The 72,089-nt window shown below is 40.6% G+C and overlaps 1 protein-coding gene across 1 annotated transcript; it reads left to right on the forward strand.

Annotated features, from left to right (window-relative positions):
• The first annotated feature begins 204 nt into the window (after positions 1–204).
• NLRP9 (NLR family pyrin domain containing 9) lies at positions 205–23,099 on the forward strand. The gene is made up of 9 exons (XM_041733945.1): positions 205–484; positions 3,269–4,829; positions 6,426–6,581; positions 13,800–13,967; positions 16,271–16,441; positions 19,569–19,739; positions 21,039–21,209; positions 21,674–21,844; positions 22,967–23,099. The coding sequence occupies exons 1-9, from the start codon at positions 205–207 to the stop codon at positions 23,097–23,099; spliced, it is 2,982 nt and encodes a 993-aa protein (XP_041589879.1).
• Positions 23,100–72,089: the final 48,990 nt, after the last annotated feature.

Below are 72,089 nucleotides of genomic sequence, written 5' to 3' on the forward strand. Positions count from 1 at the left end.
GGCTTCCCCTTTCCCACCCCCGATGAAGCTAGCCAGATATGTTTTAATCAGGAAATGCAGGATATCAATAATTTTAAGCCATTCTCAGCTGCTGAAATTTATCTCTGTAATCACATCATTCTCTCTTAGGTACTACTTATTCTTTTTGAAGATTCCCTCCCCCCCCGCCCCCAGAGATTTCCAAGCTCACAATCCCAGGACAAGATGACTGAATCCTTTTTTTCGGACTTTGGCTTGTTGTGGTACCTGGAGGAGCTCAAAAAGGAAGAATTCTGGAAATTTAAGGAGCTCCTCAAACAAGAACCTCTGCAACTTGGCCTCAAGCCAATCCCATGGACTGAGTTAAAGAAAGCTTCCAGAGAAGATCTAGCAAAGTTGTTGGACAAGCATTACCCAGGAAAGCAGGCATGGGATGTGACGCTGAACCTATTTCTACAGATCAATCGGCATGACCTCTGGACAAAGGCTCAGGAGGAGATCAGAAGTAAGTACAGGATGAAGGGGCAGGGACCTACGGAGGAAGGTTGATTTGCTGGGAACTTACAAGAACGAAGGTGATCTTACGGGTCAAGAGTCAGGGTCACTGAGTTAGTGGCTATCCTCTCTAGTTGAGAATGTGTTGTGGGTCAAGGAAGACTTGGAGGTCATGGAGAAATTGCAAACCAATTCTGCTCATACACGGGTTAATGATGGACTAGTATGTCCTGTTCATCTAAGGGGTGTCTCCTCATTTTCCTGTCCAAGGCATAGCCCATGCTGTTATGAAGGATGTCCTGGCTGGAACTCTGTGTCTGCATTGCCATGTATGCTAATATGGAGTTCCATTATGGTAGTTGAGTGTCCTTTTTTTTTTTTTTTAAGATTTTATTTTTTTATTCATGAGAGACACAGAGAGGCAGAGACACAGGCAGAGGGAGAAGCAGGGTCTCCGTGGGCCCAATGTGGGACTCAATCCTGAGGTTCTAGGATCATGCCCTGAGCCAAAGGCAGATGCACAACTGCTGAGCCACCCAGGCGTCCCAACTGTCCTTTTGACCAGACCTGCACCAGGGATGATGAGGCAGAATCCTGACACTAGGAAATAACTATAGAGAGCTTATGCCCCTGGCCCTACAGTGAACAGTTCTGATGGCTCAGGTCTTTTTATTCCTACCACTACCCTGAAGTTTACAAACGGTGGTCCTAGCAGCATTCCCTTGTGGTAGATGGCTTTTCCAGCAGGGACAGATCTGACTCCAAGTCAGTTCTATTTCCACTCATTGATGGGATTTACGCCCTCTGCTGGGAGGTTACTTTATTATTATTATTATTATTATTATTATTATTATTATTAATTTATTTACTAGAGAGATAGGTTGAGTTGTAAATCCTGGCAAGCAAAGAAACAAAGTGTCAGACAAGTCATTTAAAAAAATGTACCTTTAATACAGTAACTGAAAGCGGTAGGATGTTTTGCCCAATTTTACATGTTATTCTCTCATTGGTTTTTATCTATTTGTGGGAGTAGACATTCTGTTCTGATAAGTAAGTTGAGCTTCAGATGAATTATAATTGCTCTAAAGTCTCACAGTACAAAGTAGTTGAACCAAGGCATGTCTTCTGGTTGTGGACACCATGTGTAGCGGCTAGTGTCAATTGCCAAGGCAGTTCCTAAGCAGCAAGCCACTGTTAGGTCAGCTTGCCACATGCCCATAAATTTGGTCTGTAAGGACATAATGAGCCCAGATGGATTTAGAAGACTCATTGCCCACCGCTCGACAGGAACATGAGATTCAGGCTCATGTCAGTTTCTCTTGTCCCCTGAGTCTCTCGGGGCTATGCAGTGGAGCTCAAGCAGACCTGTGTTATAGGAACCCAGAGAGTCAGAGATCCTGATTTTAGGTAGTGACTACTGACAGCCCTGCTCCCTACACTCCAGAGACAGACACTAGGTTTATTACCTGGCATGTCTCTGGAGAGTGAGAAACATCCCTGAATTTCTCCAGAGGGGAAAGAAAGACTTGTTTTTATCTTTTAGATTTTATTTATTTATTTATTTATTTATTTATTTATTTATTTATTTATTTATTTTTTAAAGATTTTATTTATTTATTCATGAGAGACACAGAAAGAGAGAAGCAGAGACACAGGCAGAGGGAGAAGCAAGCTCCATGCAGGGAGCCCAATGTGGGACCCGATCTCGGTACTCCAGGATCACACCCTGAGTCAAAGGCAGACACACTTAATCACTGAGCCACCCAGGCATCCCAGATTTTATTTATTTATTTGGGAGAGAGTAAGAGAGAGCATGAGTGAGGGGGAGGGGCAGAGATAGAAGGAGAGGTAGTCTCCCTGCTGAGCAGGGAGCCCAACTCAAGGCTCCATCCCAGGACCCTGGGATCATGACCTGAGCCAAAGGCAGGTGTTTAACCAACTGAGCCCAACTGAGCCCACCTGAAAGATCTGTTTTTAGAAACAAATCTTCCTTTGCCCCAGAGAGAGGAAGGACCATTGCTACATTCCAAGAATGTTTTCTGTTCATACATCCTTGAACAAACCATCAGTGTCCTTTGCTTGGAAGACATGCAGAAATACTTCACCTAGTGTGGCATATATTTCTCTGATGCAGGTATAGTCCTTGTCTACTTTTGTAATTTTGTTGGCCTCCTGTAATATGTTGCCTTGAACATGGAAGGCATCATCGTAAGGGTGGGTTGAATGAATGATGATTCAGGGATGTGTTTCTGAAATTAACCTGCAGTTAGCATGCTGGAATAGAAATAATTAGTGTTTCAAGTCAGACAGATGTGGGACAGATATCTGATCCTGATATTTATTCACTAGTGCAAATTAATCAAGTGACACTTTCTCCTAACACTTTTTTGGTAAAGTGGGAATAGAATGAATCCTGATGGGCCGTTAACATGGAAGACACAGTATGTAGGAACATTCTCAGCTCTGATTCCCAGTCAACACTCAGTAAATGATAGTGCCTATGGATTCTTTACTGGGGATATGCCACCCCTCCTTCTGGTTTGGAAGGTAATTCTGAAGCATTCACACTATATGTAGCCTGTAACTCTGAGACAGGCTTCCAGTTTTGGTCAGGTGCTTCCAGGTATGTGATTTTAGATAGATTATAGTCCTGATAAAAACTAAGTTAATGAGCCTGATCCTCTGTGGACATGCAGTAGTCTTTGCACATGTGCTTGAGTAATCTCTAAGGGTTGTTCGGAGTGTCAATGAGTGTGCTTTTTAATTGTCTGGTATTCTCTCCCTGTGAACTCAGATAAACCAAGCCCATACAGAAATCACATGAAGGAAAAGTTCCGTCTCATATGGGAAAAGGAAACCTGCCTTCCGGTTCCCAATGACTTCTACAAAGAAACCATAAAACATGAGTATGAAAACCTGCATGCTGCATACAGAGCCAGCCAGGCAGAAGAGTCCTCACCCACTGTGGTCTTGCAAGGTCCAGAAGGAATCGGAAAAACAACACTTTTGAGGAAAGTGATGCTGGAATGGGCAGAGGGGAACCTATGGAAGGACAGGTTCACATTTATCTTCTTTCTCAATGGCTGTGAAATGAACATGATTACAGAGACCAGCTTGGTGGAGCTCATCTCCAGGGACCTGCCTCTGTCTTCAGAGCCAGTCGAGGACATCTTGTCTCAGCCGGAAAGGATCCTGTTCATCATGGATGGCTTTGAGGAACTGAAGTTTGACTTAGAGCTTTCGACTCCCTTGTGCAATGACCAGAGGCAGCGACAGCCAATGCAGATTATCCTGAGCAGTTTGCTGCAGAGAAAAATGCTTCCAGAGTCTTCTTTGCTTATCGCATTGGGAACAGAGGGCATGAGAAAAAATTACTGCTTATTGCAGCATCCAAAATACATAACCCTCCCGGGATTCTCTGAACATGAAAGGAAACTGTATTTCTACCATTTCTTCCGTGAGAGGAATAAAGCCCTGAAAGCCTTCAGTTTTGTGAGGGGCAATATCCCATTGTTTGTCTTCTGTCATAACCCCCTTGTTTGCTGGCTGGTCTGTACTTGTATGAAATGGCAGCTGGAGAAAGGAAAAGATCTTGAGATTGTGTCTGAAAGCACCACTTCTTTGTATACATCCTTTTTTATTAGTGTATTCCAATCAAGAAATGAGACCTGTCCACCTAAGCACAGCAGAACCCGACTGAAAGGCCTGTGTACCTTGGCTGCAATGGGAATATGGACTCGCATGTTTGTGTTTTGCCATGAAGACCTCAGGAGGAATGGCATATCTGAGTCTGATACCTTGATGTGGATGGGCATGAGAATCCTTCAAAGGAGTGGTGAATACTTTACCTTCACACATATGTGCCTCCAGGAGTTTTGTGCTGCCATGTTCTATGTGCTCAAACAGCCCAAGGACAGTCCTAACCCGGCCATTGGAAGTGTGACCCAGCTTGTAACAGCAGGTATAAGTCAGGTCCAGAGCTCATTGTCTCGGATGATAACATTCTTGTTTGCGTTTTCAACTGAAAAAATAACCAACCTGTTGGAGACATCCTTTGGTTTTCTCTTGTCCAAAGAGCTAAAGCAGGAAATAACCCAATGCCTTAGAAGTTTAAGTCAGTGTGACCCCAATCAGGTGGCGGTGAATTTCCAGGAATTGTTCAGTGGTTTGTTTGAGACCCATGAAAAAGGATTTGTAGCACAAGTGATGGATTTCTTTGAGGAAATTAATATTTATATAGGTAACACAGAAGACTTGGTGATATCTGCATTCTGCCTAAAACACTGCCAAAATTTGCGGACACTTCACCTGTGTATAGAAAATGTCTTTTCAGATGACTCTGGATCCATCATAAAGTGAGTCCATCTATGAATCTCTCCCACCCACACACCCCATACTTGTAGCTTGTTTTAGTTTCCAATGGGTCCTTCATTGATCCTTATACTTAAAAAATACATGGCTTTTGTAATCAGAGAGACTTTGCTTTGAATTCTAGCCCTACTATTTGCTAGCAATGTCACCATGAGCAGTAACTTCTTAAAATTTTCTATCTGTGTAAAGAAGGGTAACAGTTTACCTACTTCATGGGGCCAATATGAGGTTGAAAGGTAAGCGGCTTTTAACATTGCCGTGAGCGTGCCCTCCCCGCCCTCGGCCCATAGCATTTGAGCACACCCACTGGGAAGGGACTCTTGGAAGCTTGTGCAGTTTCCTCTGAATTTTGCCTGTGGGCTTTTCCTTTTTGCTATTCTAAACTTATATCTTTTCATCCGCTAGTTCAGATTACCAACCTATACTTCAGCTCTCAAATACATATTACCTTTCATGGTAACATTTTTGGGTTTTAGTTTTTAAATTGAGGTTTCAGGTACACAACATCACGATTCAGTATTTGTATATGTTACAAAATGATCACCACAATATGTCTAGTTAACAGCCATCACCATCGTAGCTACACAATTCTTTTCCTTGTGATGATAATTTTTTAAAGATTTTATTTACTTTTTTTTTTTTTAAATTTTAATTATTTATTCATGAGAGACACACCAACAGAGAGGCAGAGACACAGGCAGAGGGAGAAGCAGGCTCCATGCAGGGAGCATGACTCCATCCCGGGTCTCCAGGATCATGCCCTGGGCTCAAGGCTGCGCTAAACCGCTGAGCCACCCAGGTTGCCCATTTATTTACTTATTTGAAAGAGAGAGAGACAGAGACAGCATGAGCAGAAGCTGGGAGGAGGGGGCAGAGGGAGAGGGAGAAGCAAACTCCCCGCTGAGCAGGGAGCCCAACTTGGGGCTTGATCCCATGATGTGAGCCAAAGGCAGACGCCTAACTGACTGGGCCACCCAGGCATCCCAAGAATTTTTTTTTTTTTTAATTTTAAGTAAACTCTATACTCCATGTGGGCCTCAAGCTCATGACCCCAAGATCAGGAATTTCATGGTCTACCAATTGAGCCAGCCAGGCACCCCATGATGTGAACTTTTAAGATCTGTGGTCTCAGCAACTTTCAAAAATATACTATAGTATTATTAACTACAGTCACCATGCTGTACATTACACCTCCATGACATTATTTTATACCTATATGTTCATATTTTTGGGTATAGTTCCGCATCTCACTGATGGATCACCAAGTATCAACCTTCATTTACACAACAGTCAAGTACTGTCACCTAAAAGAGGAAGAAGTAGATACTGAATATGGCTGCGTAGCTTGTCTGGAGTCATAGAGCTAATAAGTGTTTCCAATGGGGCTTGATCCCAATTGTTCTGGGATCAGGGTGCATTTCCTTAACCACTAGGCCATGTTGACTCAGTGCCCCTCCTGCTCTGCCCCTCTCCTTGTACAGGCACTGGTGTTCATCTGTCAACTTTGCAGGGCCCTGGGAATGGAGTCCTCCTTGTTCTGAGCCATTGGAGAGTCAACATCTTTGTTCTCTCATTGACAGTGAGAAGCTTTCCTTTTGGCAAGACTTTTGCTCTGTGTTCACCACCAACGAGAATTTCCAGATGTTAGATTTGGACAACTGTAAGTTCAGTGAGGCCTCCCTGGCGATTCTCTGTAAAGCTCTGGCTCAGCCTGTTTGTAAACTCCAAAAGTTTGTGTAAGTTGGATGTTAACCTGTTCTTTAAATAGCTTGAGTTTCATTCTTTCTACTCTGGGTTTTTTCCAAAAGACCAACGTGTAAGCAGAGAGCTACAATCCAATGTCTTGAGAAAATTTGGGGGGCGCTTTCCCTTATACCAATGTTTTATTGAGCAAGAAGCAAACTATGGCAGACAGGGGACTTCAGAACCAAACATGGTCCAGAGGCTCAGTCCCCAGTCATCAAAGGTCCGTTTCTAAGCACAAATGGGGAAGTGCTTGGTTTTCTGTGGCAGGTGGCTGCCAGAGACTACTCCCTTTCTCAGCATATCAGCTTGCTTGTGTGTAGCCTGTTAGTAGGAAGCTACAAGTTCACACTGTCATGAAGAAAGTGTAAGTTTTTTTTTTTTTTTGAAAGTGTAAGTTTTTAGAGCAGAGTATGCATTTTCAGTGACATCAGCCTTACATTTGGGTTATGTGATCATGTGTGTTTTGGTTGGGGGGTATGTGAAACTGTGGCCTCCATTTTGGTTCTTCTCTAACAGATGTTTTAAATGTAGTGGTTGGAGAGCTGCAGAGGGAAGTTGGTAACATTTGCTGTGATGTTGATGGGTGATTAAATGTTTCCCAAGTATTAAAGGGACCATTGGGAAAATAACCTTAAGTTCATGAAGGAAAAAAATAGTAAGAATAAGCATAGAGACTAGGCAGCATTTATGAAATAGCTCGTTAGCACAGAGCTGGCTGCTTTAGGCACATTCATCACCTGTATGGTTTCCTTTTAATCCTCAGTCTCACTGTCACCTTGATACAGATCAACAAGCCACAGAAGCCCAGAGGAGCACATAGCTACTCCCTGATACTTTGGGTATCTGAGTTTGCCAGGGCCATGTTCTTCTCTTCACCTCCAGAAGCTTATCAATTTCTGCTTAAATGTAACTCCTTCAGCTCAAAGCTTACTTCTTTTTTTAAAAAAGATTTATTTATTTGAGAACTAAGGGGGAGGGGCAGAGGGAAGGAGAATCTCAAGCCGACTTCCTGATGAGTGTGGAGCCTAATGCAGGGCTTGATCCTAGGACCCTGAGATTATGACCAGAGCCTAAATCAAGAGTCAGCTATCTAACTTACCCCACCCCAGTGCCCCAAAGCTCACTTCTTCATGGAAGACTTTCTATGCTCCCAAAGCACTTTCTAATGTCTTTTTCATCATGGTTACCACACATCTAATTATTGGTCAATGTCTTTGTGCGGAAGAGTTAAAGTAGCAGGTCTGAGACTGTTGTCCCTAGAAAAGCCTGTTTACTGGGCTGGCCCTTGGCTGGCATGTTGGAACTTGGATTTTGCGGAGAATTCTCACCACCCTAATTGATAAGGGGGGCTCGCTGTTCCCATACTGTGTAAACAACATGGTTTATACTGAAGACTTGCTTTCTTCTGTGAGTCTGAGATTTTGGCTCGTGCTGGGCAGTGGGTGCCTCTGTGATCAACCCAATAAACACCCTGGGTGCTGAGTCTCCAATGGGCATCCCTAGTAGATGATTTTTCACAAGTATTGTCACAGTGTGTTGCTGGGGGAATTTACCATGTCCTGGTACAGACTCTTGTAAGCATGCACCTGGTTTCCTCTGGATTTTGCCCTTGTGCCTTCTTCCTTTGCTGATTTTGCTTTGTGTCTTTTCACTGTAATTGATCATAGCCATGAATGTAACTATATGCCAAGTCTTTTTTTTTATGTTTTTTTAAAATTTTTATTTATTTATGATAGTCACAGAGAGGGAGAGAGAGGCAGAGACACAGGCAGAGGGAGGAGCAGGCTCCATGCACCGGGAGCCCGATGTGGGATTCGATCCCGGGTCTCCAGGATCGCGCTCTGGGCCAAAGGCAGGCGCCAAACCGCTGCGCCACCCAGGGATCCCTATATGCCAAGTCTTTGGGGTCCTAGCAGGTTACTGAAGCTGGGGGAGGTCTTGAGGACATAGTGTTTCTGTGTTGGGTACACCACCATGATGGGAGAGATGACACCTTGTTGTCCTCTTATATCCAGCTAGCAAAACACAGAGTTTGGTAGGGGCTCATTAAATATCTGTTGAATGAATGAATGGACCCCTGCATTATGAAAATGGGTTCTTTATTTCACATAAGGAAACTGACTGAGAAATAAGCTGGTAAAGACTCCACACAGAGTAAAACCTGGGTCATGGCACTTTTGTTTTCTTCTGGGAGATGTATTAAAGTAGGGGACTGGTGTGCTCACAAATGGGCTTTCAGTATATGAATTTTAGTGCCAGATATGAGGAATAGTATAGCAAGGGAGAGGTCGTGAGTGGGCTTGAAAGTGAGAGGTCTGTTGGTGAATTAATTAATTAGCTAATTAATGAATTTTTTTGTTGGTGAATCTTCATGACTGCATGAAGGAGACGAATAATTTGAGACACCCAGGTGAAGGCATGAATTAAAATGTCCATGTCTTCCCTCAGGATGCAAAATGAGGAAGACATTTCCTTTTCACAGTGTATGTGGAAACCGGTTGTTGGTATTATACCTAAAATTATTTGGCTTTGTACCTAGAAAGTATCACTGGATTCATTTTTAAGTGGCCAAACAAGATAGAGATGGTGAGTTTGATCGTTTGTTGTACCAAATATCTAGCCATATGTCTTGGAATTGAGAAATAGTATTCCTTCCTTCCTTTTTTCTCCTGTTTATGGGATTTTAAAAACAGTGTAATTGGGGGCACCAGTGTGGCTCAGTTGGTTAAGCATCTGCTTTTGGCTCAGGTCCTGGTCCCAGGGTCCTGGGATCAAGCCCTGAGATGGGCTCCCTGCTCTGTGGGGAGTCTCCTTCTCCCTTTCTCTCTGCTGCTCCCCCTGCTCATGCTCTCTCTCTCATGCTTTCTCTCTCAAATAAATAAATACAAATCTTAAAAAACAAAAACACTGTAATTAGTAGGATGAATAAAAAATGGGGAGCCTGGCTTATTCCTTTAATTTCAACTCCAATCTCTGTCCCGGTATAGGTTTTGGGGAATGTTGCAGGTAATGGTATTTGGGAATAGACCATCCCATCTGTGATTCCTTGGGTCATACCCCTGCTGTAAGCCAGGGAATCCATCCATTTCTCTCAGTCTCTGCTGCTGCTACTCAGCCTCCAGAAACCAGCACCAGTTACCTGGGATGGTCACTCCGATAATTTCTGCCTCAGCATCTTGGATCCTGTTTTGTCTCCTATCAGTGTGTTTTCTTTCCTCTATATACATGCCAGAGCAATCTTAAAAATTAACATACCTTAAGATCCTTTCCATGATTTCCCATAACAAGGAAAAAAATTCTACCGGGCGTGAGGAGTAGAGCATGGCCATGTGGTCTGATCCCTTCCTTCTCTCTGGTTTATTCTCCCCTGCCACTGCCCCCACTGGAGGCTGTAGCCCAAGGACGGTAACTCTTTCAAGCCCTTGACTGAGCTCATTCCTGCTTTAGAATCTTTGTTCTGGCTCTCCCCATTTCTGGACAGTCTTTCTCTAGACTTCCACTTGGTAAGCTCTTCCAAATGCCTTCTCGGACCACTGCTCACCCAAAACTGAGCAGCCCCCACCCCAATCACTCCATAACCACATCCTGTGTGCTCTTGTCATGAAATTCTTTCTTCCCTTTTCTCCTGCATCTCCCCTGAGCACAGCATAAGTTCTGATGTGCCTGGTCCTGAGCCACCTGTTCTCGGCTACACCCTCCATACCCTGGCCCACAGTTGGAAGGTAAGGATTTGCTGGATGAAGACAGAGTACAGGTAGTTTGTGGCAGTTGAGTAGGTTAAGGATCATCCTTTAAAGCAGAAGATCTTGTGTCAATAAGTATCTGTATCTTTCCCCAGGAATGCCTTTAGAGTGTGGGCCTTTCTTCTGTTACTTACCCTCCTCCCATCTTGCACCAATGCTACCTCTCACATAAGTATCACAAGACACTAGATTGCTACTGAAGAGTGTATGCCTATTTTGGACAACTTTACTGATTTCTTAGCTTAATCTTGCTTTTGTGTCTTGTTATGTCCAGCTGAGTTTATTATTCTCTGTACATCATTATGTCCAAAGGCTTTTTCAAGAGGCTCTTTGAGTCCAAAGTTGGAGTGCATTTGAAGCTAACACTCTCTCCCTTTTAATGGTACCCTTTAATGATGAGAAGGCACATTGAGTATTTGAGATGTTTTTTCCTTATCTCTTTGAGTCTACTGGCTTATTTCTTAAATGTGGGTTTGTAGAGTACAGATTTTCCTCCAGTTTTATAGAGGTATAATTTATACATAATACGATATTAGTTTTTGGTGTATGACCTGATAATTTGATAAATGTACACTTTGTGAAGTAATGGACACAATAAATCTGGTGCATCACTTCATAGAGTAACACATTTTTTTTCTGTAGAACTTTAAGAGAATTTGAAGATCTATTCTCTTAGCAGCTTTCAAATACACAAGACAGTATTAACTCTAGTATAGTCATGCTGTACATTGTATTCCCAGGACTTATTTATCTCAAAATTGGACATTCATACCTTTTGACTCCCTTCACCCCTTTCACATGGTCCTCTACCTCCACTTCTGACACCCACCAATCTGTTCTTTGTATCTAGGAGTTAGTTTGTTTTTAGGTTCCACATAAAAGTGGAAACACACAGTATTTCTTTCTCTGTCTGACTCATTTTACTTGCAGATATAGCGATTGATACCATTTTCATTCTTGTTCAGTTGTAGGTCATCTCTCTCTCTCTCTTTTTTTTAATCCTTTGGTAGTGTTTCAGATTCTTCTTTATCCTTACAAGTTTACCAGTTTTAATATAATGGATCCCTGTGGGAAATTTAACTTAATTTTCCTCGTACTTCATGTGACTCTCTGAATTGTAGAATGGACAAATGACTAATAAAGCAAATAACTCTTAGAATTGTGTTTAAGTTCAGGAAAACTATCAGAATGGCTTATGTCTGCTCCAGTAGGGAGGCAAAATCTTGGAACTATTTGTCTTAAGTCATCAAGATAAACTTAGATTTTTATAGGGTTTGGACATAAAACTTTAAAGATTAGCAAGCTCACTATATATAGGTTTCTAGTTAAGTCACAGGAATAAGGAAATAACACAGGAAATATGGTCAGTGGTATTGTAACGGGATTGTACCGTGACAGATGGAGCCACAGTTGTAGTGAGCACAGCATAAGGCATAGAGATGCTAAATCACTGTGTTGTGTACCTGAAATAATGTAACTTTGTGTGCTAACTATACTCAGGCAATAACAAGAAATTTGTAAGTGATTGTATGTCCTATCAGGTAGACTTGACACCAACCATTGTTTGACTCAGTTGCTCTATCAAAGCCACAAACACAGGCAGGGTCTTTAATTCTCATGCAAAGAGATAAAGTGTTCACGTGCACTAGAGTACTGGGCAGGGGTTCCATTCATTGACTCAGTTGTGCTTTCAACAATCTACCTAGGTAGGCACTTTCCTTTCCTTCCAACAGATGGGGAAACTGAGACCTGTAAGGGGTAGGGGCTTGGCAAAGGTCACACAGGTGGTGAAGGGGCCGGCAGGGGTGAGCCTATTAGCCTGGCCTCTGTGATGCATGGCTCTTAGCTCACTAAAGTCACCAGGTGCTAATGATCACGATCCTGTGCTTTTTACATTGTGAACTCCTTTTCCTTAACTATCAGGAAGAGGGAAAGTGAACCAACTGTGTTACCATCAACACTTTTTTTTTTAAAGATCTATTTAATTATTCATGACACACACACACACACACACACACACACACACACACAGAGGCAGAGACATAGAGGGAGAAGCAGGCTCCCCACAGGGAGCCTGATCCCGGACTCAGTCTTAGGATCACAACCTGAGGGGAAGGCAGGTGCCCAACCGCTAAGCCACCCAGGCGTCCCACCATTAACACTTCTGTTTCAGTTTGTCTCCTTTCCTTGAGGCTGATGGCTTAGATGGGGGTGATTCTTGATTACATGTTTCCCTGCCATGTTCTCTGATGACTTAGCATTTACTGTTTGCTGCAGCTGCCTGGCTGCAAATCAGTGTTTTCAGGAACGAGGTAGCTTGGGGGCTGCCCTTGTGCACCTCTATGTCTCATAGGTGTCTCCAGATGTCACAGGCACCCTGTTTTCTCTTTGCTGGCCCATCAGCCTGTCTTCTCCTTCCTATGCTGGCCCCCCCAGCCCTTCTCGTGGCCCTCTGCTTCCTGTATCTCTGGGCAGGAAGTGCCCTGGGGACTCCCTCACACATTTAGGGAATGACTCTGCCAGAAATTGCCATTATGCTTCCAGGCTGTCATTTCCCTCCTCCAAATATTCTCATCTGTCTTTGGTCTCTAGCCTATTCATAATTCCCATGCTAGTGTTTTAATGTGGCATAATATTTGTTTTACTCTCATTTCTCAAAGTTGATCAGGAGGGGAGGAGTCAGGGTGTGCTCAAGTCATGACCCCAGGAGCTACATTTTATGTGGCCTGTATTTATGAACGCATATAAATGAATATAAAGTATAAATGTAATATGTATATGGCTTGTAAAAATCAAAGCCAACATGCGTTGGTCATGTTCCAGGCACCACAATAAATTTTAATTTCATAAACATCATAACACTGTTTCATGAAGAAACTAAGAAGTTAATCTGCATTTGCCCAACCTTGCAAAAGTATCCAGGAGAAAAGCAAAAATTGGAATCGTTTTTTGTAACCCTGGAAACTGAGTCTTTAATAATGGCAGATACGGTCTTTTGTTTTTATTGTCTCCTTTAGGGAAAAAAAAAGCCTATAGTTTTTTTTTAAACAAATGGATCATTTCCTTGGGGAGCCCAGTCTTGCTCAGAGCATGAATTCAAATACTGCATTTCCACTGTATGTCAGGCCCTATGCTAGACCTGTGGATGCAACAAGGCACAGACATAGTGTCCCCATCCTGACAGTGCTTAAAATTTAATATGGGATCAATCTGGCTCACCTCCCTTATAGTGTGTGCAGTGGTATGCAGACATGCAGACAGTAGGAAGAAACAGGAGAGGGCCTAGTGGCTGAGCCTCTATGCTTGTCTGTCATCTGAAAATCCCAGATAGAATGTATAGGTGAGAGTAACCAGGTATCTAGAATGGTGTTGTGAGCCTAAGCATGGCAGGCAGGAGGGTTGTGTGGTTCTTACTTTGTGCTTGGACTTCATCGCATGAATCCACCATTTCCCCATATTTTGTAGGTATAATTTTGCTTCTGACTTTGGAAGTAGCCCAGCCTTGCATAAGGCCATTCTTCATAACCCTCATCTAAAACACCTGAACCTGCATGGCTCTAGTCTCTCCCACGTGGATGTCAGACAGCTGTGTGAGATGCTGAAGCACCCGACATGCAGCATAGAAGAGCTGATGTAAGTCTCTGGTTGTCGCTACTCGGTGATGTTTCTTGTCCAGTATGGAATTTGCAGTTTGAATATGTCCATTTCTTTCCCACATCAGCTTTTGTCTCTTGAAAATTTTCCATCTCAGCATCTCCCAACCTCAGAAGAGCCATCTTCAGATCTCTCAGAAAGTTTGTTGTAGCTTTCCTTTCTTTGATACTCACTTGTATTGCTTCTTGTGGAAACCTGACCTTCCCCTTCTTGGTTCTGTCCTCAACCAACCATGCCAAGACCAGAACTCCATTTTTTTCCTCCTTAAGATATATATTTTATTTTATTTATTTTTTTTCTTTTTTTTCTTTTTTTTTAAATTTATGATAGTCACATACAGAGAGAGAGAGAGCGAGAGAGAGAGGCAGAGACACAGGCAGAGGGAGAAGCAGGCTCCATGCACCGGGAGCCCGACGTGGGACTCGATCCCGGGTCTCCAGGATCGCGCCCTGGGCCAAAGGCAGGCGCCAAACCGCTGCGCCACCCAGGGATCCCGCTGCGCCACCCAGGGATCCCGATATATATTTTAAAAGATTTTATTTATTTATTCATGAGAGATGAGAGAGAGAGAGAGAGAGACAGAGACAGAGACAGAGACAGAAGGGTAAGCAGGCTCCATTCAGGGAGCCTGATGTGGGACTTGATCCCGGGACTCCAGGATCACACCCCAGGCCGAAGGCAAGTGCTAAAATTCTGAGCCACCCAGAGATCCCTTCCTCCTGAAGATATTAATAAGAACTTAAAATGAGAAATCTGATAAATCTTATTAATGATACGGGTGTGCTCTTGTGAATCTGGTAGGTGACAACATTGAGCCAGAGGGTAAGTAATTTGCCCTACATCACTTCTTCCTCTTGAAAATTACCTGGGCTGCCCCTACCATGGTTGAGGGTCTCTAGACAGGCTCAATCTATGTTTCAGCAGAAAGTAAAAGGGAGAAGTAATAAAGGTAGCAATAAACAAAACCAACTCATTAAACCTACCTGGCAAATGTGCTCTTTCCTGGTTCAGTGTCTCTTCTTTGCTATAACAGTTGCAAATATAATTAATGGATTCACGTACACTTGGTTAGTTGTAATTCGGTCAAGATTCATCAGGAAAGAGGGGCATATTTCATGCATAAGAGTTGTTTGAACATACAGGCTTTCTATAGATCCTGTTACTCATTTGAGCTGTTTCCCTATCATGACATTTGATTTCTCTACTCAGGAGGAAACTTAAAATTCCTTTGTATTTTGATCTACTTCATATTATGCTATTTGCATAGGATTTTAATATTCTACATTAGCGTAAGAATTGGGGAACAGGAAATCAGGGGTCAGGTGTAGACATTTATTGCTGAAAACTTTGCCTCTTTGGGGCAATCTGTACTCTTGACTTTGGTTTTGTTTTGGGAGTGGGAGGTCCCCCAAATCGGGTTCTCCCCAGAACCATTAGTTCTCAACAGAGAGCAGTTTTGTCCCTCAGGAAATGTCGGTGTCTGGAGACATTTTTGATAGTCATCATTGCCTTGGGAGGACCCTATAGGCATCTAGTGGGTGGAGTTCAGGGATGCTGCTCAATATCTCAACACACAGGACAGCTCCTGCATCAAAGATTTTTCTGGTTCAACGTGTCAATAGTGCTGAGATTAAGAAACCTGCTCTAGCCTATGAGTAGCTCTCTCTCTCTCTTTTTTTTTTTAAAGGTTTTTTATTTTTAAGTAATCTCTATACCCAACTTGGGGGCTTGGACTCACAACCCTGAGACCAAGAGTCATATACTCCATCAACTGACCAGCCAGGAGCCCCCATGAGATGTTTTTTTAAGCTGCATTAAGGCTCAGACCAGGGTTTCCCAGCCTCAGAACTATTGACAGATAATCAGATCATCAGGCTTATTGAGCTCCAGGTCATTCTTTGCTTTGGGGGACAGTCCACAACAATGTAGGATGTTGAGAAGCATCCTTAATCTCCCTCTATTAGGTGCCAATAGCGCCCCTCTCCCTTTGTGACCACCAACAATGTCTCCAGACTCTGAAAAATGAAAAAGGTGAAAAATCAGTCCCTGTTGGAAGCTACTGGCTCAGATTTTTTTCTAACTTTGGTGGTAAGCAGTAAGGGATTAATAAATAAAGTCATGTAATTGCACTGTGCTTTTAAAGTCTGGAATATAGATGGCAGATCTGCTGGTGTGAGACCAGAGGCTGGTCTCTAGAGACTAAAGGCTGAGATCCATGGCCAGTTTGGCATGAGCTACTCAAAGCCTGTAGCCATGTCCCACAGCATGTGTTTCATGTGCAGGTTGGGAATGTGTGACATCACAGCAGAAGCTTGTGAAGAAATTGCCTCTGTCCTTGTCTGCAACAAGAAGCTGAAGCTTCTCTCTTTGGCAGAAAACCCCCTGAGGAACGAAGGCATGCTGATGCTGTGTGACGCCCTGAAGCACCCAGACTGTGTGCTGGAGACATTGCTGTAAGTCCATCTGGGCAAGCAGGCTCTTGTGAGACTGTGAAAGTATGCATATGTGCCCCTCGGTAGTCAAGGCAACCAAATGCTTACTGAAGGAGGCTGTAGAGCAGACTCTGTCTGTAGTCAGATCTGACTCTCCATGCCCTGCCAATAAAATGCAGTCCACACAAACACCGTCTCCACAGAGGCACCATGAGGTTGAGTTCAAGAGTGGAAAACCTGCCCTTAGGTGCCTTACATCTACTTGAGATGTCCAGTAAATCCTCATTATTGTGAAGAAGGACCATGCCTTCAATATATTGGGTGCTGGGGAGAGGGAGGATATAAACAATTGATACAAGGCATTCATCTGATTCCTTTTAGGAACAGGGTTCATACATTCTAGGTTATTACTGGAATTCTACAGAGCTGCCATTTCTCTCCTGCTATATAGAGTGAAGTGCTTCCTTTGCTTCAGGTGGCCTACCAGGGCAGCAGTAGAGTGGGTCCTCTGTCTGGTGAGGCCACACAGGCAACTTAGTATTAAATCAGGCAGAATGCTGTGGTGCCTTAAAGTGAGGGCAGGTGCAAGAATACCAAATCCATGGGCATACATGGGTAGTCTAGAAACAAAATTTCTTTGTGTGCGCATATGTGTGCATATAGAGGTATGCATTGTACACACACACACACACACACACACACACAATGGCATCTAAGACAGGAGAGGGAAAAGACTGCTATCATTGAGATGACATTCTAGACTGTATAAGGAAATCAACAGTAAAATACATTCCAGGAACATTAAACACTGAAACCAAGCTAGGAAGGAAGGAAAAGGAAGGGAGGAAAAGGAAGGAAGGGAAAGGAAGGAAGGAAGGGAAAGAGAGGAAGGAATAAAGGAAGAAGAAAGGAAGGAAGAAAGGAAGGGAGGAAGGAGGAAAAGAGGCCTTTAAGGCCTTTAACTTATAAAGATTAAAATGAAAAATCTTCAAGGGTATGAAAGAAATGACACATTGCAAGGTGGAAAGACTTGGCTATTAAACAACTGGCTGATACCATACAATGACTGGTAATTAAAATGTGCTGTATTTTTCTAAAGGGTTCTTCAAGATATATCACTTAAGGGTTTTTTTTCACTTATTTGTTTTTACACTTGAATCTTTATTCCTTAAAAATATGTGGAATTTAAGGCATAAATTTAAGGAATTTAAGAAACAAAGCAAACAAATGAAGGGGAAAAAAAGAGACAAAAAACCCAGGCATTTAAATACAGAGAACAAACTGGTGGTGGCAGGATGGGTGACATCATGAAATAGGTGATGGGGATCAAGAGCGCACTCATCGTGATGAGCACTGACGGGTAGAATTATGAAATCACTATTTTGTACACCCAAAACTATTATAACACTGTATGTTATACTTCAATAAATTTTTTTTTTAAATGAAAGACTACTTACTAAACATGCAGGAATGTCCCTAGTAATTTTAAAGGCAAAAATGTTCAACAGAATGATATACCCTTTACAACAAATGCACAAAATTTTAAAATATATTTACTTGGCCAGGATTCTGCAAAATGGATAAGTTTCTACTATGATTGGAATATTAATTTGAGTTTTTTCAAAGTTAGCAAGTAAATCAAGAAAGTGAAATGAAAAGTTTTTTTTTTTTTTTTGAAAAGTTTTAATAGTAAGCTTCAGCACTCCAAAAAAATTTTTTTGGTACAAGGTAGTACTTCAGTATAAGTTAAGTTGGCAAAAATGCAAGTGGAGATATTCAGGAAGTGTATGGAGTAGTGAAGTCACTGGAGATTATATTATGCAGCCATTAAAGTATTAATGAGTTTTCAAAATACTGGAAAATGCTTATTATTTCTTCTTCTTTCTTCTTTCTTCTTCTTTTTTTAAGATTTATTTGTTTGTTTATTAGAGAGAGAGAGGCAGAGACACAGGCAGAGGCGGAAGCAGGCTCCATGTAGGGAGCCTGGGGCGGGACTTGATTCCGGGTCTCCAGGATCACGCCCTGGGGCGAAGGCGGCGCTAAAGTGCTGCGCCACCGGGCTGCCCGAAATGCTTATTTCATTGAAAAAAGTATGAATTATGTGCCCATTGTCTGATCTCAAAAATGAGACCAGAAGGAAAACCCATTACAGGTGAGTGGTGTTTGCTTACCAGGGACTTATGCTTTCTTCCTGCCAGAGGTCAAGTGTTCCCTGAAGCCCAGGCAAGCAACTGGAGTGGGTGGGGGGCTGGGTGGGGGTACTGGTGAATTAGCACCTGCGGCTTTCATGGAGAAGTTTTTGCTCCCCTCCACCTATTGTTTGCCATATGACCATCTGTGGTGGAATTTCAGGTAGCTGGCTTGTCTGTGGGAGTAGAAGTGTGGAATTCCTTTTTTTTTTTTTTTTTTAAGATTTTATTTATTTATTCATGAGAGACACAGAGGCAGAGACATAGGCAGAGGGAGAAGCAGGCTCCCTGTGGGGAGCCTGATGTGGGATTCGGTGCAAGGATCATGGGATCAAGACCTGAGCCAAAGGCAGATGCTCAACAACTGAGCCACCCAGGTGCTCCCAGAAGTGTGGAGTTCCATGTGAAATCTCTTGATTCTTAAATGTTGACTGCTAATTAAAAAAAAATATGTTAAACATAATATCAACTAAATTCACTATATCCAGGGATCATGTTCAGTTATGTGCTACCAGGTTGTGACTTGTACCTTATGCTTTCCACTATTTTCCAAATTTCTGACAGTGGGCTTACAAGAACTCAGAACCACAAAACTAAATTTAAAATAATATTTTAAAAGAAAAATCATGTTTAGTAGGATGTCATCCAGCACATTCCTCCAAATAATAAGTATACCATATCATGGAGAAGGAATGACTTTGGCTAATGTCGCCCAGCTGATGGTGATCTGACCTGGAACTGGAATCTGAGATTCTGTTTCCCAGTTTGAGACTCCCTATTCCCTATTCCACATTCTCGCCTTTGTGTTTTTGCAGCGGGTGCATGCTCTAATCCTCTTACTTTTCTCAAGTGATCATGGAGTAGGAGGAATAACTTCAGTTTTGCATATGGCTTCATGAAAATATTACCAGAAGAGCTAGAGCGGGTTGACAAGTTGAGTTGCATGTGTGTCTTTGCAGGCTGATGTGCTGCTGCCTCACCTCTGTGGCCTGTGACTACATCTCCCAAGCCCTTTTGTGCAACAAATCCCTGTCTCTTCTTGATCTGGAGTCAAATTTCCTGAAAGATGATGGAGTGGCATCTCTTTGTGAGGCACTGAAGCACCCAAATTGCCACATCGAGCAGTTGTGGTATGTCTGGCTGTGATTTGCATGCCTGCCAGATTTACTTTTTTTTTTTTTTTTTATCAGCATCTCAGAAAGGAAATGTGAAGGGGTAAAATCATGGGGTCTGCTGAAAGAAAGCAAAGCTAAATGTTGACCCTGCCTGATATGTGTGGGAGTGTCCAGTGTTGTTGATGTGTGTGAGCTTGATAGGACTTGATAGGACACACTACTCTGGAGTAGGGTCCCTGGCCTCTGGAAGCCCAGAAATTGAGTCCCAAGTGCCCTGGGCTAGCTGGGTGAACTTGTGAGGGTGCTCACCTCTCCTCCAGTGGGACATGAGGATAAGTATGTTTCCCACATCAAAGAATCAAAGTGACCAGCAGGAATAACACAAAGAACTATTACCAAAGACTTGCCCCAAACAAGCATGCAGTAAATGATGGCAGGAGGCATATAGCATAGGGATTGTTCATGGCTTTCACTGGGCACTGGAAACTCTTCTGGGTAGATAAGATGAATTGGTAAATGAAATGCTCCAGTATCTCTTTTTCATGGAGTAAATTTTATGGAGTGTTTCACATATGCGCGTGCGCACACGTACAGCATGATTTCTCAATCTCAGCACTTTTTGCCTAGATCATTCTTTATTGTGGGGAGTGGCTGTCCTGTGCTTTGTAGGATGTTTAACGCCATCTCTGGCTCCTACCCACTAGATGTCAGTAGTACCCTCTCTCTTCCAGTGTGGCAAACCAAAATTGCAAGCATTGCCCAATGTCCCCTGGGGCAGGGGGAGGGACAAATGTCATTCCTGTTTGAGAACCACAGAGACACATATACACACATATATATATGTCAGACATATACACATGTGTATACGTGTGCCTGCACAATGTGTGTGTGTGCATATACACATGTGTACTCATCAGACTTATTAATACATATATACATTTTAGCAGGTGGTATGTACTGTGGGGAGCTCAGAAATGGGACAGAGACTGGGGACATGAGACTATATAAAATATTCAGGGAGGTCCTCGCCAAAGGTAACATTTGTGCAGAGATTTGGAAGAAGTGAGGGAGTATTTGGGCAGGAGCATTGCAACCAGCGAGAACAGGAGCAGAGGCCCCAGGGGTGCAGAGACAGACAGCAGAGTTACAGTCCAGTGTGTTGGGCAGGAAGGTGGAAGAACTGAAGTCATGGAATCGTCACCATCTCAGAAGTACTTGGGCACTTCCTCCTTCATATGAGTAAACGAAAACAAGCCAAGCCATGCAAGGTGGGACCTCATGATTGTATCTGTTGGTGTATATTTCCCCCCCCAGGTTGGCAGATTGTTCCCTCACTTCTCTTTGTTGTAAGAACCTCTCTGATGTTCTTGTTTGCAATGAAAAACTAAAGATCCTGAAACTAGGGAGCAATGACATACAAGATGCTGGTGTCAAGCAGTTATGTGAAGCTCTGAAGCATCCAGACTGTAAAGTAGAGCATCTTGGGTAAGTGTCCCCTGATTGCCTTTATGAGAAGACTTACCTATATCAGGAGTAGGAAAACATAGAGGATTAGTGGTATGTAAAGAAGCAAGTTTGAGAACAAGTGTGTCTGGAATGATCTGATAAGTGAAATGAAGCCTATGAAGCCAGGGCTTGCTCAACTTTGTCTCTATTGATATTTGGGACTGGGTGATGTTTTGCTGTGGTGGGGAAGGGGACTGTCCTGTTCATTGTATGATGTTCAGTTATATCCCTGGCTTCTTTTTATCTGTGAGATGCCAGTAGGATTCCCCAGCTATGTCAAATGTCTCTAGATGTTGCCACATGTCCCCCAGGGGACATGGTGGCCCTGGTTGAGAACCACTGATCTAGACTGTAAAGTCCCCTGCTCAGAGGCACGGAATTTGGCATCTCACAGTGGTGTGTCTTCTGGCCTGCCAAAGCCGGTATATTTTTCCCTGTTGCAGGCTGGATATGTGTCAGCTCACTACTGCCTGTTGTGAGGCGCTGGCCTCGGCTCTCACTGTCTGCAAGTCACTGAAGAGCTTGAATTTGCACTGGATTAGTTTGGACCGTGATGGGGCGGTGGTGCTGTGCGAAGCCCTGAACCACCTGGACTGTGCCCTGCAGCAGCTTGGGTAAGTGGATGTCCTTTCCCTCAGTAAAAAGTAACTTCAGGGTGAGGTTAGCCTATGATAGGTTTTCCCAATTTTGGCATGACTGACATTTGGGTCAGAGAGTCCTTTGCTGTGGGGGCTGTCCTACACATTGCAGGATGCTGAACAGGATCCCTGGCCTCTCCCTGTACATTACATGCCCATAGCACATTCTCCTGGTCATGATGACAAAGTTGCTAAGAGACAGTTTAATTGTTTTCATCACAAAAAGTCATAGGGGTGCCTGTGTGGCTCAGTCAGTTAAGTGTCTGCCTTTGGCTCACATCATGATCCCAGAATCCTGGAATCGAGCCCCACTTTGGGTCCCCTGCTCAGTGGAGAGTCTGCTTCTTCCTCTGCCCCTCCTCCTGCAGTCTCTGTCTCTCAAATAAATATATAAAGTCTTAAAAATAAAAACTATAATAATGTGACATGATGGAGGTGTTAGCTAATGCTAAGTTGGTAATCATTTGGCAATATATATAGATATAGCAAACTAATGTGTTGTATACCTTAAACTTATTCAATGTTATATGTCAATCATATCTCAATAAAATAATAATAAATTAATGGAAGATTACGCAGATTAAAACAGAATAGCTATAACATCCATTCCCTGAAATAAAAACCAAATATCTCCAGACCTTTTCCAATGTCCCCTGAGGGGCAGAATTGCCCCAAGCAAGAACTGCTGCCTTACTATGAACACCACCTCCTGCTAGTATTGCCCATAAAGATGGAACATCAGCTCAGACATGGTGGCAGTTCTGACCCAGAAGCACTTTTATAGAAGAGTAGTGGTCAGCATTGTTCTGAACATCATATTTGCATGTGAAGTGTATGTATTTGATATCTGTTGAGTGAATATTTGGGTGTCCTCCACACACTAGGCCCCTGGATGACACGCTGAGGAGGAACAGAATGGATCATATCCCTGTTGTCTGCATTCCTATCCCACTGGATTAGGATATGTGCTTTCTCTGCACATTCAAAATGATTTTCCCAGTTACTTCCAGGGAAGAATGGCTTGGAAGGAGGCACTGGGATGTAGAGAGGCAAGCAATCATGCATATAGTCAAGAAAACTTTATTTCTGTTTTCTCAGGTTGGACAAATCTGTTTTTGATAAGGAGATTCAGATGCTGTTCACAGCTGTGGAAGAGAAAAACCCCCACCTGACCATTTCCCATCTACTCTGGATCAACAAAGAGTACAGGATCAGGGGTGTGCTTACCTGATGGGGAACATCTCAAGTAATCTTCTCACAAAGGCTTCTCACTGATCACTGTGAGCCTTACTTCTCCTAGCACACCCTGTCCTGTAGACTGTAATACATGGTGGTGGGGGCTGTGATTTCAGACCTATCCCTTTACAGTGTCCTAGTGATATGACTGTGGATGTGCCATAGTGCCTAAGCCCCCAGCCCCACCTTTGAAATTCCCATCTTACCTTGCACTAGTTAGAGGAACACATTAAATGGATACTCTGGAAAGCATGACTTTATTTTTTTGGTGTATGTCTTGGGATGTAGGAGCTTGGATTTGAAGGAATCACAATCCTGTGACAATTTTGACTTAGAAGAGATGGTAGAATGTGTCTATAGATTTTAGATTTTATTGCTATTTACTACATTTAACACCCACCCAAACTTTCCATTTTTAGTTTGTGCAAATTTAGATTGTATCAGTTTTGTGGTCTAATAAAAAGATACATTTCCAAATCTCTACTTACCCTTTAGAATGTGCCACTCCAATAACTTTTTTAAAAAAAGTAAAAAAAAAAAGTCAATATTCTCTTTTCCAAATGTTACACAGTTTAATCCAACATTTTCTTTTTCAAATATACATAATACCTCATTGTCTTAATTAAACACTGCCTGGTTTTCTGTTGCCTCTACAAGAAATAATTGTTCATGCCTATTGACCCCATATGGAACTTAATTTGTGTTAAGTATTATTTTAAAAACTTCTAGCAGACTATTTTTTTCAGAGCAGTTTTAGGTCTACCACAAAAGTGAGAGTGAATGTACAGAGATTTCCCATAAACCCCCTGATCCTATATATACCCCTGGTTGATCTAAGGAGTTGACAAATCCCAGTCATGACCATACCACTTGTGTTGTCTTTGTTGTTGCCATTGTTGACATTGGCAAATTTACTCTAAAATAATACGAAAATGCAAAAAATATAGAATATCCAAACCAATCTTGAAAAATAACTGACTTGCCATAATTAACATTCATATGATTCAGGGTCACATTCTTATCTATCTTGTGGATTTTCTCTTTACTATTTTGCCAAATTTCTATTTGGCTTTTGGCCTTTTTCTTGATTTTAAAGAATTCTGATGCTATCCCTCTATCTATCCTACAAATTCCCCTTAAATCTTGTGTGTACATCCAGGAATACCTCTTCTCAGGGCAAACTCTGAAAATAAAGAAGGACAGCTTGGTTGACTGATCAGGGAAGGAGGCACAGTGCTCTCTGGGTGACCGAGGAAGCATATAATGAGGTCTTGTGGAGTCACATGGACATTAGAGATGCTCATGGATTCTGAGGTAGGATAGACTAGATTCAAGTGGGACATTCTCCAGGTGTAGAAGATGTGTGGCCATAAGTAGCAAGAACTGTGGGATTTAGGTCAAGGAAGAGACCAGTTTCCAAATGAAATGGAAACGCCTAGTATGACTGATTCTGGAAACCTGAGGGCATTGAGGAAATTGACCATTTGGAAATATTGTAAGAGGAACCCTTGACCCAACATTGAGTTTCGATTCTATCACAGATGGCAACTCTGACTCTGAACTTAGATTCGTCCACAGAGAACATTGAAACACTTCTCTGCCTGCTGTTGAGCAGCTTTTCAGGAACTTTCCATTAATTACCGAAAATTACCATTAATTACCAGAGTGGCTAGTAAAGACTTGCAATGGGGATTAAATTTGCTTCTCACTGGAGATGTCTCAGACTCTCCGTGCAGACAGTATCACTGAGAAACAGATGACATGGTAATGGCATCTCTGTGGGGAGATTGGGTCCAGGGATCCTGTCCCTATAACTATTGCTCATCCTGATTGACACTGCCCTGCACAGAGCTCTGGAGCAAAGACCAGCCAGGTGAGTGTTTCCTTCTGTTCAGTCTCTGGGCAAAAACCAGGAGACAAGTAGTCTCCAGCATGAGAGGAACCCATTACTGGGTTTGTGTAGAAAGGTTGTAGAGGACAGGTACTAATTCTGCCTGCATTCTGGCTAAGCTGGTGACTGGTGGACATGTGCTGGGGAGTGTCTCCAGATGGGACCACAGTGGAGAAATTCACTGTAGATTTCTGTGTCCTAAAGTCCCTGACAGTGAGAGAAAAAGATGGATATCTCCTTGGAATTTGAACCAAGCTTTGGATGACCAGAGTCACTGAACTCCTCAACCATGTACAAAAGAGTCTACCTATTTTCTCAAACCTAAAAGATTTTTTAGGCTTAATGAACATGTGTAGAAAATTGATTTGCAGAATTCGGGTTATAACTTCAAAATCCTGACATAAATAAGGTCCATTGACACACACAGATATCTATACAAACAGATATTCGCAGGAAAAAAAGTCTGTGGCATAATGATATGATTTAATGACCTTATTTCCCCCCCTTTCTGAAATCCTACTGCAGTAGGATCCAACTGCTTCTGTATTCCTCCAGAGATTTTTTGGGGTTATTTTTTTTGTTTTGTATTGTATGTGTGTGTGTGTGTGTGTGTGTGTGTGAGAGAGAGAGAGAGAGAGAGAGAGAGAGAGGCATCAATGAGAGAAAAAGTGTTAGATGAACTACATTTAATTTTCAAGTCTCAGAAGTAGTTTGGTGGAACATGCTTTTTTTCCCCCTATTTGACATTGTAATACCTTTTCCTCATATCCCTAGTAGTGACAGATAATCAAAACAAAGAACTATTATGTACCATAATCATAGTTTCTATTGCTACTATTACTACTTCTAACATGATATAGGAACTAACTTTGTTTTGGCCACTGTGATTAACAGTTTACATGAAATTCACATTGTGGTCACTCTGAGGTCATTTTAAAGTCATGTTGTATATTCAGAAGACTACTGATTTTTTTGAAGGTATATTCATCACTCTGATGAATAATATTAAGTGTTCTCAAAAGCAGACAGTTGATTTTCTTGCAATTTTAATAAGTTATATAATCTTATACATTTGAACACAAGTTTGCATTTTTTATCTCATTATCTTAGGTTAATGAACTGTGGTGACAGGATAATCATGAATTTTAAGAGTAGTACAGTATGTTCACCTCCTTTCATTTATCTGTTTACAAAGTGCAAGTTTACTTAACACTTTTTGTGGGTCACGAATATTTTTTCACAAGACAGGCATCATTCTTAAGTTCATAGTAGCTTACATTCTGGTGAAGAGTCAGAACATAAGAGTAAATATAAACCTTAAGAGACTCTTAACTCTAGGAAACAGAGGGCCGCTGGAGAGGAGGTGGGTAGAAGGATGGGGTAACAGGATGAGGAGCATTAAGGAGGGAACGTAATAGGATGGGCACTGGGTGTTGTATGGAACTGATGAATCACTAACCTCTACCTCTGAAACTAATAATACATTATATTAATTGAATTTAAATAAAAATTAAAAATGGAAATACAAATAATGTAAAATTATGAAATTGGTGTCTGTGACATGTTCTGGAGGTCCAGTATCCTGTGGAATATGACTGTGTCTCCCTTGTCAGGAGAAGAAAAGCCCAGGATCCCTTTACGAGGTCCTACAATGTGAAGAGACCTCATGCGGTACTAACACAGTCTGCTCTTCACACCAGGCCACTCTGAAGCACCTACCATGTCTTTTCAGAGCAATGCCCTAAGAACCACAGGGGAAGGGGCTTTGAAAACCATCTTGCTTTTCCAGATGGGCACTGGGGCTCTGGCCAATGTCACCCTCTTCTCCTGCAATGTGTCTCCACTCTTGCATAGACATAAACAGAGACCTCCCCACACGATTCTCACCCACATGGCTGTAACCAATCTCTTGGTTCTTCTCTCTGCTGGGATTCCCTACACGATGATGGCTTTTGTTTTGAGAAGGCCCCTGTTCAATCTTGGGTGTAAATTTGTATATATAATATGCAGAGTGGCTCGTAGCACCACCATGTGCTCCACCTGTGTTCTTAGCACGTATCAATTCTTCACACTCTCCTGGAAGAGGGTGGTGTGGATGATGCTCAGAGGACAATTCCCCAAGGTCATTGCTCCTTCCTGTTGCATCTGCTGGATGTTTGGTGTGTTTTCTTTTTTTTTGTTTTCTTCAAGATTTTATTTATTTATTCACGACAGGCACAGAGAGAGAGAGAGGCAGAGACACAGGCAGAGGGAGAAGCAGGCTCCATGCAGGGAGCCCGACATGGGACTCGATCCCGGGGCTCCAGGATCATGCCCTGGGCTGAAGGAGGCGCCAAACCGCTGGGCCACCCGGGCTGCCGGGGGGTTCCGTGTTTTAATGAATGCCTGTGTTCCCACAAAAGTCACCGGTGCACAGGACATGGGAAATAGCAGTGTCACTCGAGGAAAGTGGTTCTGCCTATCCTTGAGTCCCAGTGCATGCACTGTCATCCTGTGGTTTGTCTCTGATACCATGTTTATTGGTCTCATGGTCTGGTCCAGTGGCTCCATGGTGCTGTTCCTGGTAGGTACCACCAGAGAGTGCAGTATATACAGGCCCCTAACAGCACCCAGAAATGCCCCCTGGAGAGCATAGCTGCACACACCATCCTTATGCTAGTGGTCACCTTTGTCAGCTTTTATGTGCTCAATTCCAGTTTTGCTTTTTATGTCACTGCCTTTTTAGATTTCCGTCTGCACTTGATAGATACCTCTAGTATTTTGGTTTTATGTTTCCCCACTTTTAGCGTCTTCCTGCTGATCCTTTACAACCCTGGGGCTCCTAAGTTCTGCTCTTGAGTTGTTAGAAATCAAATGTAAATGTGTGGAAGATAGCTTTGATAACCACCGTGATCACTCTCTTCAGCGACCATTTATTCAGCACCAGTGTTTCACGCAACATCCACAGTGATCTCAGAGAGTGAACTTCATACTGTGGCTACACTGGGAAACCTCAAAGTCAACCCGCAAATTATGAGGTTGAAACAGACGTACAAATTTTTACATGTCCCCCCCCTTGACCAGTGTAGCTACTGAAACAAATCTCCTTTCTTCAGGAATATTTCACATGTTTCTGCAAATTTTATCTCAGTGTGGGCACAACAAGCACCTGGCATACATTGGTACATAATCCAATACTGACACAAATAAATACTACTCCAGGGAGGGCAGAGGCTTTACTTCACTGGTGCAGGTAAGAAACATGGCAGATGGAGACGTGTTTTCTGCATGACTTTGTTACTGCATTTCACTCCTATTTCTCTAATATGCTGTAGTATTATACAGAAAATCAATGCTGTCCAGTGGGTTGCTTTGCCTTTAAACCATGTGGGTTTTCTTTACATGGTTGACCCTCAGTGAAGTTCATTGATTGGATAAATGAATATTAAGGACGGTTTACAGCTGCCATTTGTAGATTTGTCTCTTGGATTTTCTAGTCTACCACTGAGATACAGAAACGGGGGACCCAGTTATTTCTTTGTCCCATTTGTTTTTAATCTCCCTTTCTTTTTCCTTTTGCCTCCTTTTCGGACACTCTGATATTTTTTAAATTAATGGTGTTAAGCTATAGCTATTTTTAGTGGTTGTTGCAGATGTTTTATTTTTTTATTTTTGCAGTACTCACAGTTTGTTTTATTAATATCCCTGGTTATAATTCTCCTAAATACATGTATATATCATTCAGCTTTAGTTTACAGTCTGATATATTGATAATTATTTTTACCCAGCTTCTTTCTCCCTCACTGTCTGGAGTTCCTCATTTTTCAGAAGCTTCTGGCCCATGGTAGATTTCCACTGCATTTGGCAAATGAAGCATCATTCATCATGGTCGCAACATGGGGCTGGACAAGCCGGTTAGGACAGAGCCTCGTTCACTGCAGGAGCACACTGTGACGGATGTGTGTGTTCCCTCATGGATTCCAAATGACAGAACATAGGCAGCCAGCTGTCTCAGTAAGCCACCATCTCTCAGGTTTTCCATCATTGCTTTGTGCAGCATGGTGCTAAGGAAGCCAGTCAACCTCTTTTGCTTAAGAAGCCTGCTGCATGAAGCTAGACAGAAAATGTGGGAATTGGGGGCGGGGGCTTAATAGGGAAGTCTGTGGTCTGTTGCAGCTACTTTTTTAAATAATAAATTTATTTTTTATTGGTGTTCAATTTGCCAACATACAGAATAACACCCAGTGCTCATCCTGTCAAGTGCCCCCCTCAGTGCCCGTCACCCATTCACCCCCACCCCCCGCCCTCCTCTCCTTCCACCACCCCTAGTTCATTTCCCAGAGTTAGGAGTCTTTATGTTCTGTCTCCCTTTCTGATATTTCCTACCCATTTCTTCTCCCTTCCCTTATATTCCCTTTCACTATTATTTATATTCCCCAAATGAATGAGAACATATAATGTTTGTCCTTCTCCAATTGACTCATTTCACTCAGCATAAAACCCTCCAGTGCCATCCACGTTGAGGCAAATGGTGGGTATTTGTCATTTCTAATGGCTGAGTAATATTCCATTGTATACATAAGTCACATCTTCTTTATCCATTCATCTTTCGATGGACATCGAGGCTCCTTCCACAGTTTGGCTATTGTGGACATTGCTGCTATAAACATCGGGGTGCAGGTGTCCCGGCGTTTCACTGTTGCAGCTGCTTAAAGTGGATTTCCAAGGTATTACATTCTTTTTTTTTTTTTTTTGAAGGTATTACATTCTAATTAGAATTACTGTTGACCATTCACAGATTACATAAGAATCTTATAATAGTGTAATGCCATATATCTTATAATGTTTTATGATATTGTTTTTTAAAAAGATTATTTATTTATTTATTTATTTATTTATTTATTTATTTATGATAGACACCCACACACACACACAGAGGCAGAGACACAGGAGGGAGAAGCAGGCTCCACGGCGGGAGTCCGATGCGGGACTCAATCCTGGGACTCCAGGATTGCGCCCTGAGCCAAAGGCAGGCGCCAAACCGCTGAGCCACCCAGAGATCCTCCTATGAAATTGTTTTTATATATTTTTATTCTATATATGTTATTATTCACAATTAATCCTATTATTTTTGCTGTCATGAGACAGTTGTCTCTTAGAGAAAATAAGAAATGATAGGAAAGTATAGGTTACACGTGTATCCACATGATTGCCAATTCTGATAATAATTCTTTTGTGTGTGTTTTCCTCTGGTATAATTTTCCTTTAGTATGAAGCACCTCCTTCAGCTTTTTTGAAGTACAGGTTTGCTCTATATGAGTTGTTTCAGTATTTATCTAAATGTATTTTTTTAGTTTTCCCCATTCAATTGTATAAAACTCTACTTGAAAAAAGGTAATATGATCAATAATAAAATATATTTAGCAATATCCAACCTCATTTTAAGAATTGAGAAATTCAATGCCTTTGAATTATTTTATTTTTAAAATTATTAATCTGAAATTATTTCAAATATACATGATTTTCTTCCTTACCCAGATACCCCAACAGTTAGCACTTTACTACATTTATCAACTAATTTTTGTAATTTTATCTGTTATCACCTTTTTTTCCTGAACCACTTGAAAGCAATGTGTATACAAGGTGCACACCATCCTAAACTCGCTAGTGTGGTTTTCCCTACAACAAAGACACTCTTACATAACAACACAGTGTCCTTTGATTTAGAAGATCAGTATAGACACATCACCATTGCTATATCCACAGGTCATGCTCAAATTTTTCAATGGGTCCAAAACATCTCCTCTTCCTTCCTGGTTGGGATTCCCCACCAAGAATGTATGCTGTGCTTTGTTGCCATGTCTCTTCCTTCTCTCGTCTCAACTGTTATGATGACTTTCCTTTTCTTTCATATCCTCACCCTACTTTGTTCTGTTGACCCTCCCCTGGGTTTCTCTGGGCTTCCTCAAGACCAGACTTAGCTCACACTTCCTTGGCAGGAAGACCTGGGAAATGTTGCTATGCTCTTCCTGGTGTTTCACACCAGGGCACACATGGTGTTCACCCATCCCAACATTGCTGACCTTGATCACCTGGTCAGGTTGGCCAAGTCTCTCCAACTTATGTTTACCATTTGGTCTTTGTAAATGATTTAGCACATTATGGGGAGATGTCCTGAGATTGTCCCACTGTGCTGTTCCTGGTAACCTTACACTCACCCACCTTAGCTATGACAGCTGCCATTGGAACAATCAACAATACGATGGTTCTCTAATATTAGCCCTCAACATTAGCTGGTAGGAATCTACTGAAGGAAGAGGCTTCCCTTCACCCCATGTATTTATCTAATCATTTATGATTAGATAAATTCTCAGAAGGGGAGGGTCAACAGAACAAAGTAGGGTGAGGATATGAAAGAAAAGGAAAGTCATCATAACAGTTTGAGACGAGAGAAGGAAGAGACATGGCAACAAAGCACAGCATGTCTCAGGACATCTCCCCATAATTTAATCATTCATTCATTCATGTCCAAAGGATACCTAAATTCCTGTATGATTCCATGGGTTGCATTGTGATGCAATTATTATGTTTTCATGCTAATGTCATCCCAGATTGGCCAGTGGAAGACCTGTATAGCTGCATGATTTAACAAAAGTATCATTGGGGCAGCCCGGGTGGCTCAGCGGATTAGCGCTGCCATCAGCCCAGGGCGTGATCCTGGAGACCTGGGATCGAGTCCCACAGTGGGCTGCATGGAGCCTGCTTCTCCCTCTGCTTGTGTCTTTGCCTCTCTCTCTCTCTCTCTCTCTCTCTCATGAATAAATAAACAAAATCTTAAAAAAAATCATTTTAGGCTCATCTTATGCTGTTCCAAATGTAGCCCTGATATCCACCACTTCAGAGAACACTGATCCCTTCAAATGGAGGTTGGTTGCTGGACACCAAGACCTGCTTTTAGCTTTGCGCATTGCTACCAGTGTGCCATTTCTTCTGAGACTTCTCAGAAAAAAGCTCATAACTAGATTTCATACATGTGCACACGTGTGTAATGAACAATGAATTATTCACCTATGAGTTATTCACATTTGCATTCCTCCCATTCAGAACCAGCTCCTAGGATGCATTCTAGCTTCTCCCTGTTCTCTGCTCATAAATATTTCCTTCAACAGTGAGAACCTGTGCTACATTCACCTCAATATGTTTATTATTTGCTCAACACTTACATACATGCTTGAGGATCCCACTCATAACCACACTGAGTTCTCTGCCTGGTTTCCCTCATCCCTCTGGTACCCTCATGCAATGCGGGTTAGTTGCTACTGTTCTTTCCCATGGGTCCCCTACTTCCTCACCACCTGCATCTTTGGGTGTGTGGTGACTAAAATACATAATGCCACAGATGTTTGTCTGCTTCTGCCCTCACTGCCCTGCATTCTAGAGGGCTTCCATGCCACCACCAGTGTGCCTCTGTGGTTCTGCCAACAGCATGGTGCCTGAGTGGGTTGGACAGCAGAAAAAGAGAAGGACAGAAGGAGGTGTCACTCTAATTGCTGAAAGTCTTTCTCACTGGATACAAAATTCTAGGCTGACTCATGGCTTCTTTCCTTTCATTTGCCCAAGATTGCACTGCTGGAGTGGCAGAACCAGTATTCAAAGATAGATGGATCTGGTAGCCATTAGTAAATGTAGAAGGAATGATGGAATTAGAATATCATCGATTGGCAACCACCATAGAAAAAATTATTTGATAGTTTTAATTTTCTGGCATTTTCATGTGGTTAGATCCAGAAGGATCCATTTTATGTCAACCCTAATGTTGTTTTTGGTGGGACTTCATTTCAATCCTCACATCTGGCCACCCCAAAGGCCATGACAGTTCCTGCCCTGACTTCCCCACTCCTGTATCCCACACTTTACAATTTACAGAATGTCCTGCTTTGAACCATCCATTGACAGGGCTCAGCATTTTCATGTAGCCATGACAGGCAGGGTCTCTCTTGGTTCCACATATAATTTTACTGGAACCAGAGGCTTTAGCTCCAGAATCTAGTTTTGGCACTTGAAAGAGCCTACCAATTCAAACACCTCTGAGCCCTCTAGAGAAACGTACATGGAGATCACTGAATCTGTGGCACAAGTAAATGACTTGTCTCATAAATATCTGCAACTGACACCAAATCCTATCTCCATAAGTAATCAGCTCTGTAGAAGGAAAATGGGATGAGTGTAGCTCTGTTGAAAGGAAGTGAAGGGAACAAAGGGAGGTGGAGGGTCTGACCACATCAAATGCTACCACAGGCAAAACAACATCTGCAGAACCTAAATCATTGCTATTGACCCAGATAAGCACAGGTCCACAATTATTGGGGAAATTGTTCTCGTTATAGTGACTATAACAAACTACCCATTTGTTTATCCTTTTCATTAAAGCATACGAATTTACCTCTGGGCTATGAGATCTTATACTCCCAACAGTAAAGCACACAATCTGTTACGTCATTCAACATTTTATGAGTCAGAGCAGAGCTCCAACCACATCAACCATAGTGCCATTTTAAAAAACATTTCTGCTTTATTAGCGCTTAAACAATCATTATCTTCTTTATAATGCTTGTAGTTAATGATGCTTAATTAGTTTACCTGTACGACTGGAGTGAGGAGGTTTGAAGTGGGGAGGTTTGAAGTGGTCAGTGGGACATTCCTAAAGGTAACATAGCAATATTGTGACAGTCCTGTCATGAACTCTCCCCAGTTGTTCATTACCCTTTGAACACATTAACTGATAAAGGTTTTCACCCCAAGAATGCATCATAGCTATATCTTTTAATAGGAACACTCAAGTTTTCCTAGCCAGGGTATAATTATCATTCTCCAGGGGATGGAAATATGAAGGAAATATAGATGAAAGTAGATCTGCTCAATGTAAATGATGGTTGAAAACAGACAAGGTATTCCTGAGGTGTGTGTGTGTGTGTGTGTGTGGGAGGTTGTGATACTATGGCCTACAGTTTTGTGTGCTAGAAAACATCCATTAAAATTTATATATATATATATATAAAATATTTTATTTATGAGAGAGAGAGAGAATGAGACGGAGAGAGGCTCAGAGACACAGGCAGAGGGAGAAACAGGCTCCATGCAGGGAGCCTGACGCGGGACCCGATCCCAGGTCTCCAGGATCACACCCTTGGCTGAAGGCAGCACTAAACCGCTGAGCCACCCGGGCTGCCCAAATTTATATTTTTTAAAAGTGTTTTAATTTTTAAAAAACATTTAATTTCTACACTCAGTATGGGGCTTGAACTCACAACCCCAACTCACAAGATCAAGAGTTGCACACTCTGACTCAGCCAGCCAGCGGGGGCTCCTAAAATTTGTGTTTTATTTTTAAAAAGATTTTATTTAATATTTGAGAGAGAGAGATAGAGCGAGAGAGCAAGAGAGAGTACAACTGGGGTGGAGAGGCAGAAGAACAAGTTGAGGTAGACTCCCCACTGAGCAGGGAGCCCAATGAGGGGTTTGATCCCAGGACCCCAGGATCATGACCTGAGTCAAAGGCAGCTGCTTAACCAACTGAGCCACCCAGGCACCCCCCCTTTTCCTTTAAAGATTTTATTTATTTGAAAGAGAGGTAGAGAGATAGCATAAGAAGGGGGAGTGGTCACATCTTCTTGATAGTGTTCCCCAATGAGTCCTTCATGTGTCTTTGGGTGTCCCTTTAACGCCTGATTACAACTTTGATTCTGAACTATGGTTTTCCACAGAGAAGGTAGAAAACTTTTCTGCCACCTGTTTGGCTACCCCCACCCAATCTTTTTCATTGCCAACAATTGCCCTTACTCACATGAAGAGAATGATGGTGATTTGCACTGGGGATAAAATTAGCTCCTCTCTGGAGATGCTCCAGGCTTTCCATGTAGAGGGTCACCAAGACTACAGCTGACATGGTAAGGGCGTCTTTGTGGGGAGATCAGGTCCAGGAACCCTGTCCCTGTAACTCTTGCTTATCCTGACTGACACATCCCTGTACAGAGCTCTGGAGCAAAGACCAGCCAGGTGAGTGCTTCCTTCTGTTCAGGGTAAAACCCAGGAGAGCAGGTGTCTCCAACAAGACAGGAACTTGGGGATGTGGTTGTGCACCCATGTGGATTGGGTGAGACCCATGCCAACCCTGCCTCACTCTGCATCTGTGCCACCACTGGGTGGAAGTGTGATTTAGGGAGCAAAGAGCAGGGTTTCTAGAGGGGTCATAGGAGGCCTTACTGGGCATGAGATTCAAGTCAGGTCTTTTGCCAATAAAGAAGGTTCTGTGGGATTCACCAAGGCTCCAGTAAAACCCAGCACCCCGGAGTGCCAGGGAATTTGCAGGTAATAATAATTGAAAGGAGAGACCAGCATACACTTTCTGTACTTCCTCCTGCTGTTGTTGGAGGGGATATGGAATGGGGGGGGGGTGCTGCTTACTCCCTGTGTCCAGATACCATGGCTCGAGTATCCATCAGTGAATCAGGAGACAGCTCCTCACCTAGCTCTGTGTCAGGGTAAGAGAGAGGGTACAGGCATAAAAAAACAAACAAGGGGCTAAGCTTCACTGTGAGAAGAGAAGGAAGCTGGAGCTTGAGATGTGAGACATGTGAGGCGATGGGAGGAGGGGCTCCTAGGAGAAGGAGGGCAAATGTAGATTGTAGGATGAAGAGGAAACATGTCTCTCTCTCTCATTCTTTCTAAGGAAGTGAATTCTTTTCGATGCTATTGTAAATGGGGTTATTTTCTTAATTTCACTTTTTGCTACTTTGCTATTAGTGTGTAGAAATGCTGATTTCTAGGTATTAATTTTGTATCCTGCAACTTTACTCAATTCATATATTACGTTTAGCAGTTTTTTATGGGAGGAGTCTTTAGGATTTTCTATATGTAGTATCCTGTCATCTACAGATAGTAATAGTTTAACTTCTTTGCCAATATGGGTGCCTCTTCTTTCTTTCTTTTGTCTGATTGTTGTGGCTAGGATGTCAAGTACTGTGTTGAGTAAAAGCCTGCTAATTTTTTAAAGCTCCCAGGGTTAAGCCCTGCTGGGTTTCTTTCTTTTTTTCTTTTTAATTTTAATTATTTTATTTTTAATTTTAATTATTTTATTTCTTTGTATATTTTTTTAATTGGAGTTTGATTTTCCAACATATAACACCCAGTGATCATCACATCAGGTGCCCCCCTCAGTGCCCATCACCCAGTCACCCCATTCCCCTACCCACATCCCCTTCCACTACCCCTTGTTCATTTCCCAGAGTTAGAAGTCTTTCATGTTTTGTCACCCTCTCTGATTTTTCCCACTCATTTTCTCTCCTTTCCCCTATAATCCCTTTCACTACTTTTTATATTCCCATATGAGTGAAACCGTATGATGATTGTCCTTCTCCAATTGACTTACTTCACTCAGCAAAATACCCTCCAGTTCTATCCATGTCGAAGCAAATGGTGGGTATTTGTCATTTCTAATGGCTGAGTAATATTCCATTGTATACATAGACCACATCTTCTTTATCCATTCATCTTTTGATGGATACCGAGGCTCCTTCCACAGTTTGGCTATTGTGGACATTGCTGCTATAAACATTAGGGTGCAGGTGTCTCAGTTTTTCACTGCATCTGTATCTTTGGGGTAAATCCCCAGTAGTGCAATTGCTGGGTCATAGGGTAGCTCTAGCTCTATTTTTAACTTCTTGAGGAACCTCCACACAGTTTTCCAGAGTGGCTGTACCAGTTTGCATTCCCACCAGTAGTACAAGAAGGTTCCCCTTTCTTCGCATCCTCTCCAAACATTTGTTGTTTCTTGTCTTGTTAATTTTAGCCATTCTCACCAGTGTTAAGTGGTATCTCATTGTAGTTTTGATTTGTATTTACTTGGTGGCAAGTGATGCGGAGCATATTCTCATGTGCTTGTTGGCCATGTCTCTGTCTTCCTCTGTGAAATTTCTGTTCATGTCTTTCGCCCATTTCATGACTGGATTGTTTGTTTCTTTGCTGTTGAGTTTAATAAGTTCTTTATAGATTTTGGATACTAGCCTTTTATCTGATATGTCATTTGCAAATCTCTTCTTCCATTCTGTAGGTTGTCTTTTAGTTTTGTTGACTGTTTCTTTTCCTGTGCAGAAGTTTTTTTTTTTTAAGATTTTATTTATTTATTCGAGAGAGAGAGAGAGTGGTGCAGAGACACAGGCGGAGGGAGAAGCAGGCTCCATGCAGGGAGCTTGATGTGGGACTCAATCCTGGGTCTCCAGGATCACACCCCAGGCTGCAGGCGGCGCCAAACCGCTGCGCCACCGGGGCTGCCCCCAATAGTTCATTTTTGCTTTTGTTTCCCTTGCCTTCATAGATGTATCTTGCAAGAAGTTGCTGTGGCCAAGTTCAAAAAGAGTGTTGCCAATGTTCTCCTTTAGGATTTTGATGGATTCTTGTCTGAGTTCAATTTCTCATTTGGTTGTCTTCTGTTCATTAAGGAGTTCTAATGAACTTTCTGAGTGGTTCATACAGTGGGTGGCATGAAGCTTGCCTATACGTAACCTGTGGTGATAATTTTTCTTTTAAGTTCATGTTAAGTTGCCCAGCTTTAGCTTACAGAACCTCAGAAAAAGAACAGTTTCAGTTCTCATGATTCCAAGACAAAATGAAAAAAGTTAGAGAGGTTAATTTGGAGAGTTGTAGCTGGATATTGGAGAAAACTAGAATTCGGGATTTGGAAAGGACTGGTAGAATGCTCCAGACAGAACCCACAGGGATGCATTACTGCTTTCCATTAAACACACACACACACACACACACACACACACACACACACACACACACACACACCTTTCTACAAATATTCCTTTTTCTATCAAAGATAATCAGTGTTACTCCAGTTTGTTTGCAAAGTAAGTCTGGTTTCAGAAAATTTTAACTAATTACTTACATAAAAGCAGCAAGAAGAATGATTGATCATAAAGGCCCCCCCCACCCTCGCCTTTATTTTTGAGTTTGTTCTATTGGAACTTTTCATAGGAATCTCAGATTGGATTTTTAAAAGCCTCAAGGCTAGGAAGCCAAGGCAAGAATTTGCCACCAGACTTTACTTGCAACAGCAACACTGATAGATTTGGGTAAATTCCTCTCTTCTCAAGGTCTCCAAATATCCTGAGGCTCCTTACTGATCTGTAAGGCAGGGAACCCCATAAACTAGGCACAGGCTGTTTTTTTCCCAAGCAGGACTTTTTATTTATTTATTTATTTATTTATTTATTTATTTATTTATTTCTTTATAAATATTTTATTTTTATTTATTCATAGAGACACAGCTAGAGAGAGAGGCAGAGACACAGGCAGAGGGAGAAGCAGGCACCACGCAGGGAGCCCGATGTGGGACTCTATCCCAGGTCTTCAGGATCACGCCCTGGGCTGCAGGCGGCGCTAAACCGGAGCGCCACCGGGGCTGCCCCGCCCCCAAGCAGGACTTTATAAGCATTGCCTCCTTAAAGTCAGGTTTGGTTCCTTTAGTTTTCTGGCCATATCTGATTCGATGCACATCATTCTCAAGTATGACATTCTAGTCAAAGCTTTGATATTTTAACCAATTGGTTTCCAACTGTGTCCGGTTCCAAGAAGATATTTTTATTGAACTTGTGCAAATATCTATGTTGCCATGAAAATGAGAATATTCGGAGTTTCCAAATCCTGGAGGGATTGGGGAGGGAGAAAATGTAAATGCTTCAAATCTGTTTACAATGAATAATTTATCAAATAGCTCTAAGTTGTACATAGCTTAAGATAATTTTTTTTAATTTGGAGATCAAAACATGAAATAACCAGAAGTGTTTCAAACAGAAAGTCATAAAAGTTATAATCATCCTCATCTATCCCATGTAATTAATTCTTGTCTGATTGATCTTGGTTAGCAGTAATTTTGAATCCATCAGCATCTTCATTAGTTCTGGAAACTCTTAGTGCAGTGGCATGGTCTTGAAGTTGTTCAAGTTATTCCATTACAGAACATGCGTTCCTGGAGCCAATTGTAAAGGCTTTCAGAAAAGAATCTGTAAAATGGTGATGGATGGATGCATGTGGATGACAAAAGATGTAAAATGGCCAAGGTTAAAGATCCAATGAGAGTTCACTTGACAAGGAAATTTAGTTATTTCTGTGACATACAGCATTTTAACATAATGACCAGGCATAAAGGGTGTTCATAAACTTCCATGGATGTTGCACAATTTCTGCAATATCTATATTAGTAACATACCCATACACGTATAACTTAAGAAGGTTTATAATAGCTTATTTGACAATGCTTCCCACATAATTTAACATACCAAACAAGTCTGGTTGTTGTTTGTTTTTTGAGAGAGGATAAGTAGGGGCAAAGGAAGAGAGAATCTTAAACAGGCTCCACACCCAGCATGGAGCCCAAAGAGGAGCTCAACCTCAGATCCTGAGATCATAACCTGAGCTGAAATCAAGTCAGAGACTCAACCAACTGAGCCACCCAAGCACCCCCAAGCCTAATTAATTTAGCATATCTCTTTGACAAGGTGGGAGAGAAAAATCCTTTGAGACTTTGTTGGAATTTTTTACTCACTTATCCAACTAATACTTGCCTAGAGTCATCTAATTATGCAAATCCTTTCCAAATGACACCTCCAGGATTTCTGTTTTTTACAGAAAACACACTGCTCCTGGTGGTAGACACCTCAGTTCATGTTGCTGATGCTGGATATGCAATGCCATTTCTAGGACAGTGGTTGACTTTTATCCTCAGGGGACATTTGGCCCTGTCTGGAAATATTTTTAGTTGTCACAACTGGGGGAAATGTTCCTTCTACTGGCATCTAGTGGGCAAAAGGTAGGGATGCTGCTCAACATCCTGCAATGCACAGGACATCCTCCCACAAAAAAGAATGATCTTGTCACAAGTGTCAATAGTACTGAGGTTGAGAAGCCTTGATCTAGACCCCACAGTTAAAAGCTGAAAGCCTCTTCATAACAAGTCCCCAAATTTGTGGATCTATTCCCAAGCCTGGATCTAGCTCAGTAATCTACAATCCAAAGGTTTCTTTTTGCCACTGAGATGCCAAGCCCCGAAATTGGAAAGTTTAGAAGTTAAGACATAAGGCTTTGCAGAAAGACTGCTTTTGTTGGTGAGAACTACAAAGCACTGAGAACAGTGCGTGACACAGATTTGTTAACAATCCAAGCCTGGATTCCTCTATACAGAGAAGACAGATTTTTCCATGCATCTATAGCTTTAAGACCATCGATTCCATCTTCTTGTCGTAGGATTAATGTCTCTATTCATTGTGAGTCTCCCTAAGTCCTAGAAACTCTTGTTTCAATTATTTCCAGGATGACCTGGCACTAAAAGCACATACTCTATTTTCTAATGAGAAACATGGTCTCTTGGATTTCCTCTGTTGTGACCTTTTGTCTATAGTTCCAATGATGGTAGATAATACTTTTTCCCAAACCATATCAGGTGTAAATGTATGTAGTGATTAAGAACAGATAAAACTTTGAATCTCTGCTTCTCTACCTACTCTGATTAGTGAGACATTTGACAAATAAGGTCTTAGCTTTGGTTTTGCCTGAAAAGTACATTAAAGTTATCAGGATAGGACTGAGAATTTTCCCAATACAAAAAGATCTGTTATATTACTCCATAATTATTGACCTTGGACAAGTGACCTACTCTTTGCACTTCAATTTTGTCAATCTTAATGTGGGAAAATATCAAATAAATATCTCATTCATTGGTTAGTTTCTATACATAGTAGATATTTAAAAATATATTGTGGCCCCATCACCACTTGAGTTTTACAGAAAATACCATGGTAGGGGTGGAAAAGCTTTGAACCCACACAAATGAGCTTGACTTTCTGTCCCTTCATGAACATGCTGTACATTCTTCGACAAGAAATTTAACTTGGTTTATCCTCAACTTCATTATCAATGAAATGCAAATAATATTTCTTCCTAGAAATACTATAAATTTTATTCCATTTATGGGATGTGCACAGCACAGCTTTAAAAAAATCTCACATTTAAAAAATCAGTATGATTTTAAAGCAGCAGACTTGAACAACATTATGGGCCAAATGGACCTAACAGACATACATAGAGCCCTCTATCCAACAGCAGCAGAATACATATTCTTTTCAAGTATACATGGAATAGTCTCCAGGATAGATCACATCCTAGGTCAGAAAGCCAGTCTTAAATTTGAGATCAAAATCAGGGGGCCTGGGCAGCTCAGTTGGACAAGTAATCGACTCACAATTTTGGCTCAGGTCATGACCTCATGGATTAAGGAATTGGGCCTCACATTGAGCTCCATGCTCCATGAGTAGTTTGCTTGAGATTCTCTCTCTCCCTCTGCCACCCACCACTTTCATGTGCTCTCTCTCAAATCTTAAAAAAATCCTTTAAGATTAGAACAGAGGGAAGCCTGGGTGGCTCAGTGGTTTAGCGCCGCCTTCAGCCCAGGTTGTGATCCTGGAGACCCCATATCGAGTCCCACATCGGATTCCCTGCATGGAGCCTGCTTCTCCCTCTGTTTGTGTCTCTGCATCTCTCTGTGTCTCTCCAGGAGAAACAAATAAAATCTTTTTTTTTTTTTATTTGTGATAGTCACACACACAGAGAGAGAGAGAGGCAGAGACACAGGCAGAGACACAGGCAGAGGGAGAAGCAGGCTCCATGCACCGGGAGCCCGACGTGGGATTCGATCCTGGGTCTCCAGGATCGCGCCCTGGGCCAAAGGCTGGCGCTAAACCGTTGCGCCACCCAGGGATCCCAACAAATAAAATCTTAAAAAAAAAAAAAGATCAGAACAGAATCATGCCAAGTATCTTATTCAATTGCAATGGTATGGAAGTGTTGAATCACTGTATTGTACACATGAAGCTAATGTTACACTGTATGTTAACTAACTGGAATTTAAATAAAAACTTTAAAACAAATATACAAAAAAGCTGGAAGTCAGTGACAGGAGAAACGTTGGAAAAGTCACAGAGGGAAACACCTTCTTGAACAACCACTGAACCAAAGAGGAAATCAAAAGGGAATTAAAAATGTCTTTGGATGAATAAAGATTTACAAGATGCAGCAGAAGTATCATTAAGAAAGGGATTTGGCTGTTTCAGTCAGTGGAACATACAACTCTTGATCTTGGGGTTGTGAGTTTGAGTCCCACATTAGGTAGACAGATTACTTAAAAATAAAATCTTTTTAAAAATTAGCACTAAGTTTTATAGTGATAAATGCCTACATTAAAAACTTATAAAGTATCTAAGTTTACACTTCAAGGAACTAGAAAAAGTAGAACAAACAAAGCTCAAAGTTAACAGAAGGAAATTAAAATCAGAGCAGAAATAAAATAGAGAATAGGAAAATAATAGAACACCCCCAAAAAACTAAGACTTGTGTTTTTTTGAAAAGATAAAACCCTTCTTCAACTAAGAAAATGAGAGAAGATTGAAAATCAGAAATGAAAAAGGACACATTGCAACAGATACCTTAGATATAAAAAGAATCTTAAGGGACTATTGTGAACAATCATATGCCAACAAATTGGATAACCTAGAATAAATGGATAGATTCTAAAAACATATAACCTACCAAGACTGAATCAAGAAAGAAATAGAGAGCCTGAGGAGTCTAACATAGAGATAGAATCAGTAATCAAAACTTCTCAACAAAGAGAATCCCAGGACCGAATGTCTTCATGGGTGAATTCTACCAAACATTCAAAGAAGAATCAATACCAATCTTTCTTACACACATCCAAAACATAGAGGAAACACTTCTTTTTTTTTTTTTTAAACTTATTTATTTAGGATAGTCAGAGAGAGAGAGAGAGAGAGAGAGAGAGGCAGAGACACAGGCAGAGGGAGAAGCAGGCTCCATGCACTGGGAGCCTGATGTGGGATTCGATTCCAGGTCTCCAGGATCACACCCTAGGCCAAAGGCAAGAGCCAAACCGCTGCGCCACCCAGGGATCCCTAGAGGAAACACTTCTATACTAATTTCATGATGCCAGCATCACCCTGAAACCAAAACGAAATGGAGACATGACGGGCAGCCTGGGTGGCTCAGCGGTTTACCACCGCCTTCAGCCCAGGGCGTGATCCTGGAGACCTGGGATCGAGGCCCACGTTGGGCTCCCTGCATGGAACCTGCTTCTCCCTCTGCCTGTGTCTCTGACTCTCTCATGAGTAAATAAATAAAATCTTAAAAAAAAGAAATAGAGACATTACAAGTAAAAAAAGCCTCAAGCCAATATCCCTAATGAGTATAGATGCAAAATTTTTCTGTACTAGAAAACTAAATCTAATTGCATATCAGATGGATTATATACCATAACAAAATGGAATTTATTTATTTATTTATTTATTTTCAAAATGGAATTTAAACTAGGGATGCAAAGATGGTTTAACATGAACCAATCACTGTGATGCACCACATTAACAGAATGCAAGATTTAAAAATCACATGATCATCTGTAGAAAAGCATTTCACAAAAACTCAGCTTCCATTAGTGATAAACATGCTCAAAAAAATGTAGCAGGAACTTAATACAATCAAAGACATATATGAAAAACTCACAGCTAACATCATGACCTGTGGCTACCAAAATCTACCTCTAGGTCTAGTACAAGGGAAAGATGCATACCCTTACCACTTTTATTCAACATAGTCCTAGAAGTCCTAGGCAGACCAATTGGACAAGAAAAATAAAAGGCATTCAAACTGGAAAGGAAGAAAATTATCTCTGTTTGCAGAGGACAAGGCCATACATATAGAAAACTCTAAAGATTCAAAACCTGTTAAAATTTATAAGTGAATTCAATTAAATTGCAGTATACAAAGATCAACATACAAAAGTCAGTTTCAATTCTATACACAATGAGCTATCCAAAGGGAAATTAATGCAACCACCCCATTCACCCTAATGAGAGAAAAAAAATACGATACTTAGGAATAAACTTAACCAGGAAGTGAATGATTTGTACACTAAAAATTATAAAACACTGATGAAGGTAAATGGAAAGATATCCTATGTTCATTGATTGGAAGAATATTCTTGGGATGCCTGGGTGGCTCAACGGTTAAGGTCTGCCTTCTGCTCAGGGCATGATACTGGAGTCCCGGGATCGAGTCCCCACATTGGGCTCCCTGCATGGAGCCTGTTTATACCTCTGCCTATGTCTCCGCTCTCTCTATGTGTTTCTCATGAATAAATAGTCTTTAAAAAATATTGTTAATTTCCATACTACCCACTGAGATAAAAGATTCCCTGTAAATAGTAAAAAGAAATAAACCAACAACAACACTCAATGACATTCTTTACAGAAATAGAAAAAACAATCCTAAAATTTGTGTGGAACTACAAAAGACCCTGAATAGTCCAATTATCAAGAAAAAACAAAGCTGGAGGCATCACATGTCTTTATTTCAAAACCTGTTACAAAGCTACTATAATCAAAACAGTATGGTACTGGCATTAAAACAGACTTATAAGACCAATGGAACAGAAAAGACAGCCCAGAAAATAAAACCACACATTTATGGCCAACTGATTTTCCACAAGAGTGCCAAGAACACACAGTAGGTAAAGGGTTGTCTCTTCAATAAATGGTGATGGGAAAACTGAAAACTGAAAAGATGAAATCTCTCATACCACATACAAAACTCACTCAAAATGGTTTAAAGTCTTAAATGTAAGACCTGAAACTGTAGAAGTACTAGAAATAAACGTGAGAGATCAGAGCTCATTGACACTGGTCTTGGCAATTAGTTTTTTGGGGTCTGAAACCAAAAGCACAGGCAACAAAAGGAAAAATAGACAAGTGGAATTGCATCAAACTAAAAAAGCTTTTGTGCATTAAGAGAAACAATCAACAGATTGAAAAGGCAACCTATGGAATGGAAGAAAATATTTGCAAACCATGTATCTGATAAAGGGTTAATATCCAAATTACATATAAAGATCTCTACAACTTGGTAGCAACCCCCTCCAATAAACTTTTTAAAAATATTTATTTATTCATGAGAGACACACAGAGAGGCAGAGCCATAGGCAGAGGGAGAAGTAGGCTCCCTACAGGGAGCCTGATACAGGACTTGAGACCAGGACTCTGGGATCATGACCTGAGCCAAAGGCAGATGCTCAACCACCTAGGTGCCCCCTCCCATAAACCAGTTTAAAAATGGATAAAGGAACTGAATAGACACTTCTCCAAAAATGACATACAAATGCCCAACAGGTACATGAAAAGGGGCTCAAGCATCAGTAGTCATCAGAGAAATGCAAATCAAAGCTACAATGAGGTATCACCTTCACTTGTCAGAATGGCTAGACTCAAAAAGACAAAAAGCACTGGCAAGGATGCGGAGAAAAAGAACCCTTGTATACTGTTGGTGAAAATGTAAATTGGTTCAGCTGCTGTGAAAAACAGTATAGAGTTTCTTCAAAAAATTAAGAATAGGAATACTATTATGACCCCATAATTCTACTACTGGATATTTAACCAAAGAAAATAGAAACATCCATTCAAAAAGATGTATGCATCCCCATGTTTATTGCAGCATTACTTACAACAGCCAAGATATGGAAGCAACCCAAGGTCCATTGATAGATGAATGGATAAAGATGTCGTATGTATGTATGTATGTATGTATGTGTGTGTATGTATGTGTGTATGTGTATACACATACACATATACACATGTGTGTATATGTGTATATATTATATATATTTTATATATGTGTGTATATATTTTTATATATGTGTGTGTATGTATATATATATATACATAATGGAATATTACTCAGTCATTAAAAATGAGATTATATAAATATATATAAAATTATAAATTAAATTAAAAATTATATTAATTATAAAATATATATAATATATATAAAATTATATATATTTTATATATGTGTGTATATATATTTTTATATGTGTGTGTGTATGTATATATATATATATACATAATGGAATGTTACTCAGTCATTAAAAATGAGATCATGGGCAGCCCAGGTGGCCCAGTGGTTTAGCGCTGTCTTCAGCCCAGGGTGTGATCCTGGAGACTGGGGATCAAGACCCACGTCAGGCTCCCTGCATGGAGTCTGCTTCTCCCTCTGCCTGTGTCTCCGCCCCCCTCTCTCTCTCTGTGTCTCTCATGAATAAATAAACAAAATTAAAAAAAAATAAAAAATGAGATCATACCATTTGTGACAAGAAGGATGGACCTAGAGGGTATTCTGCCAAGTGAAATAAATTGGGACAAAGACAAATATCTTCAATTTACTTTATTGAGTACATAGGTGTTAGGAAACAATTTTGAAGGGAAAAAAATCTCTGCCATCATGGGGATTATATTCTAGGAAAGAGACAATAGGCAGAAAAATTATATGGTATATTAGAAGATGAGGAAAGCTTTAGGGAAAATACAGAGCATAAAGGGACATAGGTAAGTTCACACTGTTTCAATGGACCCTTCTTTGTATCTGAAAGTCTCACTTAATATCCATATTTACAGGGATCCCTGGGTGGCGCAGCGGTTTGGCGCCTGCCTTTGGCCCAGGGCGCGGTCCTGGAGATCCGGGATTGAATCGTCGAGCTCCCGGTGCATGGAGCCTGCTTCTCCCTCTGCCTGTGTCTCTGCCTCTCTCTCTCTCTCTCTCTCTCTCTCTCTCTCTCTCTCTGTGACTATCATAAATAAATAAAAATTTAAAAAAATCCATATTTATGGGAAAGTATCATTTAGAGAAGGGAAAAGAGCTTATTGTGGGGTCCGAAGCACAGGGAGTTTGTGATTTAAACTGCAAGAGTTCTGAGATAAATATCTCCATTTTCTAGTTAAGAAAATGGAGGGCAAATAGGAAAGGAGTTGCCCTGTCTGTACTTGATCAGTAGGTAAAAATCCTACTGGATGTTTTGGTTTGGTTGGTTTATTTTGTCTTTATTTTTTATTAAGATTTTATTTATTTATTTATTTATTTATTTATTTATTTATTTATTTATTTATTTAGAGGCACAGAGACACAGGCAGAGGGAGAGGGAGAAGCAGGCTCCATCCAGGGAGCCCGACGCGGGCTTTGATCCCGGGCCGCCAGGATCACACCCCAGGCTGCAGGTGGCGCCAAACCGCTGCGCCACCGGGGCTGCCCTATTTTGTCTTTAGCTGAATGTTCAATAATCTAAATATTATTTGGAAAACAAGGCAAAATAATAATAAATATTATTTGGAAAACAAGGCAAAATAAATAATATTTATTTTGTCTCTAGCTGAATGTTCAATAACCTAAATATTATTTGGAAACCAAGGCAGTTGTTCATGGTAATCTCATAAAATTCCTAGAAGAAAATATAGAGGAAAACTTCTTGACATGCACCTTGGTAAAGATTTTATGGCTATAACACTAAATGCACAGCCCACAAAAGCAAAACAAGTGAGAATCTATCCAACTTAAAAGCTTCCAGAAACAAAAGAAACCATTAACAAGATAAAAAGACAACATACAGAATGGGAAAAAATACTTGGAAACCACTCATCTGATAAGGTGTTAAAATCCAAAATATATAGAGGGAGGAAAGGGTGTGAAGGGGGAGGGCGTGAGGGGGACGTGGAGGAGAGGGTGAGGAGGGAAGAGGGGGAGGGGCGGGGTGGGTACGAGGAATAATCAATTTGAAAATGGGCACTCTCACGTTCATTGCAGCATTATTTACATTAGCCAAGACATGGAAACAACCTAGGTGTCCATCAATGGATGGATGGATGTATAAAGAGGATATGGTATATCACTCTCTCACCAAACTATTATTCAGCCATAAAAAAGAAGAGGATTGGGGATCTCTGGGTGGCTCAGTGGTTTAGCACCTGCCTTTGGCCCAGGGCGCCATCCTGGAGTCCCAGGATCGAGTCCTGCGTCGGGCTCCTAGCCCGGAGCCTGCTTCTCCCTCCTCCTGTGTCTCTGCCTCTCTCTCTCTCTCTCTCTCTCTCTCTCTCTGTGTATATCATTAATAAATAAATAGATCTTTAAAAATATAAGTTAGTTGCTTTATCTTTAAAAAAAAAAAAAAAGAAGAGGATTGGGGATCCCTGGGTGGCTCAGTAGTTTGGCACCTTCCTTTGGTGCAGGGCTTGATCCTGGAGTCCCGGGATCGAGTCCCGCATCGGGCTCCCTGCATGGAGCCTGCTTCTCCCCTGTGTCTCTGCCTCTCTGCCTCTCTCTCTGTTTCTCATGAATAAATAAATAAAATCTTAAAACTGGGTCACTTCCAGCTAACAGCTCTCAAGGTGCTAAAATCCTCAGTCCAACACAGCCCAATGGGAACTGAACTTTGCCAACAACCACAGGAGTATCAAGATTCTTTCCCAGTTGAGCCTTCAGATAGGACTCCAACCCATGGATGATATCTTGATTGCAGCCTTGTGAGAAACCTTGAGGATGACTAGTTTATTTGTGGCTGTACTCTTGACCGACATAAACTGAGTTAATAAATGTGTGTTGAAGACCCACATTTGTGGCAATTTGTCATGCAGTAATAGTTACCTAATACTAGAGAAAGGAAGAGAATTTTTGCTCTACAAGAATAAATTCAAAGACCCAGGATTTGGAGCTACACAATGACAGGCTGTGTATTGACCTTTGTTCCTTTGCTAGTGATGAAAGACCTGTCCAAACAGGAGAAAGTAGAAAGAGATAAGATACTTAAAGATAAAAATATCTCTTATTCTAGGTCAGGTATGACAATACCGATTGTCACTTTTTACTTAGCACTGACTAGGTCCTCTGCTGATAAGAATCACTCTGTTGATTCTTATTTTTTAAATATTTAAAGCTAGCAAAAGGATTTATCATTATTTCATATGTCCTAGACCATCTCAACATGGAATTGTCCCCATCACCAAGAAAAATGGCATCCAATGGACCCAACTGTCTGAAGTGTACAATCTGAGGTCCCAAGCTCTTAAAAAGTCGCACAGTGCTTTCATCACCCAGCTGATTTCCAAGCAGATTGAGATTTTTCCAGAGTTTTTCTGCTGCCAAGAATCAAGACAAGAAACTCATAGCAGATGCTGGCTAACATGCACTCTTCTAGACTGTAACAAGGAGATGCACAAGGAGGTAGGACCCAATCCTTGGGGAGATGTGGCAGACAGTATATAAGTGCTTACCAAGTACCTCCCTTAGAAGTTCTTGACAAATGCGTTTGCCAACCAATAGAGCAGCATTTCAAATGCCAGACCATCATCTCAGAATTTTCATTCTCCAACCACTTTCTTGTATATTTATCCCTTATTCAGCTTTTCTGAACTCTAAACAAGGAGCTTTCCTAACCAGGTACCTACCCAACATTCTCTAGCTTGCAGTTGGGATGTTTCAAATATTACATGCAGCTCCATTCCTACATCCCCATATTATTGCTCCCAGCTCCAGCTCCCCAGGCCTGGATTATTAGTCATAGCTGATGCTATATATTGATAGACATCACTGGTAAAAACAACCAGACATCCTGAAAAAAATATGAGCTAGAATCATGATATGAAGTGGCATTTTTGGACCTACCTCATGGTGTCCATGAAGAAGGGAGTCATTTTGGGAACAACTGTAATATTGACATTTATAACATATCAGACACCATTCAAAGCCCTTAGTGCATATTAACTCACACAGTGGTCACAGTGGTCTTATCATCCTAGTTTTATTTATTTATTTTTAAAAAGATTTTATTTATTCATGAGACACACACACACACACACACACACACACACAGAGAGAGAGAGAGAGAGAGAGAGAGAGAGGCAGAGACACAGGCTGAGGGAGAAGCAGGCTCCATGCAGGGAGCTCCATGCAGGACTCGATCTTGGGACTCCAGGATCACACCCTGGGCAGAAGGCAGGCACCAAACCTCTGAGCCACCCAGAGATCCCTCATCCTGGTTTTAGAAACAGGGAAATGGAGGCAAGAACATTTAAAAGCATTTTGTTCAAAGACACAGATAACTGGATATAGATTTCTAATCCATGTTTTTCTGATACCGAACTTGACTCTGAAGAGCTATTTTAGGCAAATCCTTCTGGTTCATTTTTCTACCTCCTAGTACTCATGTCCCAACATCACTGAGAAGAACCAAATGTACTGTTTTCATAAGAATTATATCATATGGTTCTTCCTCTCACTCAAAATAAAGTCCTTACAAATTGCCCAGATGCTCTCATGTAATCTGCCACCTCATTTCACCTCTCCCACATCATCTGCAACTACAGTTCTACTCACTGCCTCACCACATTGGCCTTCTTACTGTACCTTGAGCAAAACAAGCTATTCCCATGTTACCACCTTTACACTGGCTGTTCATTCTACTTGAAAGCACCCTTGTATTAATCTTTATGACTCAGTCTCTTACCTCCTCCAAGTCTTTGCAAAAATTTTTCCTTGACAGTGAGGGTTAGATGGACTGATTTTTCCTAAATGGCCACACCCAATCAGCACCCCTGACCACATATCCTAATCTGCTTTAAAAACAGAAAAAGATTCCATAGGAGTTTTTTTCTGGTGCAAGATTAAACAATTTTGCCTATAAAGGGCCAAATAATAAATATTTCAGTCTTAATGGGTCACACAGTTACTTGCCACAGTAACTCAAATTTGCCATGGTAACATAAAAGCATTCATAGACAACTTATAAATGAATGGTTTGTACCAATAAAACATTATTTACAAAAATAGGCACAAGGCCAAATAGTTTGCTAGTCCCTGGTCTAACACAATATATGGTGTACTTATGTCCTTGCTTCCCCGCCCCCCCCCATATTTTCCCAAAGCCAATGCAAAATCCATTAGGACACAGATATTTGTTTTATTCACTGATGTATCCAAACCACCCAGAAGAGTTCCTGACACTACACATTCAGTAATTATTTGTTGAATACTTAGATAATGAAGCAGATATCAGAAAATCTCAAGCTTATTCATTCAGTAGTTTTGGATAATTAACCATATGCCAGTGACTGATAATTTTAGAATAATGACAAAACACATCCGTGCTTTCAAACTTAGAGTAAAAGTGTGATAAACGATGCAGCATTTTATATGCCCTACAAGAACTCAGAGAAGAGGCCTAACACAGGTTGGCGTATCAAGAGAGGAAATGGAAATTTATAGTGAGTGATTTTTGAAGGAGGACAGATAAGTGTTTGGAATCTATAGCAGACAACAGCGAACTATAGCATGTCAGTCAAGTCCAACCAACTTCTTCCTCTTGTAAATAAAGTTTTATTGGAACAAAATCACACACATTCATTTATATGTATGTATGGCCCTCAAAGTACAACAGCTGGGGTGATTAGTTACAACAGAAGCCAAATAGACAAACCAAGCCCCAAATATTTACTCTATAACCCTCTACAGGATAATTTTTCTGGACCCCTAGGCTATAGCATTGAGTTCATTTATCTCAAACCATGTAGCACAAAATAAGGGTCAAGGAAAAATGTTATTTTACCAGGGGCAGTTTCTTAGAGGAAACAAGATTCTAAAAGGAAAGATTCTCCCCAGAATTTTGTTTTCCTTTACTTGTTTATTCCCACAAAAGTCAAGTCAATAGAACCGTGAATGTAAATTATAACTGTGAGGTGGAAAGAAGTTTGAGATAAACAGTTTTATACCATAATGTTGATTATTTTTTTATTCAAGCCTACTAAGTATTTCAATTCAGGAGCTTGCAGGCTATAGTATTGTTATTTTATGAAGAGAGACACTCATGTTCTAGATTTATCCTATTTATGAGCCCCCCAAACATTTGAAAGTGGAACACTTTCAAAGAATAAAAAGGCTAATTCTTTTTCAGACCAGGGACAGTTCAGCATCCAGGAAGAATCTGAAATAGGTGGGTTACTTGGCATCATTAAAAAGACACTCAGAGAGCTATAGAAGGTTATCATCTATTGTCTATTTCATTACCTAAGTTTTGGTCAAAGGCCATCCCCTTACAACTGAGGTAGCTCCATGGAAAAGCATAGTATCTTTGGCCCAAACCAGTGGCTTAGATATGGCTACCTCCTCTATCTCTGATCCCAACACACACCTTTTCCAGTAAGGCTATTTCTCAACACAGATGCCCCCACTATTGCCTACCGCCAAAGATTTTCCTCTTCCTCACAAATATGTAATCCAGGTCAGGGAAGAATCTCTGGGTCCTTTCTGCTGCAGCATTTTTTCATGGTATTCCAGATAGGCCTGGCCCAGGCACACCTCTCTGTAATACCAAAGTTGAGAGATCTTGTAAACTCAGCTTCTCAGCTAAAAGGTTTTCCCAAGAAATCTTACCCTGATTGTATACTACCTATTGTTGAGAGCACATGTTCTCATACCCCTTGCACATCACAGCCACCAATGACATCATTATTAAAGTCTTTATTTCTGTCATCAACTCCACCATCTAAATCCTTACTCTATAAGACTTGATCACCCAAGAAAGCCCTGACAAGACTTACTCTAGTTCCTGCAATTTACAGGCTGGAAACATCAAGGGCATGGTTAAAATCAATTCTCCATCATTTTGTGGGTAATTCACACTCAGATCCAGATGTTTTAGGGTTTTGCTGAGCATAAGAGCTCCCCCAGTGGAGCTCCAACAAGTTTTAGTGAGACAACAGAAGAGTAATCTTCATGGATTCACACAGAAAAGAGTCAACACCATAGTCTAACTGCCTGAAAGAGGATCATACATGACTCCCATCCAAATTCTACACATATCTAGGCTGCCTGCTGCAGTCCAAAGTCTCCATCCATGGCCTCCTTATTGGAAAGAGGAAATAAACAGTACCTAAATAGTGCAGGGAATGAAATATGGAATAGAGAACAAGAAATGGGTAGGAAATATCAGAAAGGGAGACAGAACATGAAGACTCCTAACTCTGGGAAACGAACGAGGGGTGGTGGAAGGGGAGGAGGGCGGGGTGTGGGGGTGAATGGGTGATGGGCACTGAGGGTGGCACTTGACGGGATAAGCACTGGGTGTTATTCTGTATGTTGGCAAATTGAACACCAATAAAAAATAAATTTATTATTTAAAAAAAAAGAGAACATGGAACAGCATGAGAAAAATCAAACTTCCATTTCCACTAACTGGAGAACCTGATAGCAAGGATGGTTCAATGTATGCAAGTCAACAGGATACATCACTTCAGTAGAAATTACTTCTACAACTTGGTTTTCTCATTGTTTGGCTAAATTTAATCCTAAAATTTTCAGTTTTAAAATTATGTCATTCTAAAGGAGTTGCTTTGCTTTTGCTTTTCTACTATGTAGAAACTTGAAAATTTTGAAACTAGAATAAAGGTAACAACAAAAGCATTTTGGTTCTGGATTTATGGATCCATTTTGTGGCATCACGGTTTTTTTTTAAAGCTCTGTTGCCAGTATTGGAAAGTTTACACATTTCTAATCTGGATTTCTAGCTTCTGTTTTTTTTTTTTTTTCTTAAAGTTGGAAAGAACCACACTGGATCTGTGTTCACACATGGGGGAAAAACATGCTAGAGCAGGGGTTGGCAAAATACAACTAGAGGACCAAATCCAGCTAAATGCCTATTTTTCCTACAGCTATGAGCTAAGAGACTTTATACTTTCAGATGGTTGAAAAAACTAAAGAGAAATAGTGTTTCATGACATGTGGAAGTTAGATGAAATTCAAATACTAATACTCAGTTTCACTGGCACATAGCCACACCTGCTCATTTACATATGACTTATGTCTGTTTTCTTGCTACAACAGAGTTGACTAGTTACTACAGAGACTATATACAAGACTAGTTACTAGTCACTACAGAGACTGTACAAGATTGTATAGTCAACAAAACCTAAAATATTGACTATCTCATCTAATACAGAAAAACTTTGCCAAGCCCTAGGCTATAATGTTGGTACATGATTTCTTTTTTTAAAGATTTTATTTGAGGGACGCCTGGGTGGCTCAGTAGTTGAGTGTCTGCCTTTGGCTCAGGGCATGATCCTGGTGTCGTGGGATTGGGTCCCACATTAGGCTTCCTGCGTGGAGCCTGCTTCTCTCTCTGCCTGTGTCTCTGCCTCTCTCTCTCTCTCTGTGTCTTTCATGAATAAATTTAAAAATCTTAAAAAAAATGAAGATTTTATTTGAGAGAGAAAGAGAGAGAACATAAGTGGAGAGGAGGGGCAGAGGGAGAAGCAGACTCCATACTGAGCAGGGAGCCCGACAAGGCTCCACCCCAGGACCTGGACATCATGACCTGAGCAGAAGGCAAACACTTAACCAACTGAGCCATTAAGGTGCTCCTGTTTTTCTCCTGCCCCCTCCTTTTTTTAGAATTGTAATGATATTTTTTTTCTTCCTCCAAATTTTTATTCAAATTCTAGTTAAAGTACAGTTGGTTTCAGGAGTAGAATTTAGTGATTCATCACTTACATACAACACCCAGTATTCATCACAATAAATGCCCTCCTTCATCCTCATCAGCTTTTAACCCATCCCCCCATCCACCTCCAATAACTCTCAGTTTTTTCTCTATAGTTAAGAGTCTATTTCTTGGTTTTCCCCGTTACCCCCCTCTATGTTCCTTTGTTTTGTTTCTTAAATTCCACACATGAGTGAAATTATATGGTATCTGTCTTTCTCTGACTTATCTCACTTAGCATAATTATTTCCAGCTTGATCCATGTCATTGCAAATGGCAAAATTTTTAGAAAAGATTTATTCATGAGAGACACAGAGAGGCAGAGACGTAGGCAGAGGGAGAAGCAGGCTCCCTGTGGAGAGCCTGATGTGGGGCTTGATCTCAGGACCCCAAGATCATGACCCGAGTTGAAGGCAGATGCTCAACCACTGAGCCACCCAGGTGCCCCAGCAAATGGAAAGATTTTATTTTTGTGGCTAAATAATATTCTATTATTTATATAAATAAAATACTTCTGCACAGTGAAGGAAACAATCAACAAAACTAAAAGGCAACCTATAGAACGGGAGAAGATATTTGCAAATGACCTATTTGATAAAGGGTTAATATTCAAAATATGAAAAGAACTTATAAAACTCAACACTCCAAAAACAAATAATACAGTTAGTGAATGCACAGAATAGATATTTTCCAATGCAGACACACAGATGGCTACAGACACAAGATGCTCAGCATCACTGATCATCAAGGAAAAAATATAAATCCAAACTACAATGAGATATCACTTCCCACCAGTCAGAATGGCTAGAATTAACAACACAGGAACCAACAGATGTTGCCAATGTTGTGGGGAAAAGGGGACCCTCTTATACTGTTGGTAGGAATGCAAACTGGTACAGCCACTCTGGAAAATAGTATGGAGGTTCCTCAAGAAGTTAAAAATAAGCCAATGATTTCCTGTCCCTTTTTTTCACGATGCCTTCTTCTGTAATATAAATTTAGCTCATGCTGGCAATCACTTACTGGATTCCTCTGGGGCCAGATATATCCTCAAACAACTTGAGATTTTAAAGACAATTATGTAATGGACTTTTATGTAATACTAACAGAGGGGTTAGTATTACAATGAATATGTCTACAGAAAAAAATATGTGAAAGATAAAGACTATAAAGGGTTGTTTTAGTTCCAGCTTTGTGTTGAAACCTAGTGAGTTCTAAAAAATTTACAACTATGTTCTTTATTTTTTAAAAAATTATTTATTTATTTATGATAGTCACAGAGAGAGAGAGAGAGAGAGAGAGAGGCAGAGACATAGGCAGAGGGAGAAGCAGGCTCCATGCACCGGGAGCCCGACGTGGGATTCAATCCTGGGTCTCCAGGATTGCGCCCTGGGCCAAAGGCAGGCGCTAAACCGCTGCGCCACCCAGGGATCCCAACTATGTTCTTTATATGTTGAACTACTTGTTTTCTAATCATTCCTGCTAATATCTATCTTTTATTTTTGTGGTTTTATGCTATATATATATATATATATATATATATATATATACACACACACACACACACACATACACATCCATCTCTTGCCATATCTCAACTATTGGAAATATTCTGCTTTTCTAGCAACTTCTCTAGAATGGAGAAAAAGATCTTATATAATTGGAACAAATGAGAAAGAGAGACAAGAAGAATTCATTGCCTGCCATCTTGAAAGAAGTAGAAACTAGAAAACATAAGTACCAAACTTCCTTTTTTGAGCTTTATTCCTTATGTTCTCAATAACAACACATTCCAAACGGCACCTAGCATAGTTTCTTATTGTTAAAGTAAAGGAAAGTTCCTTGCTCTTATAGAATCAGTTGCTATAGCCCAGCTGAGTCTGGAGCTTCCATATTTAACTCAAAGCTATAAGGTTGAGAGTGGTATGACCTCATTCCCCAGACCGTGAAATGCAAGTTGAAAAAAATCTTAAGAGAATTGTGCCAACACTGTGGTGCCAAAGTGGCCTATCCAGAATAACAATACAAATGTATCAGACTCCAAATACCATGCCTTCAGCTATTATGCTTTGCTGTACTTTCCCCTTCAAGTGTGTGTTGACCGCACACTCAAATCAAAACTCCTACACGATAGGCTTGTTTAAGCTGACTTGTTGTGACTCAGGAGAACAATCTAGATGGAGCAAAGCATCACATAGTATTTTTATCCCATCATTAATCAGTAGGTTGTTAAATAAGGTCACTTTTTTCAGTGTCTTGCTACTAAGGAGGAGTGAAGCAATTTCTTCACATGCACCAGTTTGCAATCTCATCAGACTGTAAGAGGAATTCATATAAAATGAGGATGCTCAGTTTTTCAAGCTATTCCTCTTTTAGGTAAATTAGCCCTAACCAAGTCAGAGGACAACTACTTAAAACAGGCAATAAATGGATCCCCCTGCTTCTAATCTTGCCCTACCCCAGTTCTCAAAGTTCACATTTGGATATGTTCGAAGATTTAAGGGTTGTGAGTAGGTGGATCCATCTTCACAAAGCACTCATTGCTATGCCAGAGATCTACATAAGGAATCAGCAACTCACTTGCTCAAGACAACTGAGCTTGCCATCACATTTACAATGACTTGTGATTTTTTCCCTATAGCCTGTGATATCCTGCATGATCTGGCTTTTGACTACCTGACTTTGTCCAACTTTCTACTTGTGACTCACTCTATACCATACTACCTAGTCTCTTCACTCTTCCTCAAATCCTCCAAGCACATTCCTGCTTTGTCACTTCTGCTCTTGCCTTCATCTCTGCTTAACATGTTTCCCCCAGGTATCTGCATAGTTAGCTGTCTACCTTCATTTAGCCTGTCAAAGTTCACTTCTTTAATGAGGACATTACTGACCATCATACATTCAACTAAAAAATACCATTTACTATATTTATACATTGTGCTAGGTTCCTAGGATATAGCAGAAAACCAGAAGAAATAGAATGTAATTCTAATATATAGACTGCTTGGCCACATCACCCACCATTTGCTTCAGTGTGGATGGCACTGAAAGGTATTATGCTGAGTGAAGCAAGTTAATTGGAGAAGGACAATCATCATATGGTTTCATTCATACGGGGAATATAAGAAACAGTGAAAAAGATTATAAGGGAAAGGAGGGAAAATAAGTGGGAAGAATTAGAGAGTGTGACAAACCATGAGAGACTCCTAACTCTGGGAAATGAACAAAGGGTAGTGGAAGGGGAGGTGGGCAGGGGGATGGGGTAACTGAGTGATAGGCACTGAGGAGGGCATTTGATGGGATGAGCACTGGGTGTTATACTATATGTTGGCAAATTGAACTTCAATAAAAAAAAATAGTAATGCTTTTACCTCCAAGAATGGCATAGTATTCCCCATTCTCCTGACCTGCTCTTTCTTGATAGCATATTTCACCATCTAACTATATATGTTTATATGCTTGTTTTGCTTACTGTCTTTACTCAAGTACAGCATAAGCTCAAATAAATATATGTATATAAAAATGCATAGAAATAAATAACCAAGGAACACAACAGGGATGTCCACTCTCACCACCATTGTGCAACATAGTACTGGCACCTCTAACCTCAGCAATCAGACAACAAAAAGAAATATAAATTGGCAGAGAAGTAGTCAAATTCTCACTCTACACAAATGACATGATACTTTATGTGGAAAACCCAAGACTTCACCCCAAATCGCTACAACTCATACAGCAATGTGTCAGGATATAAAAATCAATGCACAGAAATTAGTTGCATTTCTACACTACCAATGAGACAGAAGAAAGATAAATTAAAGAATTGCTCCCACTTACAATTGTACCAAAAATCATAAGATACCTAGGAATAAACCAAACCAAAGAGGTAAATGATCTGTACTCTAATTACTACAGAACACTTATGTAAAAAATTGAGGAAGACACAAAGAGATGGAAATATATTCCATGCTTATGAATTGGAAGAATAAATATTGTTAAAGTGTCTATGCTACCCCGAGCAATCTATACATTCAATGCAATCCCTATCAAAATACCATCGACACTTTTCACAGAGCTAGAACAAATAATCCTAGACAGCAGGGTACTGGCCCCCAAACAGACACATAAATCAATGGAACACAATAGAGAACCCCGAAAAGGGCTCTCAATTCTATGGGCAACTCATCTTTGACAAAGCAGGAAAGAATATCCAATGGAAAAAAAGACCACCTCTTCAATAAATGGTGCTGGGGAAAATTGGACAGCCACATATAGAAGAATGAAACTCGATCATTCTTTTACACCATACACAAAGATAAACTCAAAATGGAGGAACCACCTAAATGTGAGACAGGAATCCATCAAAATCCTAGAGGAGAATACAGGCAGCATCCTCTAGGTGTAAAGCTTGTGTAATATAGTACTGAGTTGTCCTATGGAATAGTATAAAGTCAGAAACTGAAGACTGACAGAAGAGCATGATTAAATAGATCTATTGTAAGAAGGCTGCATATTAGAAATTCAATTAAATTCAGGCTTTCAAAGAACACTTAACAGAACCTCGTCCTGTGAGTAGAGCGCCGTCGGTCTGAGGTTCGGCTTTCATCTGTCTTCAAGCCATCAGTCTTTCTTTTAGTCAAGATGAGTGATAAGTCAGACTTGTCTGAAGTGGAGAAGTTTGACAGGTCAAAACTGAAGAAAACTAATACTAAGGAAAAGAATACTCTTCTCTCAAAGGAAAACCATCCAGCAGGAGAAAAATGGTGTTCAAATTTTGTAAATGGGAATCTCCTCCCAAGAGCAGATTTCAACATTTCCTGAGTGTCTCAGTTTGGGGCTTTTTCTTTTCTAAACCTATGTGCTTGTAGAAATTTTAGGCATCTTCTGATGTCTTCACACCCATGCTCCCTGGCTAAGAGGTCAGGAGTAGCCTATGTTCCCTTATATTCATTTTAAAACTTTCCATTAATGCATAAATTCCAGGTGGCAAACGTTGTCAATAATCCTGCCATTGATGACCTTACTGTACGAAGTCCTTTTACCTCCTAAAGGATGTTACTTTTAACCTTCTACAATGGGTGCCTCCATTGCTCCATAACCTTCATGAAGTGGCATGCGTTTGCAGCTTCTCACAGTTTATTTTCATTTGAAATGTAGCAATAAAATAATAAATGCAGTAAAAGAAAAACCCCAAACAAAGAACAATAGCTCCTATGGCAAGTTTTAGGAAAACTGAAGTTGCCTTGGGATCTCTGGGTGGCTCAGCGGTTTGGCGCCTGCCTTTGGCCCAGGGTGCGATCCTGGAGTCCCGGGATCGAGTTCCCCGTCGGGCTCCCAGCATGGAGCCTGCTTCTCCTTCCTCCTGTGTCTCTCATGAAAAAATAAATAAAATCTTTAAAAAAATGAAGTTGCCTGAGACTAGTGTTTTTAAAATCTCTCCACTTCCTTAGATAAACACATCACTAGAAGGAAGTTAATCTGTTCAATGCTGGCTGTTTGTACAGGACAGATAGTGCTTTTGAATCTTGGTTCCGGGGTGGTTTTCAGTGAATATCAGTTTATTATGCAATGATGAAAGTTAAGTTCAATGAAGTCCATCCCTCCCCCTAAATCCCAAGTTACTTCCCTCCTTTGGCTTCTATTTTTACACCATCCTCTTTGAACTTCCTCCTTGGGACTCAGATTCATCTTAAAAGTTGAAATGGGATGCAAAGCCCACACAAGATTTCGACAAGGAAAATCAGTGCAGAAGTATCCTGAGTCATGTGGCTGAATAACTGAGGACCAGCCAGCTGGACACTCTGAGCTGCTCTGACCAGACTTTCTCAAACATTGTTGCCAAGAGGAATCACTTGAGTTCTTAAAACTCCTGTTCAAGTTAAATACAAAATTGAGGCCAGACTTAAAAATTCTCTGGGCAAATTCAACACAAGGAACAACAGGTGTCAGTGATACTATAGAGAAACAGGAATCCCCTTACACTGTTGGTGGGAATGCAAACTGGTGCATCTCACTCTGAAAACAGTATGGAGGTTCCTCAAAGTTAAAAATAGAGCTACCCTATGATCCAGCAATTGCACGACTAGGTATTTACCCAAAGAATACAAAACTACAGATTCAAAGGGGTATATGTACACTGATATTTATAGCAGCATTATCTGCAATAGCCAAACTATGGAAAGAGCCCAAACGTCCATTAACTGATGAATGGATAAAGATGTGGTGTGCGTGCGCACGCACCCCCCCCACACTCTGGAGTATTATTCAGCCGTCAAAAAGAATGAAATCTGGCCATTTCCAAGGATGTGGATGGGTGGAACTAGAGCATATAATGCTAGGTGAAATAAGTCAGAGAAAAACAAATGCCATATGATCTCACTCATGTGGAATTTAAAAAACAAAACAGATGAACCAAGGGGTAAAAAAAGAGAAAGACAAACCAAGAAACAGACTCTTAATGATGGAGAACTGATGGTTACCAGATGGGGAGATGAGTGAAATAGGTGAGCGGGTTAAGGAGGGCACTTGCGAGGAGCACAGGGTAATACACGGAAGTGTTAAAGGACTACGTTGTACATCTGAAACTAATTTACACTATGTTAACCAGAATTAAAAACCTTTTAAATAAAAATACAATTTTTTAAAAAAGAAAATTCCCTGAACCAAAGAAACCATTTAAACCACATGATCTGGGATCCCTGGGTGGCTCAGCAGTTTAGTGCCTGCCTTTGTCCTAGGGCATGATCCTGGGGTCCTGGGATCGAGTCTCACATCAGGCTCCCTGCATGGAGCCTGCTTCTCCCTCTGTGTCTCTGCCTCTCTCTCTGTGTGTCTCTCATGAATAAATAAATAAATAAAATCTTTTAAAAAAACACATGAGCAAAACTAAATCTACCTTATTTCATGAGCATAAGTGAAACTTATTTCTGATAAATACCTGATAACCATAAAAGAAACACATATGGTGACTACACTTATGATGAGTACTGAGTGATGTACAGAATTGTTGAATATTGTACATCTGAAACTAATATAACACTGTATGTTAATTATACATAAATAAAAAATGAAAGTTAAAAAAGAAACTTCATTTGTCTTCCTAAAAATGTGTAAGATAATCACTTTGAAACAATCACCTGCCATCTGCAAACCCCCTCTATAATGACCAACGCTGTAAAGGTAAACAACCTCCTTGTTTTCACTTTATAAGCTGTCCTGTAATGTCATGCCTGTGAGCTTCATATTAGTTCACAAACCATTCTTAAATGCACAATAAGCTCTTACTAAATACTATTTTACTGATCTGGTGATTTTAATTTTGCTATTTCTGGGTTATATTTTTTACAGCCCATGCCCAGAAAAATCCATACCTCTCAAACAAGAAACTTTGGAAGCTGGATCCAGGAATTCATGTTTTCTTATCATTCCCCCAAATGACTTTAACACGCAGCCAAAATTGGGAGCCAGTGCCTTAGAACACCATTGAGCATCTCTAGAAGTAGAAAAGCTGTATCTCACCCTTAAAGCATCTTATCTAACATTGCACACACCAAATAGAAGGATGGTGTCCGTGGTAAGGCCACAAAGAGAGTCTCTGGTTAAGAAAAACATGAAAAAATTATGAAAATTGGAGAATTTCAGTAACAACATAAATAACAGGATTTCAAAATCAAAAGAAGCAAACTGGCAAGAATGGTAACTCGCCAACCCTGATACCAAGTCTCCTGGGCCAGTTCCTAAACCAAGCAAACCAGGGAGTGGGAAGAGAAAATCTATGCTCACCAAGGAGAGGCTGGTTAATTCCTACCTTTTTACTGACTTCCATAATGGAAGGGAAACACTGCTTCACTTGGGCTTTTGTGCCTCAAGTGTTTTTCTCCATATAGACCTTTCTTCTCAGGTCTGATTATGAGATGGTCCAGACCCAACTTGTGATATTGGAGCTCTTGGAGCATCTGGCCAAGAACCGCCCCCCACCCAGTAATTGATTGGGGCAGTGCCAAATCTTAACTTCAGATAACCGTACATACCATGAACTACATAGGGTAAACACTCCATGCAACCTACATCAGGATCTGGCAAGGACCTTTCCAATGTAAGTGATTGTGGGATGATGTGATCGTAGGCATGTTTACCAGGTGATAGGATTCATGGAGGCACTGCCAAGATCCTAAACCCCTGAGGGTCCCAGATTTGTTTTACAGCTAGAATCACTTGACATCTCATGCTCAATGATGATCTGGTCCCACCTGCAGGCACCCTGCTTTCATCAGCAGGCAGTATGCTCTGGGTGTGACTGGTAAATGTAACTTTTTATATTTCACAGATTAAAGGGGAAAAATATGATCATCTTAAAGGATGCAAAAAAGATAAATCTAGGAGATTCCATGTCTATTCATGCTCTTAGATGTATCTCTGTGAATTAGGAAAGAAAGGAATTTCCTTAACCCATTCCAAGAGTGTTCCAAAAAGGCAGCCAAAACCTCTTAGTAGAAAAATGATGACAGAAAGTCTAATAAAAGATTATATGCCGGGATCCCTGGGTGGCGCAGCGGTTTAGCGCCTGCCTTTGGCCCAGGGCGCGATCCTGGAGACCCGGGATCGAATCCCACATCGGGCTCCCGGTGCATGGAGCCTGCTTCTCCCTCTGCCTGTGTCTCTGCCTCTCTCTCTCTCTCTGTGACTATCATAAATAAATAAAAGTTAAAAAAAAAGATTATATGCTTTATTGGACAAAGTATGAATTTTTATTGATAGACATAAAAATATAAGAAATGAAGAATTATGTTAAGTTCTTGTTTAGGAATGATCATTATTATAAAGATATTAATACTCTCCATATAGATCTTTATATTCAGTACATCATTAATAAAATCCTAACAAAATCTTTGAGGAACCTCCACACAGTTTTCCAGAGAGGCTGCACCAGTTCACATTCCCACCAACAGTGTAAGAGGGTTCCCTTTTCTCCGCATCCTCTCCAACATTTGTTGTTTCCTGCCTTGTTAATTTTCCCCATTCTCACTGGTGTGAGGTGGTATCTCATTGTGGTTTTGATTTGTATTTCCCTGATGGCAAGTGATGCAGAGCATTTTCTCATGTGCATGAATGGATAAAGAAGATGTGGTTTATGTATACAATGGAATATTACTCAGCAATTAGAAACGACAAATACCCACCATTTGCTTCAACGTGGATGGAACTGGAGGGTATTATGCTGAGTGAAATAAGTCAATCGGAGAAGGACAAACAGTGTATGTTCTCATTCATTTGGGGAATATAAATAATAGTGAAAGTGAATATAAAGGAAGGGAAAAGAAATGTTGGGAAATATCAGGAAGGGAGACAGAACATAAAGACTCCTAACTCTGGGAAACGAACTAGGGGTGGTGGAAGGGGAGGAGGGCGGGTGTTGGAGGGGAATGGGTGACGGGCACTGAGGCGGACACTTGACGGGATGAGCACTGGGTGTTTTTCTGTATGTTGGTAAATTGAACACCAATAAAAATTAATTTAAAAAAATCCTAACAAAATTTTTTTTTTCAAAATATAATTCTAAAGTATATGTGGAAACAGAGGGGGTTAGTGTAAACCAAGCTACTCCCACAGCATAGCAAAGTTTGGGGAGGGGATGTTGATTGAATTGCACTTACATTACAAAGATTTCATGTAAAAGCTATAGCACTTATCCTCCTCTTCCTCTATGTTCATCTGTTGTTTCTTAAATTTCACAAGAGTGAAATCATATGGTATTTGTCTTCCTCTGACTTATTTTGCTCAGCATAATACTCTCTAGTTCCATTCACATCATTACAAATGGCAAGATTTCATTCTTTTTGATGACTAATATTCCATTGTTTATATACACCACATCTTCTTTATTCATTTATCCGTGGGAGGCAAAATGTAAGAGACACTGAACTCTAGGAAACAAACTGAGGGTTGCTGGAGGGGATGGGGAATGGGGTAACTGGGTGATGGGCATTAAGGAGGACATGTGATAGAATGAGCACTAGGTGTTATATGCAAATGATGAATCACTAAATTCTATTCCTGAAACTAAAAATACAGTATATGTTTACTAAATTGAAGTTAAATAAGGAATAAATAAAATCTATAGTAATTAAGACTTATTGGCACATGGCTGGACAAATAAATCAATGGAACAAAAGACAGCTCAGAAGAAAGGCAATCAATATAAAAAGTTGCTTCATAACAGATTGCTGTGCAGTGAAAAAGGTAAACTATTTAGTGGAGCTAGTACTTTTTCAATGAAAATTGAAAAAAAAAAAAAAAGATCCTTTCTCCCTATCCTGGAGAAAAGCAGTTACAAGTGGATGGACACTTCTGTGTGAAAAGCAAAACTATCATATATAAGAAGACAACATAAAACATCTCTATGGTTTGAGGTCAGGAGTGATTTATTTTTAAATAAGTTTCCAAGTTTACCCATCATAAAGTAAACCCACATAAGTTTTATTTCATCAAAGGTAAAAACTGTTCGGCAAATGACCCTATGGTAAAGAAAGAATCATACAAACCACAAACTGGGAGAAGATATAATCATACTACATTACTGGCCAGGCAGCATTATCAGAATACATAAGGCACTTCTACCTGCAAATAAAAACAGAAAATAACCAATAGAAGTAGAAGCAAAGCAATCAAAAGGCATTTCACAAGACAGGCAAAAAAATGGCCCATGAATGTAAGAAAACTGCTGAACTTCATTGGTAAATTTGCAAAGGCAAAGGGAAGCAATAGTGAAACACCCAATATTTGGCAAGTATGTTAAAACACTGAGTCATCGGTGGTGAGCAGTGATGTGCAGCCATGGGGATATTCACCTATGCCTGATAATAATATAATTTGATCAAAAACATTTGAAAACAGACATAGGGAGTAATCTGAATCCTCCATGACCCAGAAATTCCACTCTTAAATAATTCAACATTCTGGCACATGTGAACTAGGGGATATGTTCAAGAAAGTTCAAAACAGCATCGTTCTTAGCAACAATTGAGAAACAAAAACTATCTCTGATAGAATGGATAAACTTCATATATTCATACACTTAGATATAAGTGGGGATGCCTGTCTCCCACAGATATATTAAAAATATAAGTGGGGATGCCTGCCTCCCACAGATATATTAAAAATATAAGTGGGGATGCCTGCATGGCATAGTGGTTGAGTGTATGCCCTTGGTTCAAGTCATGATCGGGGTCCTGGGATGGAGTCCCACATCAGGCTCCCCACAGGGGGTCTGCTTCTCCCTTGGCCCGTCTCTGCCTCTCTCTCTGTGTTTCTCATGAATAAATAAATAAAATATTTTTTAAAAATTAAAAAAATAAATGAACCACAACTAAAATAAATTTAACATAAAAAAAACTCAGGAACATAATGGTACATGAAAGAAGGAAGTCACAGAAGGATATATGCACTCTAGTTTAAAAGCAGGGAAAAATACACGTATCTCTTCAGGGAACATCTATCAGAGAAAAAAATTAAAAGAAGGTTGAAGAGAAAAACTGACACCAAATTCATTTCAGTTGGCAACTATTGAAGATAGAAAGGGCATGCAATTGAGGCTGGGTAGGCAGAAAATACAAAGGTCCTTATAATGTCTATTTCTTTTTTTAAAAAAAGATTTTGTTTATTAATTTATGAGAGATAGAGAGTGAGTGGGAGGGGAGAGGGAGAGAGAATCTAAAGCAGGCTCCAAGCTGAGCTCAGAGCCAGACATGGGGCTCGATCATTATGACCTGAACTGAAAACAAGAATCTGACGCTTAACAGACTGAGCCACTCAGGTACCCCATGATGTCTATTTCTTAATCAAGGTTTTGGACCAGAGATATTCATGTTCTAAATATGGCTGTTCCTCAAGTTTTCCATGAGCTGTCTACACTTCTTTATATGTATATTTCATGCCCCCACCCTCAAATAACAGTACTTAAGTCATAGATTCTTTTTTTTAAGATTTTATTTATTCATTCATGAGAGACACGAGAGAGAAAGAGAGAGAGAGAGAGAGAGAGAGAGAGAGGCAGAGACACAGGCAGAGGGAGAAGCAGGCTCCATGCAAGGAGCCTGACACAGGACTCGATCCCAGGACTCCAGGATCATGCTCTGGGCCGAAGGCAGGCGTCAAACCACTGAGCCACCCAGGGATCCCCAAGTCATAGGATTCTTGAAAGGAGAAGCCTAAATTGTGATTAGGAAAAGGGTAGTTTTTGGCCTGTTAAAGTTTCCAATGAACTTCAAACATGATTGTGATGAGTACAAGGAACCCCAGGGCAGAGTGAAAACCATGTTCAATGATAAAATATCAGCCTTACACCTGAAAAAGGTAACACCTGTTCCATATACACATAACAACATCAGCTACTAGTCATTAGGTTCCTCTTGTGTATGAGACATAGTGGTGACAAGGAAGATAATCAAATTACATTAACATTCCCCAAGGAGCTTAGGATGCAGGAAAAATGACTGTTTAATTTCATGATCATTTACTTTACAGAATTATCCCCACTGCCTAAATTAGCCAGTTTGGAAAGACTGGAGGAGCCTTCTCACAGTCAGAAGCTCTGGGAATTGAAAATCAGAACCACTCCGTAGGACGCCAGGGGCAAAGAGCTAGACAAGCACTCAAGGTGGGAATTTTTTTTTTTTTTTTTTATTTATTTATGATAGTCACAGAGAGAGAGAGAGAGAGAGAGGCAGAGACACAGGCAGAGGGAGAAGCAGGCTCCATGCACCGGGAGCCCGACGTGGGATTCGATCCCGGGTCTCCAGGATCGCGCCCTGGGCCAAAGGTGGGAATTTTTTTAAAAAAGAAATTTGTTTTATCTATTTTCTAGATAAAGGCTCTATTTTTCCATTTCTTTTTTTATAATTATTTTTTAAAGATTTATTTTTATTCATTTATGATAGACACACACACACAGAGAGAGAGAGAGAGAGAGGCAGAGACACAGGCAGAGGGAGAAGCAGGCTCCATGCCGGGAGCCCGATGCGGGACTCGATTCCGGGACTCCAGGATCGCGCCCTCGGCCAAAGGCAGGCACGAAACCGCCGAGCCACCCAGGGATCCCCTCTATTTTTCCATTTCTTTGTGTCTTCCTCAATTTCTTTGATCGCTCTCTGGGCCAAAGGCAGGCGCCAAACCGCTGCACCACCCAGGGATCCCTCATAAGTGTTCTATAGTTTTTGGAGTACAGATCCTTTACCTCTTTGGTTAGGATGAACACAGGGGAAGGAGGGAAAAAGAAAATAAGATGAAATCAGAGAGGGAGACAAACCATAAAAGACCATGAACTCTAGGAAAAAAATAGGGTTGCTGGAGGGGAGGTGGGGGAGGGGTAACTGGGTGATGTAATGAGCACTGGGTGTTACTGGCAACTGATGAATCACTAAACTCTACCTCTGAAACTACTATTACGCTGTATGTTAATTAATTAATTTTAAAATTTTCAAAAAGCCCTCTCCAGCCAATGGGAAGGGAGCAATTCATTGGCCAATCAAATGGTTCCAAAGCCTTTTTATTCTTAGTTTCAGGTGCTCTTCATTAGGACCAACCCAGAAAGCCTGGAGCAGTGAGTCAGCACACCTTGCTGTGTCTTTTTTAAAAATGTTGATTTCTTGTGTTACTTTGTCTTCATTTTCTCCTTTGTCCTGCTTTTCTTCTTGACCAACCAAAAGGAATTCCTTGTGTCCTTACTCCATGGTCCTGGATTTTGAATCTTTGATACCTTAAACGTCATTAAAAGACTATTGATACATTAAACGACTATTGTAAGGATGATGACGTTAAATGTCCCTCTTTTTAAGCATGCTTTATTCAAGTGCCAAGTGTCCAACGCTTGCTCTCTCTTGATGTAGAGCCAGGTTGTAGATGGCAGTCTCCCTGTGGCTTTCCATCATCTTCTCTCTAGGCACGTCTGTGTCCAAATTTCTCTTTAGTAAGGACACTAGACCGGCCTACTGGATTAATGGCTCACTCTACACCAGTGTGACTTCATTTTAACCAATTGCATCTGCAATGGACTGATTTCCTAATAAATTCACATTCTGAGGTGTGGGAGTTAGGACTTCAACATATGACCTGTGAGGGGTACATAATTCAACCCCTAAAACATCTAACATTATTGCATTGGTGACAGAAAGGTTATCTCTGCTGACTTACTGGTGGTGGTAGAGAAGTGTGTGTACATGCATGCATTTGGGCAGACACTTAAAATCTGATTTGTACCAAATCTGAATGCAATTGATCCCCTCACTTTCAGGAAGTCTCTGCCCACGTTAAGATTTCAGCCTTTAGGGGCACCTGGGTGGTTCAGTTGGTTAAGCATGTGCCTTGGGCTCAGGTCATGATTCCGGAGTCCCAGAATTGAGCCCCACATGGTGCTCCCTGCTCATCAGGGGGTCTGCTTCTCTTTCTGCATCTCACCCCCCTCGTGCTCTGTCTCTCTCAAATAAAATCTTTAAAAAAAAGAGAGACAGATTTCAGCCTTTGGCAAGAGGCTGACCTTCGATCTTCCTAACACTGTCTTTCAATCAAGAAAAGTCCAAGTAGTTGCTTGCTTCTTGTGGAAGGGCTCGGAGGCACATGACAGCAAGGTTCTTGCCCAGTGAAAGCCATTTTTCAGGTCAATGGTTCTCAAACTTGGTTGCATCAGAATCAACCGGAGGCTTTAACAGATAGCTGTGCTTCACTCAGAATTTATTAGCTGTAGGGAGGACATCAGGGATTTGCATTTCTACAAATTGCCTGGTGGTGGTGACTTATCCATTGGATAATATGCTAATTTTTATATATCTATATCAACAATAACTATTTGTGTGCTTTATCTAAGTCTTTTTATTTTATTTATTTATTTATTTAAGTCTTTTTTTTTTCCTTTTAATACCTAAGATTAAAAATATAAAAAAAATCCCAAACCGACAACCCAAACAATCCATTTGAATGTTGGTGACCTGCCTGGTCTGGGGTCCTCTTTCCAGTGCTGTTCTGAAGAAGCTGCACCTGCTGGGCAGCTCTTGGGTCCTCAGTCCTGGGGAGGCCTGGTGGCAGTCAGAAGCCATCCTGGTCTGTAGCCCACACTGGCGACAACCAGGATCCAGCACTTCAGAAAGGCCACTAGGACTGTTTTTTTAAAAATATGGTTGCAACTCGGAGGATGCTCTTCCTTTAGGCTGAGCTAAAGGTTATTTCTTTTTTTTAATAATAAATTTATTTTTTATTGGTGTTCAATTTGTCAACATACAGAATAACACCCAGTGCTCATCCCGTCAAGTGCCCCCCTCAGTGCCCGTCACCCCCACCCCCTGCCCTCCTCCCCTTCCATCACCCCTAGTACGTTTCCCAGAGTTAGGAGTCTTTATGTTCTGTCTCCCTTCCTGATATTTCCTACCCATTTCTTCTCTCTTCCCTTCTATTCCCGCTGAAGGTTATTTCTTGTGGAGAAACTTCATCTTATTGCCGAGTCCCTTCAGGAACTTATTGACACCAGTGTGTTCTCCACTGGGAAGTGTTTCCAGGTACTCTTGGGCTCGGACCTCAAATAAAAGAGAGATCCTGTTATTTCATATTCTCAGTGTCAATTAGTATGGTCAGTCTTTTTTAATTTTAGCTATTTTAATAATGTATAACGGCAACTCATTAGTGTTTTAATTTCATTTTCCTAATGACAAATGATGTTAAGCATTTCTTCATATTCTTTTTAAGTTGAAATATAGTTGACACACAATGTTACATTAGTTTTTCATATGTGCAACATATGATTCAATAAGTGTTTATGCTATACTGTGCTCACCATAAGTGTAGCTACCATCTGTCACCACACAACCTTATTACAGTACCATTGACTATATTCCCTATGCTATTCCCTTTCATCCCCATGACTTATTCATTCTGTAACTGGAAGCTTGCACCTCCCACTTCATTTCACCCATTTTAACAACCCCCCACACTCTCCTCTTTGGCAACTGTCTGTTCTCTGTATTTATGGGTCTGTTTTTCTTCTTTTTCGCTTATTTGTTCATATGTTTTGTTTTTTGGATTCTGCATATGAATGAAATCCTATGATGTTTTTAAAATTTAAATTCAATTAGCCAACATGAAGTACATACTTTCAGATGTAGTGTTCAATGATTTATCAGTTGTGTGTGACACCCAATGCTCATCACATTATGTGCCCTCCTTAATGCCTATAGTATTTAGCTTTCCCCGTCAGATTTACTTCACTTAGCATAATACCCTTTAGGTCCATCCATGTCATTACAAATGGTGTGATTTCATTCTTTTTAATGGATGAATTATATTCCATTACACCCCCCCCCACATACATCTTTATCCATTTATCTATAAGTTGGCACTTGGATTGCTTCCAAATGTTGACTATCATAAATGATACTGCAATAAACATAAGGGTGCATATATCTTTTCAAATTAGCGTTTTCATTTTCTTCAGGTAAGTACCCAGTAGTGGAATTGCTGGATCATATGCTAGCTCTACGTTTTTATACTTAAAATGTCCAGATATTCAGTTTTTGAGATATAACTTACATACAATATGGTATTAGATTTAGATATAAAATATACCTTTATATATGTATACATTATGAAATGATTACTACAGTAAGCTTGCTTAATATCTATTACCTAACATAATTATGTTTTTCTTGCAACAAGAACTTTTATTATTTCTTTTCTTAGCACCTTTAGAATATACAATCCAATTTTGTTAACAATCATCACTATGGTGTATGTTACAAGTGAAATAAATCAGAAAGAGAAAGACAAATATTCTATGATATTATTTATGTAGAATCTTTTAAAAGCACTTATATATGGCAGTTCTATTTTTAATTTTTTTAAGGAACCTCCATACTTTTTCCCACAGTGGCTATACCAATTTGCATTCCCACCAAGAATACACAAGGGTTCCTTTTTCTCCACATCCTCGCCAACACTTGCTATTTCTTATCTTTTTTATTCTAGCCATTCTGATTGTAAGTAAGTAAGTAAGTAAGTAAGGTGATACTGTAGTTTTGATTTGCATTTCCCTGATGATCAGTGACGTTGAGAATTTGTTTATGCTCAAACGTTTACATGACGTTTTCATGTGTTTATTGACCAACTGTATGTCGTCTTTGGGAAAATGTCTATCCAATTCCTCTGCCCATTAAAAAAAAAGATTTTATTTATTTATTCATGAGAGATACAGAGAGAGAGAGGCAGAGACATAGGCAGAGGGAGAAGCAGGCTCCCTGCAGGGAACCTGATGTTGGACTCAATCCCAGGACCCCGGGATCACGCCCTGAGCTGAAGGCAGACGCTCAACCACTGAGCCACCCAGGGTCCTTCCTCTGTCCATTTTTAAATTGTATTGTATTTTTGGTGTTGAGCTAAGTTCTTCATGTATTTTGGATGTCAATCCCTTATTAGATTTTCTACTTTTTCCTGATTCAGTTTTGGAGGATTGTATGTTTCTAAACATTTATTCATTTCTTCTATATTGTCCAATTTGTTGGCATATAATTTTTGTAGTATTCTCTTATAATCCTTTGTACTTCTGTGATGTCAATTGTTACTTTTCCTCTTTCATTTCTATTTTATTTATTGGATCCTTTCTTGTT

This window comes from Vulpes lagopus, chromosome 2, assembly GCF_018345385.1.
Source record: "Vulpes lagopus strain Blue_001 chromosome 2, ASM1834538v1, whole genome shotgun sequence".
NCBI lineage: Eukaryota > Metazoa > Chordata > Mammalia > Carnivora > Canidae > Vulpes > Vulpes lagopus.

Excerpts from the sequence above, each read along its gene's own strand:
- NLRP9 (XM_041733945.1), top strand. The coding sequence starts at position 205 with ATGACTGAATCCTTTTTTTCGGACTTTGGCTTGTTGTGGTACCTGGAG. Across the intron at positions 21,210-21,673 it reads TGTAAAGTAGAGCATCTTGG|GCTGGATATGTGTCAGCTCA; the intron begins GTAAGTGTCCCC and ends TCCCTGTTGCAG. Across the intron at positions 21,845-22,966 it reads TGTGCCCTGCAGCAGCTTGG|GTTGGACAAATCTGTTTTTG; the intron begins GTAAGTGGATGT and ends CTGTTTTCTCAG.